The sequence below is a fragment of the Sus scrofa genome, chromosome 7 (assembly GCF_000003025.6).
Source record: "Sus scrofa isolate TJ Tabasco breed Duroc chromosome 7, Sscrofa11.1, whole genome shotgun sequence".
NCBI lineage: Eukaryota > Metazoa > Chordata > Mammalia > Artiodactyla > Suidae > Sus > Sus scrofa.
The window spans coordinates 46759512-46821567 of NC_010449.5; the positions used below are offsets into that span (position 1 = coordinate 46759512).

The 62056-nt window shown below is 44.1% G+C and overlaps 1 protein-coding gene across 3 annotated transcripts; it reads right to left on the reverse strand.

The window, feature by feature from the left end:
• On the reverse strand, positions 7987–38806 carry GCM1 (glial cells missing homolog 1). 3 transcript variants are annotated; one of them, XM_021098830.1, is made up of 6 exons: positions 38761–38806; positions 28208–28419; positions 14166–14418; positions 13001–13113; positions 11467–11589; positions 7993–9012 (listed from the first exon to the last, which is right to left on the reverse strand). In XM_021098830.1, the coding sequence occupies exons 2-6, from the start codon at positions 28280–28282 to the stop codon at positions 8281–8283; spliced, it is 1296 nt and encodes a 431-aa protein (XP_020954489.1). In that variant the 5' UTR covers positions 28283–28419; positions 38761–38806; the 3' UTR covers positions 7993–8280. The 3 variants fall into 3 exon arrangements, with proteins under 3 accessions (XP_001927521.4, XP_020954489.1, XP_020954488.1); XM_021098829.1 differs by lacking the exon at positions 38761–38806 and adding an exon at positions 31424–31523; XM_001927486.7 differs by lacking the exons at positions 28208–28419; positions 38761–38806 and having other exon boundaries at positions 7987–9012; positions 14166–14753.

Below are 62056 nucleotides of genomic sequence, written 5' to 3' on the forward strand. Positions count from 1 at the left end.
GTCCCCATAATACTATGTGACAGTGTGGCAGGTGTAACCCAGGTATGCCTGCTTGGCTGTCAGGGACAGTTGATCACATCAGCAGTTTGCCCTAAAGTCCACCCTGTCTGCTGTGAATTATGCCTCCACAACTTATTCTTCCTTTAACTGCAAGTTTGTACCCTTTGACCAACATCTCCCCACTTCCCCATCGCCGTGAAGGCTCATCTCTTCTCTGACCCTTACTGTGCACTGTCTCCTGGGCATCTGTCTAAGTTACTTGACATCTCAGAGCTGGTTTCCTTGTTTGTGGAGATGTGGACAACCCCACACTCACTACATCCCTGTTTTAAGGATTAAATAAGATCATGTATGGAAAGTATGTGGCACAATGTCTGGCACATTCTACACTTTCAGTAAAAAGCCTCAGAGTGTTTCCATCAACAGATGGATAAAGAAGATGTGGTGTGGTGTGTGTGTGGGGGGGTGCAATACTTCTCAGCCATAAAAAAATGAAATTTTGGGAGTTCCCATTGCAGCTCAGTGGGTTAAGAAGCCGACATAGTATCCATGAGGATGCGGGTTTGATCCCTGGCCCCACTCAATGGGTTAAGGATCTAGCATCGCCACAAGCTGTGGCATGGGTCACAGGGGCAGCTCAGATCCAGTGTTGTTGCTATGGCTGTGGTGTAGGCCTGCAGCTGGCTGCTATTCAACCCTTAGCCTGAGAACTACCACATGCCACAGATGTGGGACTAAAATGAAAAAAAAATGAAATTTTGCCATTTGTGGCAACATGGATGGACTTGGAGGGCACATAATGTTAGGTGAAATATGTCAGACAGAGAAAGACAAATACCGTATGATAACACTCATATACGGAATCTAAAAAATATAACAGACCAGTAAATATAACAAAAAAAGAAGCAGACCCACAGATACATAGGACAAGCTAGAGGTTACCAGTGGTGGGGGGGAAGGAAGGGCAATACAGGGGTGAAGGAGTGGAAGTTACAAAGTTCTGGGTGTTAAGACAGGCTACAAGGATGTATTGTACAACACAGGACATGTGTCCAATATTTTGTAATAACTGTAAAGGGAGCCGAACGCTTTAAAAACCGTATAAAAAATAAAAAGTATTTTAAAAAAAATCTCAGAGTATTTAACCTTGTCTCTCAGCTTTCATGAACAGCTTTCAGCATTTCAGGCTGGGGTCTCAACAGCCCATGGACTTCAGGTCCTCAAAGGATGTGCTTCCTCTGCCTTAGAACCCGAGAAAAACCCAATGGTTCTCAAGAGGTGGGAAAAGGCTAGTGCTTGGAAAGTCAGCTGAGGACACAGGAAGAGCTCTATCTGATAAGAAACTAGGAGTTCCCGTCATGGCTCAGTGGTAAAGAATCTGACTAGCATCCATGAGGATGTGGGCTCAATCCCTGGCCTTGCTCAGCAGGTTAAGGATCTGGCATTGCCATGACCTGTGGTATAGGTCCCAGATGTGGCTAGGATCTTGCATTGCTGTGGCTGTGGCTGTGGCCGGCAGCTACAGCTCCGATTTGACCCCTAGCCTGGAAACTTCCATAGGCTGAGGGTGCAGTGCTGGGAAATAAATAAAATTAAATTAAAAAAAAGAAGCCAGACACAAGATCCTTCCTCTCTTAGAGAAAAGAAGACAGTGCTCTGGTCTACTGTGCTCACAAGAAAACTGCTGGCCTCAAGTCAAGGAGCTGAAGGAATGAGAACTCCTAGGCTTTACATCTCAGTCTGCGTCAGCCTGAAGAACACTATGTCTCCAGGTTACTGTCCAACTGGTGTATTTTATTTTACACCAAAAGAAACACGAGTTTTCTCTGATGGTTAAACAATCTCAAGGCTTCACAGAGGATACTGAGGTTTCCAAAATAATTTTTTTTCTGAGCAAGGCAAAGGAAGCTAGGAAAAGAAATGAGTCAGATAAATTTCTTCCCTCCTGTTCAAGAAAAAAAAAAAAAAAAAAACGAAAACAAAAACAACTACCCAGGAGGTGGCTTCCAGATGTTTGCAGGATGAGAGGATAAACCACTGACGTCACCCCAGGCCAGAAGCCTCCTCTTCTCATGAGACCATGCTCTTATTTTGAAGGAGGGATTCTGGTCAGAAAGTGGACAATGGTTCTATTTTGTTTTTTATTTTTTATTTTTTTTATTTTTTTTATTTTATTTTATTTATTTTTTCTTTTTTTTTGTCTTTTGTCTTTTGTTGTTGTTGTTGTTGTTGCTATCTCTTGGGCAGCTTCCGCGGCATATGGAGGTTCCCAGGCTAGGGGTCTTATCGGAGCTGTAGCCACCGGCCTACGCCAGAGCCACAGCAACTCGGGATCCGAGCCGTGTGTCTGCAACCTACACCACAGCTCACGGCAACGCCGGATCGTTAACCCACTGAGCAAGGGCAGGGACCGAACCCGCAACCTCATGGTTCCTAGTCGGATTCGTTAACCACTGCGCCACGACAGGAACTCCAATGGTTCTATTTTGAACAACAGAATGAACATTTGAGAGTTGGTTCTGGTCCATTCCATCCTCTTTTCCTCAATCACCATATGCAATTATTTATCCCCTGCTCCAACTCCTCCAGCCCTCCCTCACTCCATTCTCGAAGGGTCTCTCCCTTTCACTCATGCTGTGACCTCAGAGGAACCCAGGTGGTCACCAAGATAGTCAGTGTCCACCTTCCAACCCGCCCTGATGTCCAGTTTAAATTTGACCCCTACTGATAGGGCTACGTGAAAGAAACCAGATACAAAAGACTTCGGTTCCATTTATAGGACCTTTTAGAAAGGCAAAACTATATGACAGGAGAAGTACCTTGGTTGCTCAGCAGGAGAAGTACCCTGGTGGCTCAGCAGGTGAAGGATTTGGCATTGTCACTGCTGTGGCTCTTGTCACTGCTGTGGCACGGGTTCAATCCCTGGTCCGGGAATTTCCCCATGCCTCGTGCACAGCCAAAGGAAAAAAAAAAAAAAGCAACTATATGACAGCGAAGTGGCCAGGGCTGGAGCTGAGAGAGGGCAGTGAGCAGGGCGCGGGTATGGCAGGACTTTTTGGGGTGATGGCAATGTTTTCTATCTTGATTTTGGTGGGGTTCCATGACTGGCCAAAACTCGTAGACCTGTACACATCAAATGAGTGACTTTTAGTATATGTGAGCTATACTTCAATAAAGCTGATTTTTACAAATGTATTGGGAAATCTGGGGAGGGCAGTGAGTAGAGGTGTCTTTAATCTTAGACTGTGGTCAGAAAACAATGGATGTCTAAATTGAAAAGCAAGAGTTACCTGGTGTCCTAGCAGTTAAGGATCTGGTGTTGTCACTGCTGTGGTGTAGTTTTGATCCCGATCCCTGGCCTGGAATTTCTGCATGCTGTGGGCTTGGCCAAAAAAAAAAAAAAAAAAAAAAAAAAAAAGGCTGCTATCAACCTAATATCTCTCCAAATAAAAAATGTGTTCTAACTCAAAAAAAGAAAAAAGAAAATCAGATGTGTAAGCACGTGACCTAGTAGTATAGATGTAAGTTTGAGAAGGAACGGCTAGAAAAGTTAAAAAGTGGAATGTGGAGAAAGGACCTGGGAGTGGAAACGGCAGAGCAGAAATGGCTATTTGTAAAAGGTTTGGGGGGTGCCATAGGACCTTTCTTGCTTTTTTAGGTACATGTTCTTGCTTTGATAAATATCAAGATTGTTGTTTTCGGGAGTTCCTGTTGTGGCTTAGCAGAAACAAACCCCGACTAGTATACATGAGGATGCAGGTTCGATCCCTGGCCTCGCTCAGTGGGTGAAGGATCCAGCGTTGCCATGAGCTGTGTGGTGTAGGTCGCAGATGAAGCTTAGATCCCAAGTTGCTTTGGCTATGGCAAAGGCTGGCGGCTAAGGCTCTGATTGGACTCCTCCCTGGGAACTTCCACATGCCATAGGTATGACCCTAAAAACAAAAGCAAAAAAAAAAAATTGTCGTTTACTAGAGAAAATGTTTGGGAGTGCAGTGTGCCCAGTTTAGTGGGTGTGAAATGTCTGAAATACACAGAAAGCCTTGAACTAAATAGAAACTAAAGTTCCCGCCCAGGTAGTGGCTGTTTCTTGACTGCTCTCTGTACAGAGAGGACCCCCCCCCCGCCCCAGACCCAGGAGCCAATGCCCTTGGCCTCATCTCATAGCCTGCTCCACCCTAAGCCCGTTCTTTCCTTTTGCGGCCTTTGGAATATTTTGAAGAGCCTAATTTAAAGCTCCTTGGTGATGCTATGCCTGCCAGACAGTCCCTAATCTAAAAAATACTTTGGATTCTGTCATGTGAACTGGTATTCCATCAATTCCATCGATTCGAAATTCCATGTATGGTAGTGGGGGCAAATGTTAGGTTATTTTGGCCACTGCATTGGACTAGTAGAGACTAGCATTTTCAGGGTCCTTCACTTGGCTTTGTGAGTTACTTGGAGGTCACACGATCTGGGTGTAGATAGTAAGCTTTTAATATTTTTCAACTGAAGACCTAGTCCTTGTCCTCAGGGAACAGTAAGGCATCCTTGAAATGACTTGAATTCAAAGCCCTTGAAATTACTATGCTGATTGTGCACTGAAGGAAAGAATTTCTCTTCTCTGCAAAGATATAAACACATGTTGGATAAGCTGCCTGTTCAGATATTTGCAAAAGTGACCTTTCGACTTTGCCCCAACCCTTGGCTACAAGGGTTCTAGGTCTCTAACTGGTCGTTTAAACTCAAGGACCATGCAGGAGATGCGAACTCCTGGAGCTCTTCTAGTGGAGGTGAATTTCATCAGACACTTCTTTTTTAGACTTTTAAGCCAAAATATTTATTTATTTATTTATTTTTAGGGCCACACTCACGGCATGTGCAGGTTCCCAGGCTAATCGGAGCTACAGCTGCTAGCCTACACCACAGCCACAGCAACCCGGGATCTGAGCCATACCTGTGACCTACACCACAGCTCAGGGCAATGCCAGATCCTCAGCCCACTGAGAGAGGCCAGGGATCAAATTTGCAACCTCATGGTTCCTAGTTGGATTCATTTCTGCTGTGCCATGACAGGAACTCCCAGCCAAAATTTTTAGCAAGCAGAGACTCCTGTCTTAGAGCATGGAGGAGAGGCATTTTAGGTGACAATAAATAAATTTAATGCAGCAATGAAAAGAGCAAAGTACAGCTACACACAACACCATGATGATTCTTCAGGACACAATGTTAAACAGAAAAAGCAGATATGAGAGCATAGGCACGTGGGGAGGGGGACGACTAGAGTGTTCTTGTGACAATTTATCGAGCTGAGGCTATAGCTGTGTACTCTTCTGCATGTACATTATAGTTCAATACTTTTAAAATAGGACACCATGTAATTTTATTCATTGGCTTCTTCCCAAAAAGGCAAAATCAAACTATTGTTGAGTAACACATATAAAGGTAGTAAAACTATAGAAAGCCAGCCTAGTAATCACCTTCAGAATGCAGGAAGGGGCCTGTGATCAGGAGTGGGTGGGACTGGGGGCTTCAAGCAAGGCAACTTCTGAAGTGTCAGTAAGTTATATTTCATGGCCTAGTGCTTATATTTACTTTAAACTCTAATCTGAATACATATATTTTATGCACGTAGATAAAAGAGTTCAGAAGATTCAAACCAATATAAATGTTCATTATAGGGGACTGTTTAAATTAATTATAATACAGTCATATAAGGTATTTGGGGCCATTAAAAAGAGGCAGTGATCCTTTACCCTTATAGGGATCTGATGTCAAAATTGCGTCCTAAAATGACAAAAGTCATGTTAGAAATGAATCTAGGATGATACCATTTATATATATAGCTGTTCCCCACCCCCTCACCAAAGGCTTTGCTTTCTGTGGTTTCAATTACCCATGGTCAACAGCAGTCTGAAACACTAAATGGAAAGTTCCAGAAATAAACAACCCATAAGTTTTAAATCATGCATCTCGCTGAGTAGCATGAGGAACTCTGGCTCCACTGGGTTCCTCCCACTCAGGACGGGAATCATCCCTCTGTCTAGGGCCGCCACACTATAAAGGATCCCTGCCTGTTAGTCCCTTAGCCGCTATCTTGGTTATCAGATCCACTGCTGCAGTACCACAGTCCTTGTGTTCAAGTAATTTTTATCTTACTTAATAATGACCCCAAAGCACAAAAATGGTGATGCTGGCAATTCAGATATTCTCTTACTAAGCCTAATCTATAAATTAAACTTTACCATAGGCATGTATGTATATTGGGTTGGTACTAGCCAAGGTTTTAGGCATCCACTGGGGCTTTTAGAACATATGCCTGTGGATGGGTGTGGGGGTGGGGGTGGGAATACACTATGCAGAGACAATCTCTAATCTTTGGAAACTAGACGAGAAACTAGTCAAAGGTGCCTTAAGACAAGAGACTAGGAGCCAAATTTTATATCATATACCTTTGTTACCATTCAATTAGAAAAGATCATTTATTTTGAAAATATTTGCTTCTTGCATGGTTCTTTCCATATTTATGTCTAGGCTCACCTTTACTGCAAAGTACTTCAGCAAAAAAAAAAAAAAAAAAAAAAAAAAAAAAGAGGACCTGGCATTCAAACACAGTTGCCTGACCACGGCCATGTGAGCTACACAAGGACTTTTCTAAGCAAACATTTCTCAACCACATGTTTTGAACCTGGTGCTGAGTCAGGCACTGTAAGAATAAAGGTAAATGGGACAAAAATCTGAGCCCTTATGGACAGAGAAGACAATGAGGAGGAAGAAGGGAAGGAGAGACCATTTGGTGACAGGGAATGTCTCTTCATGCAGCCATTTAATTTTGCTGCTCTTTGTCCTTAGGCATTGGGATTGGGTCATATCCTTTATCTTGATGAGTTTTAGAAATCAACTAGAGGACACATGTTTTATAAACTCACCCCACATGTTTCCTACCAAAGTACTACCTACTTCAGTGGTAGTATCTTCGCCTTCCTCTCCTCCTTCATTCTGTTTCCAAGGAGGCATAGATGAGATCCTGGGCAGCTGGGCTTTCACATGTGTGCTGTTTGCCGTGATTCAAAAGATATTGAAAATGCAGCAGATCATGCAGCTGTGATGTTGAGAGTTCCAAATATTGTGGGGGGAAAAAGAGAGAGAGAGAGGGAGCAGAGGACATTTCCTGCCACAAGTTGGACAAGTTTTCAATCCTCATTGAGGATTACTCTAGTATTTTCGTATCCTGAGGACCACTCCAGTACTCCTGAGGACTATTCTAGTACTCCTAGAGTACTAGGATGGAGGAAGACAAGCCAACAGATCACTTCTGTGAAAAAAAGAAGTCTTGCCTTCTACTCATCATCATGATTCTAATTTATCTCTGGTTATGTTTTGAAAAACATAAGTTCATGTCGTGGCTCAGTGGTTAACGAATCTGACCAGGAACCATGAGGACATAGGTTCGATCTCTGGCCTTGCTCAGCGGGTTAAGGATCCGGCGTTGCCGTGAGCTGGAGTGTAGGTCACAGATGTGACTCAGGTCTGGCATTGCTGTGGCTGTGGCGTAGGCCGGCAGCTGTAGCTCTGATTGGACCCCTAGCCTGGGAACCTCCATATGCTGCAGGTGCAGCCCTAAAAAGAAAAAAGAAAGAAAGAAAAACTATCTCCTTTAATATAGCCACTTGAAAAGTGGCTATAAGAGATTTTGGTCAATTTCTCTCTCCCCCTCCAGTTTTGCTGAGATATAATGGACGTGTAACACTGTGTAAGTTTAAGGAATGCAGCATGATGCCCCAATATATGTATATACTGCAAGATGTTTGCCATGGTTAAGTTTGGTTAACACCCATCACCACACAGCTGCAGTTTTTTTCCCCTTGTGATAAGAACTTTTAAGATCTATTCTCTTCACAACTTTCACATACACAGTACAGCACAGTAATTAACTAGAGTCTCCAGGTTGTACATTATGTCTCAAAACTTACTCATCTTAAAATTTATCAAAAGTTTTCAATAGTATCAATAGTATTTCATTGTGTGTGTGTGTATATATATACATCCCATTGTATCCATTCATTGGTCTTAGGTTGTTTCCTTGCCTTGGCTACCGTAAATAACGCTGCAGTGAACACGGTGGTACAGCTATTTCCTCAGGATAGTGATCTCGTTTCCTGCGGATATATACCTCGAAATGGAAAGGCTGGATCATATGGTAGTTCTACTGTTAATTATTGAGGCGCCTCCATACTGTTTTCCATAATGGCAGCACCAAATGACATTCCCTCCAGCAGTGCACAAGGATTCCATTTGAGATCATCTCAGAGAACAGAGGTTTAGAAGCATTTCATTGTTGCAGTGATCCAAGCCCAGGTACCTCATTTCTTCATCCAAATTCCATTTGCTGCTCTTGCCAGGCAGAGAGTACTGGTGACAAGGCTGAGAGGTATAGGTGAGGAGAAAGGGCTCTTCCTGAGGTGAACGGCACGTGGTGGAAGGGTAGTAGCCGTTAAAATCCACAGGCACCTTCTCTTCATAAAGATCGCCCCCTTGATTTGGCCATAATGGGGGACAGCTTGTTTTGGCAGCTGGTGGTTCCATTGGGATCTGCTGGGGAAAGGGTTCTGAAGCGTTCTGGGGAGGGGAGAAGTCATAGGGCCAGCTGGTCAGAGCAAAAGGATAATTGGGGCAGCTGTTGTCATTCAGAGGATTTCTCTCCAAAGCCATGTTATCATTCCATGTTTGCGGATCACTGTAACCAAAGACCCCAGAGACAGGAAGCTGAAGCAGGTCTCGGTTGCTGGAGATCTGACCATCGGACAAACTGCATTTCTCGTAGAGCTGAGGGGCACCCAGGGGAGGAGTGGGGTCTGCCGGGTCGGTGGTGCCCCCCAAACCATAACTCTCGGAGAAGGATGAGCAATCATTCAGTGCCTTCTGCTGGGGAGTGTTCCCTATTAAATGTCCACTGTAACTACTCGGCAATTGAATGCCTTCCTGGAAAGACCGAGTTAAACTTTCCCAACTTGGTGTTTCACCTGGAAGAGGCTGGAAAGGAAAGAGACAAGCCCACATTAATAAGTGAAAGGGACACCACTACCCCAGGCAGCCACGAGTGACCTGGCACGAATAAGTGCTCTGTGGATTGTCCTCATTCCTGACATACTTAAAGCAGAAACACATACAGGGTTTTGCCCAAGCACACAAAACTTGGACGACATAAAGGCTGCTGCCATTTCGATGTGCAATCTTACCAACCAGGAAGGGCTGATTTGCCCTTTACTCAGACAGGAGTGTGTTGAAAATGTTTCACCGCAAACGCAAATCTGATCATCTAACTGCTCCTGTCAGAAAACTATAAGGGGCTATTTAAGAAAAATCAAACCACAGCTTCGAAGATTAATTTTATACTCAGGACAGCTCTCAGAGAACCTCTGATCATTTCCCTCTTGGACTTTTCTATCTTTTAGCACTGGGTGGATTCTAGGAGATCAGGGCTTTTTTTCTCAAGAGGCTCTGAATCATCTTGTTGAATCAGAAGACCTCTGGATTGGAGTTCCCGTTGTGGTTCAGGAACCATGAGGTTGCGGGTTCAATCCCTGGCCTTGCTCAGTGGGTTAAGGATCCAGTGTTGCCGTGAGCTGTGGTGTAGGTCGCAGATGCGGCTTGGATCCTACGTTGTTGTGATTCTGGCATAGGCCAGCGGCTACAGCTTCAATTCAACCCCTAGCCTGGGAACCTCCATACGCCACAGGAGCAGTCCTAGAAAAGGAAAAAAGAAAAAAAAAAAAAAAAAAAGAAGACCTCTGGATTATGAAGTGATAATTTTTTTCTTTTTTGGATGCCTGGAGGCATATGGAGTTCCTGGGCTAGCGATCAGATCTGAGCCACAGGTAGCAACCTATGCTATGGCAACATCAGATCCTTAACCCACTGTGCTGGGTCAAGGACTGAACCTGCATCCCAGCACCGCAGAGACACCAGTGATTCGGTTGCGCCACAGTGGGAACTCTGATAAATTTCATTTACAAATGGAGGAAGTAGATTGTCCTCCAGTTATTCACAGGGAAAGAATCTGGTGAGAATTAAGTTATTCTGTTATTTATGTCGAACTATCAATTCATAAGACGATGTGGCTGGAGAGACTGTGGCCCTCTAGGGTCAGTGGGAGGAAATGCCCTTCAGCTTCTCCCAGGGATGGGAGATGCGATAGGAGGGACCAGTCGTTGGGACTCAAGGGTTCATATTTCCCTACAACAGACTCAAATGACAATTTTTTTTCCTTAAAGTACTATAGAGCCTCCAGGAATGAACCAGCTCCATTTCTGTACTCCTGAAAAGAAATGTGGAGCACTGAACAGTAGAAGTATAGGAATTACTATCACTGGTGAGCAGATCAACCCACAAATCTAGAGTCTGATACCTCTAAAGCCATGGACTTCACAGCCCGGTCTGACTGCAGGAAGAGCCTCCATGGCCACACCCCCCATAACTACTGTTTTCAGAAACTGCCTGGCTATTTCACCTTGGTGGAGTATGCTACAAAAAGCACCTGCTTTAGTGAAGAATTAAAAAGTGTGAGGCTAGTATTTTGTGGAAATCATTTCATGTTGGTTCTATCAGAAATACAGAGTGCTGGAGTTCCCGTTGTGGAAAAGAACCTGATCAGTATTCATGAGGATGTGGGTTTGATCCCTGGCCTTGCTCCAGGGTTTAGGGATCTGGTGTTTATGAATCGTGGTGTAAGGTCTTAGATGCGGCTCGGATCCGTGTTGCTATGGCTGTGGTATAGGCCAGCAGTCGTAGCTCTGATTTGACCCCTAGCCTGGGAACGTCCATATGCCGAAGGTGCAGCCCTAAAAAAAAGCAAAAAAAAAAAAAAAAAAAAGAATAAGAAAAAGAAAAAAGAAATACAGAATGTCACGTATAGGTTAAGTACTAATACGAGTCTCTTTTTCATTGAAGTGGGAAAGATGACTCTGAAAGGATATGAACTTCATGGTTGAGGGCAGGCTACAAAGATGGGAGAAATTAGAAGAAAACCACAGATTTAGTATCTATGGCAGATGCTTGCTCAAAGGTGAGCCTGAAAGTATATGATTTAAAAAGTTTTTTAATTTTTAAATTTATTTTTATTGGTTTACAATGTTGTGTTAGTTTCAGGTGTATAGCACAGTGATTCATATATATATATATATTATATATATATACATATATATATATATATATAATACACATATTCTTTTTCAGATTCTTTTCCTTTATAAGTTATTACAGAGTATTGAGTTCCCTGTGCTACATAGTAGGTCTTGTTGGCTCTCTGTTTTATCTATATGAGTGTGTATATCTTTATCTCAAACTCCTAATTTATCCCTCCTTCTTCCCCAGGAAGGTACATGATTTGGGGCTTTCATCTGTAGGGAAGGGACAGGGAAATCTACTGCTGCCACCACAGGGGTGGCAAGTCACCGAACGTTTTAAAGAGGCATGGGGCAAGGTTACCTTGATTTCTGGGCCCTGCTTCAGCTTTGAGGAGGAAGCCGCCAAGTGTGTTTTCTTCACTGCTCTTCTTGCCTCGGCTTCCAGTTTGGTTTCTGGTTTTGGATGGTCATGTTCTCCCTTTGACTTAAAGAAGATGAAGCAGTGAGACACATAACTAGATACACCTCACAGTGTGTGAAGGTTTACCCTCCACCCTGCCATGGGAGTGGGTGCTGCTGCAATTGGCTCTTGTGACAAGACTGGAGAAGTTTTTTGTTTTTTGTTTTTGTTTTTGTTTTTGTTTTTGTTTTTTTTGGTCTTTTTGCCATTTCTTGGGCCGCTTCTGCGGCATATGGGAGGTTTCCAGGCCAGGGGTCTAATCGGAGTGTAGCTGCCAGCCTATGCCAGATCCACAGCCATGCAGGATCCGAGCCGCATCTGCAACCTACACCACAGCTCACGGCAACGCCAGATCCTTAACCCACTGAGCAAGGCCAGGGATTGAACCTGCAACCTCATGGTTCCTAGTCGGATTCGTTAACCACTGAGCCACGATGGGAACTCCAAGACTGGAAAAGTCTTTTAAGATCCTCCCAAGCTACCATGCACTTCCCTGCCTGCCCAGCTGCCTCTGCTTATGATGGTACCTCTCATCTACCTAGCAAAGTCACATTCATAGTGATAATAAGTAAGGCTGATTTTTTTTTTTTTTTTGGATGTGGGATCTCAGTTCCCAGACCAGGGATTGAACCCGGGCCACAGTGGTAAAAGCACCGAATCCCAACCACTAGACCACCAGGGATCTCCTGCAAGTAGCACTGATTACATTCTTTCTCATAGAATCTTCAGCCCAATGTTGTGAGGTCCCTACCAGTGTCATCATCCCCAGTTTACGGAGTAGGACATGGAGGCCTGGAAGGGTTACACCCCTTGGGTCACCTCTCTGATAAGCTGGGACTCAAAGTGTGCCAGAGGTGGCCGGGCCGAGAGCCAGTTGTTGGCCATTTAGGAACTTTGTGAGCTGGTGGTTGAAAACGGCTGGTGATCAGCCGTGAGGGGAATAGTTACCTGCTGGAAATTAACAGACCCTGCATATCAGGGTGTTTTCTTTAAAAGGCACAGATTCAAACCCAGGTAGTCCTCCTGTTGGAGGCCACTGTTTCCACCACCTCCCCGACGAGGCCTTCTTAGCACCACATTTTACAGAAAACTGGGGCTTAGGGGAGTTAGGCAACGTGTCCATGTTTACAGAGCCGGTGAAAAGTCAGAGCTGGGTCTGTGGAAGGCCTAGGCATGCCGAGGCCCGGCGATAGCCTGAACCTGATCAGATTACTGGCCACGGCCTCCCCCTCGGAGCCTGAGTCCGGGGCAGCTGCCCCCAGTCCTGGGCTCCAGCCCCTGGCTCCTCTCTCAAGGTGTGAGGTCCCCCAGAAAGGGCCTCAGGGAGGGGGCAGACTCCCCTCCACCTGTGCACCTCCTGGAGGAGACGAGCCTCCTCATGCTCTGTGCACAGTTCAGAATTCAAGAGAAAAGGAATCTTTAACTCAGATTCAACCTGGAAGAATATGAAGCGGCCGTCGTGCCTCCAGAAGTTAGTGACGGGAAAGCCCCCGTGGCCACGGCAGGGAATGAGCTTCAAGGGGCCATCACAGTTGGGACAGCGTTTCCCTGCAAAAGAGCAAAGGAAGGTGACTATGCTGAACTGAGCCAGGCCAGAGGAGCCCTGAGTTGCACGGCCCTGCTGGTTTCCAACTTGATTCCAGGATGGCAGAGAATGCACCAGGATCCAGTTTTACAGGCTGTCATCCACTGGGCACGGCGATCCCTGAGCCTAGCCTCCAAAGCAGCCCAAGTCCCAAGTCACTCTCTCAACAGGGTAGAGTAAGCAGTTGCCTACAGAGTGGGGTATTTTACAGGTCAGGGGAGAGCTCAAAAGAGGAAAAAAAAAAATCCCTCCCTCCTTATTTACTGATACTTGAAATTCTTTGCAGCAAAGAGGAAAAATTCTTTCACGTCACCATTAGAACAAAGGATCAAGGAACAAAACCACATGACGGAGAGAGATGGGCAGCTACCAAATTCTCACTAAAGTATAAATGACTGATACCAGATCCTGCCCTGAGAGCAAGCAAGTTTTGAAAACAAATTACAAAGAAAGAACATGAAGTAACTTGAGGTCTGAAGTGGGCAAGGCTCAGGGAATGCTGAATGCACCTCTTTCACAATCCGATGAATATGATAAAAAAAAAAGATGAACAATTATCTCAGCATGTGATTAAGGCATGAACCTAAATGACATGGAACTGGATCTAACCTCAGGTTCTGTCTCAGTTTCCACTCCAGATCAAAGCACTCAGTGAGATCATTTGGGAGGTGGGGGGGGGGCCATTCCCCCACAAAGATATCAGGTGGCAAGCCTGATAACACAACTTTTTCCTAAGCTTTAAGAGGTGCACTGGTGAATTAAACCCCTAGGTGATGTGTCCTCCTTTTAACAGCGGCCTGGAGTCAGGCACCTAAACCCAAGGGAGCAGTGTTATGAGTGGGTGCCCTGGGCGTGGAAGATCTTTGGGGCAGATACTCAGAGCCAAGGGGGGTTGGTTGATTCTCCTTAAAATGATCTACAGGAAAGGCTTTGGTCTCCACCACCCACCAGCGGAAGCTGAGCCCTTGGGATATGCGGGGATGTCATGACCCGTAGCGGCCGGAGACCCACTCACTCTGCTGCTTCTGCCGGGCTTTGTCGCAGATGGCGGGCCTCAGGTAGACCTTGCGGCCCTCAGGGGCCAAGCAATCGCGGCCGCACACCACCACGCCCAGACAGGACTTCTTGAGGATGCGGGAGTTGTGGTTGTTGGTGTTGCGCATGGCCCAGCTGCTCAGGTGCCGCTGTGCGCTCCGGTCCTCCGAGCTGTAGATGTGCTTCTCATAGGCATCTGGCCATTCCTGGAACCAGTCCGTCTTTTTCACATTCTGATCAAAACACAAAGAATATTTTAACAGTTTCAGCAGGAAAACACCACTGTGCGGAAAGGTGGTTTGGGCTCTCCAGAGCTGAGAGTGGGGCCTTTTGGCAAAGACCGAACTGGATTTCATTACAGGGAAAGCGCGAGACGCGGCCGGAGGCCACGTGACTGCTGGGTGCACCCACATCTGCTCGCTGGACCAGAAAGTGCTGGGATGCAGACAGCCCCTCTGAGTGCTACCCGATAATTTAGGGATAAGAGTGAGGACCCTTTCTCACTAAGAATGTTGGAGGGTGAAGTAACCTTGTCCTCTTTCGCAATGACTGTGGAGGGCACTGGGGCGGAGCAGGGAGATAATGCCGGTCAGGCTGTGGTTACCTCCGTAGGAAAGCGGAGGGTTTCTGCAAAGTGAACCGAGATAGGCAGAGGGAGAGTAGAGAGGCGCGTCTTTCCTCCCCGGTGAAGACTCTCTTTCCTTTGCTCTACTCTCATGTTCCTGCGAGTCCCACAGGGCGGAGGGGTGAGGAGGAGTTTGCTTTGCCTGGAAACTTCCATGTTCTCGCCCAGGTCTGGCACTGTTCCCTGCCGGTGAATAGTTAACTAAACTCAACCCTCCTTTAAGGACACAGGACCCTCAATCCTTATAGTATAAGTCGTTTGGCTTTTGGTGTCTCCATTTCTTCATCTGTGTAATGGGGATAATTAGACCTGACTACTTGGAGTGAGTCTGAGAATTAAATATGATCATATGTAAGGTGTAAGAAATACTCAGCAGGGCACCTAGCATGGAGGGAGTTCTGAATAAATGTTAGTCCCTGATGTTGTGGCTCACCCGGATGCCACATTTGACAGTCTTAGAGTGGGAAGCCTTAAGGGCTCTCCATGATCAAACTTAGACTGTGCCCAGCTCCCCAGCTTTCAGAGACCTGGCAGGGTATTAGAATATTTTTCATCAAGAAGATTCTGGAAGGTTAGGGTAGAAGATTCCAGCAGCTCCAGGAGGAGAGCTCAGGGCGCCTCTCCTTTGTTTCTGTAACAAGAAAACAGACTAAGATAGGAGAAAGGAAAGACAAATGTTTGAGAAGGAAAAAGGCAGACATCATTGGGATGGAAGGGAAGCTCAGGGAGGTGGGTGTCTCTCCAGTTAGGTTTCAAGTATAGACCACACAGAAGAACTTTGTAACCTGAGACACTGGGCAGTCCTCTGTTTCTGAAGCCTCATTTTGCTCTTCTCTAAAATGGGAACATAGTTTCGTGCTTCACAAAAGTACTGTGATGAGCAGATGTAAACTGTACATTTTTATAATTAATGATACTTGTCCTTTGAATTGAATTTCATGGGAACTGAGGTGGGTCTGTGAAATAGAAATGAGGAATTTGGAGTTCCTGTTGTGGCTTAGTGGTAACGAACCTAACTAGGATCTGTGAGGATGCAGGTTTGACTCCTGGCCTTGCTCAGGGGGTTAAGGATCCTGTGTTGCTGTGGCCGTGGTGTAGGCCAGCAGCTACAGCTCTGGAACTTCCATATGCAGCCTTATAAAAAAAGAAAGAAAAAAAAAAAGAGAGGTTTTAGGTACATGAGTGGTAGTACTTGTTAATAGTGAAGAGCTGGCACTGGTGAACTAAGGCCATGGGCCAAATCCAGCCTACTCCCTGTTTTTATAAATAAAGTTTTATTGGAACCCAGCTATGTTCATTCATTTAATGTTGCCTGTGGATAATTTCACACACCATGACAGAGTTCAGTGGTTGCAACAAAGACTATATGGCCTACAAAGCTTAAAGTATTTACTGTCTGAGCCTTCGCAGAGAGTTTGCCAACTCTTGGCCTGGGTGTGGACCTGAAGCAGTTCCTTGTCTCTTAGCACTTCTATCTCCTCTTTGAGATGGTGGCCACAGAAGCCCCTCCCTCACAGGGACGTTGTGAAAACTGAACAAGCTAATGCACACAAAACATTCAAAACACAGTGCTTCTTTGGCTACACAGTCACCAAGACATGGAAGCAACCTATATGTCCACTGACAGATGAATGGATAAAGAAGGTGTGATATATATACATACACAATGGAATATTACTCAGCCATAAAAAAGAATGAAGTGATGCCATTTGCAGCAACATGGATGGACCTAGAGATTATCATACTAAGTGAAAGAGAAAGACAAATATCATGTGATATCACTTATATATGGAACTGAAAATATGACACAAATGAATTTACAAAACAGAAATAGATTCACAGACATAAGAAACAAACTTATGGTTACCAAAAGGAAGGGGGGCAGGGATAAATTAAGAGTTTGGGATTAACATACATACACTACTAGGTATAAAATAGATAACCAACAACCAACTACTGTATAGCCCAAAGAACTATATTCAATATCTTATAATAATTTATAGTGGAAAAGAAAAAAAAAAAAAAGACCAAAATACTTGTGCCTGGCACATAGCAAGTTCCATATCAGTGCTGGCTGGTACTCTACCAGATCTGGGGCCACACGCACCAGCCATCATGGTTCAGGAGAAAAATGACCTCAGAGAGGTCATGTCATGCTTTAAACCTTGTTAATCCACAAGCAAGACAGGGTCTCTGCCCCTATAAAAGAAAAGCTTGATTGGTGCAACTCTTGTTCCCAACCTCCTTTCTCAGAGTGGTGACAACACTGGCCCTTCCATGCTGCCCTGTGGTGTGGGAAGGGGACACTTCTCCAGAAGAGAAAGGAGAAAGGGGGTTGGCGTCTGAAGGAGTGTCTCTGGTCCACCAGGCAGCACAGTCGCATTTCTAGGAGAGAGGTCTGGCCAGGCCAAGATACTGAATAAACTGTCTGCTTTTTCCAGTCCCTTCCCTCTCTCCCCCACTTCTCTGGAAATTCTGAGCTGGATAAGGCTCAATGCCTGGGGTGAGAAGACGTCAGGCAGCCCCTGGGGCAGTCCCATCTCCAGCTTTCTCCACCCTCCGCCTCTTCTCTTCCTTCTGACCTAAAGCTTTAATAATGCTCTTTTGTCTTCTGCCACAGACATGCCACAGAAAGCTTATATATGGGTATACACACACACACACAAACACACATATATATATGTTTGCTTTTTAGGGCTGCACCTGCAGCATATGGAATAAACACACACACACATACTTATATATGTTTTTTAGGGCTACACCTGCAGCATATGGAAGTTCCCAGGCTAGGGATCCAATCAGAGCTACAACTGCTGACCTATACCACAGGCACAGTAACATGGGCTCTGAGCCTCATCTGTGACCTACACCACAGCTCACGGCAACACCGGATCCTTAACAAACTGAGCGAGGCCAGGGATTGAACCCAGGTCCTCATGGATACTAGTTGGGTTCACTTCCGCTGTGCCACAACTGGAACTCCTGAAAGCATAATATTTTACCTTCAGAAATAATAAAAATGTAAGTTAAAACATTAAAATGTGGACCTTTAGTCATTTGGACTGCAGAAGTCTACGAGTGGATTTCAATTCAATTATATCCCATTATATTCCATTACAGTCAATTCAAAAATAAAGCACGGTTGTCAGGGCAGCAGAGACAAGGGTGAGGTGGATGGTTAAGAATCTGTCATTGTCACTGCTGTGGCTTGGGTTCGATTTCTGGCAGGAGAACCTGCACATGCTGTGGGCATGGCCAAAAAACAAAACAAAAACAAATAAAGCAAGGACTCTGGCCCCTAGAGGAAGAACTGACCTCCATTATCTTTTTTTTTTCTTTCTCCCTCTCAGTATAGTTTGATCTCCCTTTGAGGCTTCCTCTTGATGGATTATTTAGAAATATATTGCTTAGTTTCCCTGTATAAAAATAGATTTTCCTGTTGCCTTTTGCTGTAATTTCTAGCTTGAATCCACTGTAGTTGGCAAACTCCGTCTGTGCTTTTTATGATTTTTATATTGTTGCAGTTCAGTTTTAAGCTCACGCACGGTCTTTTAAACTTTTATTTTCCACATTCCCTTCACTGGTAGCCAAGTTTTCCAGTTCTGTTAATTATGCAATAATAATTTTGATGACGTACAACCTCGAGAAAATTACTGGGAATAAACGTATTCAAATCAAGATATTCGCCTGGCTATTTATTTATGACCAGTCTTTTGACCTGGATGCTTAGTGAGATTTTTGACATTTTTTGACCTTGAAATTAAGAGAAAATCCAGATTCCAGTAATGCAAAGAAGCACAGGTATCAGATGAATGATAGGGATCTCCTAAATTGAAGGCACTAGACAGTAAAATTTAAAAAGAAAGAATAATTATTTCTTAAGTTTCTTTAGCAAATCCCCACAAAAATATTTTCTTCTTTTCAGATTGTTTATTTTAATTTCTAACTTTTCATGAGTAACTCTTTGTTTTTCCTCTTGGTTAAGAAGTTTATAGTTTAAAGGGAATATTCTTAAGGTTTCCAACATGTAAATATAACGAATTTATATTTTATAATCTCATGGACAATACCATTGGGTGTTTAATGAATATTTGTGACTTCTGTTTGTAAGTTTTTTTTTTCCCTAAGGGACTTTATCCTCTAACTCACTCAAAATCTTGGAAACTCTGTGCAATCAGAATACCCTTCATCTTTCCCTTGTTCTAATTTATTGAACTACTTGTAGTTTTATTTTTTATTTTTTATTTTATTTTATTTTTTTTTTGTCTTTTTGCTATTTCTTTGGCCGCTCCCATGGCATATGGAGGTTACCAGGCTAGGGGTCGAATCGGAACTGCAGCCACTGGCCTACGCCAGAGCCACAGCAACACGGGATCCGAGCCGCGTCTGCATCCTACACCACAGCTCAGGGCAACGCCGGATCGTTAACCCACTGAGCAAGGGCAGGGACCGAACCTGAAACCTCATGGTTCCTAGTCGGATTCGTTAAACACTGCGTCACGACGGGAACTCCGAGACACTGCTTTCAAATTTTTTTTTTTTTTCCTTTTCTCTTTTCTGGGGCAGCACCCACGGCATATGGAGGTTCCCAGGCTAGGGGTCTAATCAGAGCTGTAGCTGCTGGCCTACCCCACAGCCACAGCAACTCGGGATCCCAGTCGCATCTTCGGCCTACACCACAGGTCACGGCAATGCCAGACCATTAACCTGCTGAGCAAGGCCAGGGATAGAACCTGAAACCTCATGGTTCCTAGTCAGATTCGTTAACCACTGAGCCACGACAGGAACTCCCTACTTGTAGTTTTAATAAGGTATCTTAAGAATTAAATACACACTATTACATAAAACTAATGAATTAAAATGAAAATTCTGAAATGAGGTATCAAAAGTATTTACATTATCATGTTATTATGTTAAAATTGATTTTCCCTTGGAATATAGTCCACTCTGATGTAAAGCAATTATCTGCAAGGTTTTCTTAATTCTTTTTCTTTTTTTTTTTTTGTTGTTGTTGTTGCTGTTGTTATTGTTGTTGTTGTTGTTGTTGCTATTTCTTGGGCCGCTGCCGCGGCATATGGAGGTTCCCAGGCTAGGGGTTGAATCGGAGCTGTAGCCACCGGCCTACGCCAGAGCCACAGCAACGCGGGATCCGAGCCGTGACTGCAACCTACACCACAGCTCACGGCAACGCCAGATCGTTAACCCACTGAACAAGGGCAGGGACCGAACCCGCAAGCTCATGGTTCCTAGTCGGATTCGTTAACCACTGCGCCACGACGGGAACTCCTCTTTTTCTTTTTTGTCTTTTTTTTTAGTACCACACAGGAGGTGTATGGAGGCTCCAGGCTAGGGGTCGAATGGGAGCTGTAGCCACCAGCCTACACCAGAGCCACAGCAACTCAGGATCTGAGCCTCATCTTTGACCTACACACAGCTTTCGGCAACCCTGGATCCTTAACCCACTGAGCAAGGCCAGGGATGGAACCGCATCCTCATGGATGCTAGTCAGGTTCTTAACTGAGCCGCAATGGGAACTCCTGCCAGTTTTTCTTTAATAAGAATAGTTTATTAATTCCTTATAAATAAATGCTTCCCAATAAAACAGGGCTAGCAAAGAGATACACATTAAAACAAATCAGAGAGAGGGAAAAACTTAGATTTACCTATGCAACACAGAAAAAAAAAAAATTCGACCAGCATTTTGACTTACCTTCAACATTTCAAGAATTTAGCTCTTTTGAGCCAGCTGGAAACCCAGCTCCAAGTGTTATCCAAGGGAGAAATACAATTCAACAAAATGCTTTTGAGTTAACTTAAAAATGACTCTTTTGGGAGTTCCCGTCGTGGCGCAGTGGTTAACGAATCCGACTAGGAACCATGAGGTTGCGGGTTCGGTCCCTGCCCTTGCTCAGTGGGTTAACGATCCGGCGTTGCCGTGAGCTGTGGTGTAGGTTGCAGACGCGGCTCGGATCCCGAGTTGCTGTGGCTCTGGCGTAGGCCGGTGGCTACAGCTCCGATTCAGCCCCTAGCCTGGGAACCTCCATATGCCGCGGGAGCGGCCCAAGAAATAGTAACAACAACAACAAAAGACAAAAAAAAAAAAAAAAAAGACTCTTTTGGCTAACCTGCAATTTCCTACCTCAGGTTCCTGCCTCAGATTCCAAACTCTGTCAGATCCCCTTCTTTTCTCCCTTTCCTTTCCAACTCTACCCAGCTCAGCAAGGGACCTTCTGAGGAGAGTCTTTGCTACTACAGATGCAGTAATGCTCCCATCCCCATCTCCCGGAAGCATAGGGTAGAGGAAGAATTCTGGTCCCAGTGCGACCCAATGCCCAATGGAGTCTATATAGATGGAGCTGTCCCATAGAGTTCAAATGACCTTGAGATGGAGGAGAAAGCTGGACATGGAGTTCCCTGGTGGCTCAGTGCATTAAGGACCTGGTGTTGTTACTGTTGTGGCACAGGTTTGATCCCTGGCCCGGGAACTTCCACAAGCCATGGGGGTGGCCAAAAAAAAAAAAAGAGGGCTGGACAAAAAGGACAAAGTCATGAGTGTTCCCTTCAGACCAACAACAACATGACCTGATCATGCAGTCAGGTAATAATTGACCAGAACTCCAGAATCTAGTTTACCCGTTAGCTCCCTCATGCCAAGACACATCTGATTACATTTATCTACATGAATTCACAGAATGAGCCCAAAGATTCTCCTCTGCTTGTAAGACAGAGGCAAAGGAAAATGCACTGCTTAAAATCATAATCCAGGAGTTCCCAATGTGGCGCAGTAGGTTAAGGATCCGGCATTGTCTCTGCAGTGGCTCAGGTCGCTGCTGAGGTGTGGGTTTGATCCCTAGCCTGGAAACTTCCATATGCTGTGGGTGTGGCAAAAAAACAAAAATTAAAAATTAAAAATAAATTTAAAAGGAGTTCCCGTCGTGGCGCAGCGGAAACGAATCCGACTAGGGACCGTAGGGTTATGGACTCTATCCCTGGCCTTGCTCAGTGGGTTAAGGATCCGGTGTTGCCGTGAGCTGTGGTGTAGGTTGCAGATGCAGCTCAGATCTGGTGTTGCTGTGGCTCTGGTGTAGGCCGGTGGCTACAGCTCTGATTAGACCCCTGGCCTGGGAACCTTCATATGCTGCGGCCCTAAAAAGACGGAAGACTAAATAAATAAATAAATAAATTTAAAAACTTAATCTTGGTCCAGGAATTAACTCATCAGAGATGTGGCCACTTTTTTTAATTTATTATTTTTATTAAAGTGTAGTTGATTTATAATGTGCCAATTTCTGCTGTACAGCAAAGTGACCTATCGTACACACACGATGTGGCCACTTTGATGTTGATTCACCAGGCTTTAGGTGGGCTTGTAATTATGTTTAGCCTAGGTACAGTTTTAGGTTTTCTCTACAAAAAGAGTACTTAAACCTTGGAATTGTGTGACTTAATGGCCCCATGTAGCTTTAGTCATGGGTTTAATCTGAAAACCGCTTGTGCTCAGAAACAAAATGATTCTGGGTGTTTGTCTGCTGCGGTGCTTATTGGAACTCTGTGCCCTGCTCAGAGAAACTGGCAGGTGATGGGAGCGGCATGCCTGCCTTGCATCTCCCTGCTAAGCGGGTCCTATTTAGGAGAAAAAAGAATTGATTTTCTTCCTGATTTTCAATCAGAAAAAAAAATTTCTTAAGGATTCAAAGCTCTCAAATATTACAATCAGTATTAATGAAAAGTGTCCAAGTGACAAACCACGCAATGAACATTTTTAGTGAAGATAAGTCTAACCCAAACCCAGACATTTGCAAACACTAAAGCAATTACATTTGGACTTTTAAAATGCAAACATAATTTATGGGACTAGGAAGGGAAAGCAAAATTGGTGTATTACATCACTCGAGCAGAATAAAGAAACTTTTTTTGGCAGTACTGCAGCACTCAGAAATTCCCAGGCCAAGGATCGAACCCATGCCACAGCAGAGACCTGAGCTGACAATATCGGATTCTTAACCCGATGTGCCCCCAGGGAACTCTCTGGAATAAAGAAGCTTTTATTGATGATGGTTTCTAGTAAGTTAGGTGCCTGCAATTCTGGGCTGGCTCCCTGGGGGGCTGGATAAAGAAGTGGTATCGAAATAACAAGTTAGACAAGCAGCCAGAAACAAGTGAAATGGAGATTTATAAAGACATATATGCAGCTGAAAGAAAGGAGAAGCATACGTGAAACCAATCCAGGGAGGGATGACTTAGTGAGGACAAGAGACTCTCCAGGCCTTAGATCTGATCATGATGCTTTCCAGCCCAATAAGCTTCCCACTGTCTTTAAAATAACCAAATCCTCTTAGGACAACCTGCATCTGAACCACCTTTCAGGCCAGAGGCCTTCAGATCTCCTTGCCAAAAGTAGCCATGGAATAGACCTCAAATTCAGGGGCCCAAACTCTTATCTTCATCTGACCTAACCCTCTCACATTGCACAAGGTACCTGTCCAGAGCAAGCCCTTTGCCAAATCCTCTGCCTAGCTCCCTGTGCCCTCGTTATGCTGAATTACATACACCTTCTTTCAGCACCTGTAGCATTTTTCTCTGTGGCATTGATTCTCTGTTTGGGCACTGATCTTGTTCCACAGGCCCCAGCAGGTCATTAGCCTTCCATGGAAGTTAACCTGGCTTAGTGGTCCCTGTACCCCTGGGCCCATTATTGTGTCTGGCACATACCAGTCACTCAAAAATCTCTGATGTCCTGGTGAGGATGTCATTGTTCACTGTGGCCAAAAATTAAACAACAAATTGGATCTATCTGGGAAGTATAAAGGGCTGTGGAAACCAGGACCAGAACATGCAATGAGCTCTCAGGTGACCATCTTGAAACTTGAAGCAGGTGAATGGACTAACAAGAAAGGAATGTGACTGCAAGTTGCAGGAATTTGCCGGAATCCTGGCAAGAAGATACAAACAAACTATGAAAAACAAACTATAAATTCTTGGTATGGGTGGGACAGAGAATGAAATTGGGGAAATATATAATAATTACAAGCCATTGATGGCTTTTATAAATGTAATCCTTTAAAATATATCTTTAATGCCCAAACAGGTAGACACTTAGCGCCTGTAGGGCTGCATGAAAAGCGGGCTCCACGAAAAGCGGGCTCCACGATCAAAATAAGTTAGGGCAACATAGCCAACACAGCCTCCCTTTGGGAGCGCCACCAGTGCAATAAGAAAGGCACCAGGTCTGCAGTAAAGATATCTGCTTAACTTGGTTAAACTTAGTACTTCCTTTCTTCCTTCACAGTACCCATTAAAATTCCCCATAACTTACATACTACAGAACACATTTTGGGAACACGTCTGTTCTAAACAGCTTAGAGATTTAGGCAGAGTATATAAAGAATTACTATTTTCATTTTATAGAGGTGGTAACAAAGACTAAGGAAAATAGATTTGTTTAAACAACAAATGCTGGAAAGGGTGTGGAGAAAAGGGAACCCTCCTACACATTTGGTGGGAATGTAAGCTGGTGCAGCCACTGTGGAAAACAGTACGAAGATTCCTCAGAAAACTAAAAACAGAATTACCGTATGATTCAGCAATCCCACTCCTGGGCAGATATCCAGACGAAACTATAACTCAAAGAAATACATGCACCCCTATGTTCATAGCAGCACTATTCACAATAGACAAGACATGGAAAAAACCTAAATGTCCATCGACAGATGAATGGACACAGAAGATGTCGCAGACACGGCTCAGATCTCGCATTGCTGTGGCTGTGGTGTAGGCCGGCAGCTACAGCCCCAATTAGACCCCTAGCCCAGGAACCTCCATATGCTGCGGGAGTGGCCCTAGAAAAGGCAAAAAGACAAAAAAACAAAACAAAACAAAACAAAAAAACACCCATTTGCATAAACGAATCACTTTACTGTGCAGCAGAAATTAATACAACATTGTAAATCAATTATACCCGAACTGAAAAAAAAGAAAATAGATTTGCTTAGAGTCACGCAGATGAAAAGCCACAGAGCCATGCATTAGTGAATTTCATATTTGTCGTTTGTGTCTAACATGAGCCAGGCAGTGTGGTTGGCACCAGGTCCCCATTCTAGGGTTTAGGCTACCTTTCCCAATCTCAGGTCCCTGAATCCTAGACTGTAAGAACTAAAAGGGTCCCTAAGAGAGCATTTAGTGCAACCACCTCATTTTCAGAAGAGGACAGGGAATCTCAAAAAGGCTAAACCACCTTGTGTCATTCTACAAATAAAAGGAGGCGGAATTGGGATTCAAAGCCGGGGTGTGATCTCCTGGCTCGCTTCTCCCAGTTCACCACTCTGACTTCAGAAATGCTCTCAAAATATACAACCTAATGTGCTTTGGAAATCCTTCTAAGACCTTTTATTTTTCACTTCAACCGAGTCTTGCTAGGATTCCAAAGCCAGCAGAAACCCAAATGAGGACGGTGTTGATGCTGCTTAGAAAATACTAAGGAACGTTTTGCACTTAGAATCATTTCCCTGGCATATTTAATACATTGAAGGCCATTTACATATTTCCATGAGCAATCAGACTTTTTCTATGAACTAAAAAAATTATACGTTTCCAAAGCTGTGTGTTTTTGTTGGACATGTCTCAGTTTAACGTCTTGGGGAGCTGAGAATGCTTTTGTTTTGGAAAATTCATGTTGGAACATGAACTTATATCAGGCCTGAGATCCCCTCCAGGGAAGTGTTTCTTCCTTTCTTTTGTCTACAGATCTGATGAACGATATGAATCCTCTGTCCCAGAAAAAAATTATATGTGAGTACAGCGTTGCCTGCCATTTCAGAAGGTTCTCAGAACCCATGAAAACTCCCGCTGTAGCATATGACTTGGCAAAAATCACCTATGAACCTGCTTCCTTCTTGATTTTGTCTTGATTTTACGCCCAGTGTCTCTATTTGGGGGCTGCCCTCATGTGTTAAGGGATATGGGTCCCTGAGCCTGGAGTGATCAAAATTTACCTTCAAGTTTCCCCTAAAACGGCTACAACAATTGTAAAGCAATTTATAAGCAACGACAAATCCCTAAAATAACTATTTGCGTGATTTAGCTGTGGTGGCTTTAACCATCCTTACATGAACGGAGAGTAGGGCGTACTCTGGGCTCCGCAGCTCTTCTAAGACCCACTGGGAGAAAACAGGGGAAGGGAGTTAAGGAGAAACATGAGAAACAAAAGAAACACTTCATCAGAGTAAAATCTGGAATGGTTATAAATCCAGACTGGGGAGGAGTTCCGTGGGTTAAGGACCTAATATCTCCATGAGGATGCGGGTTCAATCCTTGGCCTTGCTCTCTGGGTTAAGGATCTGGTGTTGCTGCAAGCTATGCATAGGTTTCAGATGCGACTTGGATCTGGTGTGGCTGTGGCTGTGCCATAGGCCAGCAGCTGCAGCTCTGATCTGACTGCTAGCTGGGAACTTCCATATGCCACAGGTGCAATCATAAAGAGAAGAAGAAGGAAAAACAAAAAACAAAAAAAGACTGGGGGATCCCCATTGTCTCTCTCCTGCTTGGGATAATTCAAATTTCTTGTTCCCTAAAATCAGGAAGACTGGCTTAACCTTTCCTCACATTCCTGGTGGTGTCCAGTAGTCTTTCCTAGTCACCTTTCCCAACAACTTCCAGTAGAAGCATTCTTCGAAGGCCACAAAGGGAGGTCAAAGTAGTCAGTTTTAAACAATGAATGTTTTCCACCAGATTGAGACTTAAAAAGTCAATTGCCAAAAGGCGCTGCAATGATATGCGACATTAATAACAGGAAACACGAGTGGAGGGTTTGGGGAAACTGTTTTTACAGTCTTCCCTTTTTCTGTAATTCTGAGACCATTCAAAAATTAAAAGTTTATGGAGTTCCCGTCGTGGCACAGTGGTTAATGAATCTGACTAGGAACCATGAGGTTGCGGGTTCAATCCCTGGCCTTGCTCAGCCGGTTAAGGATCTGGCGTTGCCGTGAGATGTGGCGTAGGTTGCAGACGCGGCTCGGATCCCACGTTGCTGTGGCTCTGGCGTAGGCTGGAGGCTACAGCTCCGATTCGACCCCTAGCCTGGGAACCTCCATATGCCGCGGGAGCAGCCCAAGAAATGGCACAAAGACCAAAATAAATAAATAAATAAATAAATAAATAAATAAATAAAAGTTTATTTAAAAAAAAAAGTTAATTGCCAAAGACAAAGGTGAAGAAAACATGAAATGAGAGTTCCTCAGTAGCTGGAGAGCAGCCCCATGAACATGGACTGTGCATTAGTTATAAAAATTCTGGAAGTGGAGTTCCCTTCTTGGCTCTGTGGAATCAAACCTGGCTAGCATCTATGAGGATGCAGTTTCAGTCTCTGGCCTTGCTCAGTGGGTTAAGGATCCCGAGTTGCTGTGAGCTGTGGTGTAGGCTGGCAGCTGTAGCTCTGATTCGACCCCTAGCCTGGGAACCTCCACATGCCACAGGTATGGCCCCAAAAAGACAAAAGACCCCCCCCAAAAAAAAGTTCCAGAATAACACTCTCCCCAGGACAGTCCAGTGACAGATTGAGGTTAGACCCACTCCTATAGCAAATAAGGTGCTTGTGCATTATGAAGAGTCCATCTGATCGATCTATGGACATTATGGTGGATTTTATTCTACTAACTAGCCGGGGCGATGGGGGCAGCTGAGCCAAGCCAATGTTGAAAGGGAAGGGAAGTAATGTTTTCTTTGCTTCTGTCTGTAACTGGGGGAGTCTGGTAAGTAAGGGCCTGCAAAAATCATAGGTCTTGGCATCTTCTCTTAAAGGTCCTTAGTCAGGGGTTCCCATCATGGCTCAGCAGAAACTAATCCATGAGGACATGGGCTGGATCCCTGACCTTGCTCAGTGGGTTAAGGATCCGGTGTTGTCGTGACCTGTGGTGTGGGTTACAGATGCAGCTCTGATCTCGAGTGGCTGTGGCTGTGGTGTAGGCCGGCAGCTGTAGCACCGATTAGACCCCTAGCCTGGGAACCTCCATATGCTGCAGGTATGGCCCCAAAAAGACAAAAGACCCCCCCAAAAAAGACAAAAGACAACAACAACAACAAAGTCCTTAGTAGGATGCCAGCTGAAGCTCTGGAGGAGCGGCATTTACACAGCGGGAACATTTACCAATCCCTTCTCACTCTTAGCAAGTTAATGGTCAAGGCTTCACAGACAAATGCTGAAGGCAGTCTTTTTTCTTTCTTTCTTTCTTTTTTAAATCTGGTGTTTTGTTTTGTTTTGTTTTTGGCCACAGCATGCAATGGCTTCTGGGATTGTTAGTTCCCAGACCAGGAATTGAACCACAGAGTGAAAGAGCTGGATCCTAACCATTAGACCACCAGGGAACTCTTCATGAAGGCAGAGTCTTAAAGCAAGTACATACCTGTGGCAGTTTCATATCATTAATATCCCAGCTTAACACCTCTTTGTCCTCAGAACCAGCGTTCTCAGGTTCCATGATAAAGTCAGGTCACCCACAGTCTCTGTCTGTCCAAGTGCCCTTAGAAGAGCTTGAGAATGTCGCTCGCAAAGGCTCTTGACACAGTTGGATCAGTTCACCCAAGAGGTTTAGGCCAGGAGACGGTCTTCCAGACACTAAAAAATAAATGACAGTAATACTGACCATTAATGAGATAAAAATCAGTGCTTGTCTGCCAGAAAAGCCTATGTCATTGACATTTTTGCAAGCCCTAACATACAAACAAAAACGAAATGTAAAAAGCCATTAGAGACTTTGCTGAAATAAAGATTGGCCATAGGGAATCAAAAGATGATGTTCACTTTCATCCTCAAGTCCGGGATTCCCTCCTCACTGCTAGCCCCAGGTGAGAAGGCCTTAGTTGGGCCCCTGGTCACCTACAGCCAATGATTAGGACCTTTTCTTCCTTGTGCCTCTGTTGGAGCGGGAGGGAGAGAATTGGCTTAATGTTGTTTCCCTGCATATACCTTCATAAATTAACTAACATGTGGGAAGGTTACGAGAAGGGACCACCACAACCAGATTTGTACTGCAGCAATTTTTTTTGGGGGGGAGGGTGGGATATTTAGGGCTGCAGATGCAGCATTTGGAAGTTCCCAGGCTAGGGGCTGAGTCAGAGCTACATCTGCTGGCCACAGCCACAGTCACAGTAACGCCAGATCCAAGCCATATCTGTGACCTACACCACAGCTCACGCCAGATCCTTAACCCCCTGAGGCCAGGGATCGAACCCACATCCTCACAGATACTCGTTGGATTCGTAACCTGTTGAACCACAATGGGAACTCCCCACAACCAGATGTGTCTAGAAGTCTTTTTAAAATCTAAATTGACATAGGTTGGCGCTGCAGTGCCGCAGATCCCTGCTGTGGTGAGGGTTCGATCCCTGGCCTGAGAACTTCTGCATGCCACACAGGCAGCCAAAAGAAAAAAGGAAAAAAATTTAAATTGTCATCGAGTTGATAATCTAGTATGCACTCTATATCTTCAAATATTATCAAACAATATTCTCATTATGGATTCCTCTAAAATCTTGGCAATACTGACCTTTCAGACCTGATAACTCTTTGTCGTGGAGGTTACCTTGGTGTCAGTTCTTACTCACCCCTCCTTGTTGATAATAAAAATTAGTCCCAGACATTGCCAAATGTCCCCTGAAGGGAAAAACTGTTTGAGAACCATAGTTCTAAAACAGTGTTTCTCAACTACATTTAAATTCAAAGCACCCTTTAAGACTTTCTGACTTTATCTCTTGCAATCTCGCTCTTCCCTGCAACACCCCCTCAAGAAAATTCTGTCTCACTTTACTTTGATTCAATTCTATTATGAAAACGATAGATATTCAAAAAGATTTAGGCAAACTGTGTTTATTCCCCCATGAAGAATATTCATTTCTAGTTATAACTGGTTAAAGGGGATTGACCAAAAAAGAAAAAGAGAGGAATTTGAAGTGTCCAACTCTGAGGACAAAAACAATCATTCTGAGATGAAATGTGCTTTTAGCAGAATATGAAGATTCCATTTGCCGGTGCTCTAGTAAAAACAAGGACCATGACGATGTCACATAGAACCACTTAATAGTCAGAGTTCCCTTGTGGCTCAGTAGGTTAAGAATCCAGCATTGTCACTGTAGTGGCTAGGGTCACTGATGTGGCATGAGGTTTGATCCCTGATGGGAAATTCCACATGCCGTGGATGTGGCAAAAAAAACAAAACAAAACACCAAAGAGCTACCTGATAATCAACTCAAACCACAAGTTGTTTTGTGGGGGGCCATGCCTGTAGCATGTGGAATTTCCCAGACTGGGGATGAAACCCTGTGTCACATCAGAGACCTGAGCTGCAGCAGTGACAATGCCGGATCCTTAACCAGTTGCATCGCAAAGGAACTCCAAACCACAAGTTATTTTAATAGTCTTAACCTTAGGGAGTTGCATGAGCTCTGTTGCTCACTCAACTTTATCTAACCCTAATACTTGTCAATCACTAAGGTAGACCATGGATGCAGAAGACTGTTGGCCTGAACATAGAGATGAAGTTCTTGACCACTAAATCACAAGCTAATCACCAAATCACAAGCTAAGAGTCTCTTCCCTTCCTAATGAACCCACCCTACAACCTAGTGGTCCAAGATTCAAAGAGCACCAACCCTCCCCCCTTGCCCCACTCAAACACTGATGTGCAAGGTTCAGTCCTCGTTGAGTTTTAAATCAAATTCTATGTTTGGGAAATAAACACTGAGTTACTGAAGAAATAACGCCACAGACTGACTTTAATCCAGACTTAAACAACAAGTATATTAGACCCCAAATATCAAGGTCAAATATGATAGCAATGGTTTTATGCACTTCCTCTTGGCATATTAAAAACAGTTAACTTAGATGGTCTAAAATTTGTCATAGCTGATGAGAACAGATTGATCTTTAAAAAAAACACCAAACCTTGAATAACTAGATTCACATTTCAAAAAAATCAAAGATATGGTTGGAAGCCTAGGCAACGTAAATATATTTCTCTTATTTTTAAATTAAAGTTAGAGGCATCGAAAACCTTGCTGCAGAAAAACTACATTGCTTTTTTTGATTTTTTTTGATATAAATGTTTGCCAAATGAATGAACATGAACTTAATTCTTCTCTGAAAGTTAAGACCAAACTATAAGAAAGAAGAAAGGACAGTGTGCAGCCTTTAAAACTTAAGGGAGCAAATTCAGTTTTGCTCCAGGAGTAAAAAACTCTATTTGTCAGTATTTCCTTTTTTATTTTAAAGCAACTTGGGCCAAAGTATGTTCAAGTCTCATCATTTCTACAGAAAACCAACCAGAACAAAGGAAAGCCTGTAGAAATGGGGTGTCCATTATCACACAATTTATACTTACCTCCCAATTTCTGGTGCCTTACATTTAAAATGTTTTCCTTACCTTTTTTAAAAATGGAAGTATAATTGATGTACAATATTATATTAGTTTCGGGCATACGATATAGTGATTCAATATTTTTATATGTTCCAAAATGATCACCACGATAAGTCTAGTTACCGTCTGTCACCGTACAGTTATTACAGTGTTACTGTCTATATTCCCTACATGGTATATTACATTCCCATGACTTAGGTATCTTACCGCTGGAAGTTTGTAGTAGCTTTCCCACCTCTGACTTCTTATGGCGATGCAGACAAAACTGTGTCATAAAAATCTCATCTCTGGTTCAGGTCCCAGCAAGCTCTGGTCATTTTCTGTGCAGAAGCGGCTGTTCCCTAATCCAGGTCAAGGTACACTATGCTAATGAGCTCTGGCAATAATCCAATCAAAATCTAGATGCTCTCCGCTTGGGATAGGTAAGAGCGACCTGGGAGCCACTTAACCAGCGATTCTTCACAGAATGCCAGAAATGTGATGAATATTCTACGTTAACGCCTATGAACTTTCCCCTCGTTGATGTCAAGAGGGCATTTTTAACAGCAATGGACTCTGAAGAGATCCTCACAAGAAAATCCAGATGCTTTTCTTCTCATAATTTCAAAGGTTGGCCCCAAGGTAGCCTGATAAACGGGAGATTCTAATTCCTCCTCCATTTACTTCTGCTTGTGTACAAGAGAGAGCAGACAGAAATGTCACAGTGAGAGAATTTCCGGGAATAGAGGTTGGATAGCCAGCTTCTCCCAAACCAGCTTCTCCCAAACCTCAGCCCTAAGAACGAGGCACCACTAATTCTGAGTGTTGCGGTCTCCCAGAATAATACAGTTCATGTTCCGAGAGACATTGACAGTGGTCAGGGCACAGCCCACACCTGTTCAGTTCACCTGCTATGTTCCAGGCAGGAGATACAAGGAAGCAACAGAGCCATAATGAAGTTTAGTGCCAGAAAAGATGAGCAGACACTGAATGACCTAGGATTACGCGATGCAGGGAATAGAGATAATCTAGAAGGATGCGTAGAGGGGGGTAGGTTTTACACTGGAGCAAAGAGTATCAGGGGAAACGTCTTCGGCTAACATGATGCCCAATTAACCTTTTGAAGGACAAACAGTCAAGGCATCAAGGAATAAAAGAGGTTATTCCAGGATTTCCCTGGTGGTGGAATGGGTTAAAGAGCCAGTGATGTCACTGACGTGGCTCAGGTTCTTGCTGTGGCTCAGAATCAGTCCCTGGCCTGGGAACTTCCATGTGCCATGGGTGCGGCCATAAAATTCAAAAAAATAAAAATAAGAAAAAAGAAGAGTCTTTTTCTTTGTAAAACTGTAGCAGGGCAAAGCCTGGCACAGAGCCAGCTGGCCAAAGTGAACGGTCCCCTGGGTCCCGCCTCAGAATCAGGAAGCAGGGCAAAGGGTGGATGTAGAGCTGAGAGGCAATCAGGTGGTAGCTGCAGCTGCCATAGTTACCCACTCGTTCGTGTCACCTAGCTGGAGTGACTTCTCCCTTCCATATACCTCCACCCTATCCACCTTTCAGGAGCCCCCAAAATGCCACCTTGTTATGACATCCTCCCACACTAGTCTAGAGCACACTTCCGTGGTGTTCCAGAACTCTTAACTGAGTTATAATCTGTCTGACATCACCTAAAATAAGCACTTTCCCCCCAGATACAAAACAAATGCATGGGCTTTTTATAAAACTCATGTTTCCATCTCTTAGAGATTCCCACTGGTAATATTTTGGTCATATCCTTTCAGACTTTTGTTTTCTGGCACACATCACCAAGCACAGGTCTTGTTTTGCATGATTGTAATACTACTGTACACTGTTGCTTTAACCGTTCACGAGCGCTAGTCCTGGTGGCTCATTCCTCCAAGGCCAAGTTGGTGTCTTTCGCTTTCCTTCTCTTTACAGAACTATCTGCTAGAATCCCAGGCTCAGCGGCAGAGCCATCCTTGTCCCAAGCACCAACCCCACCCTGACACAGGGAGAAACTCAGGCACTCTCTGGTTGAGCTCTGACCTTATGTCCCAGACAAGTGACAGCACTTCTGCTTTCTTCAAGCCACACCCTACATTCCTGCCCAAATTCTCCTAACTGGATCTCTGTCATTGTTATAACAATGACAGTAATCACAAAAGTTGTCCTTGACCAAACACAACACATCAGGTGCCAAGCTAAGCAATTTGTCTTTGCAGCATCCCTATTCTTTAATCCTCACACCTGCCTCATAAGATATAGTATTATTAAGCTATATTGGCCCGAGGAAACAGGCACAGAAAGGTTAAGTAACTTGATCATGACGAGATGATCCAGTAACCAATCTCTTGGCATCAGCAGACTGGCCTTGGTCAAAGAAGAACTATTAACTAGAGAAGAATGATGTTAAAAGCATTCCCTTCCTGACAGAGTGAGTCCTGTCTGACCTATAGCCCCTGTGGCATCAAGATTTCTCTGCTTCTTTACTGCACTATTGTGAAGAACATTTCTTTCCTCCCCCAAGGCTGTTTATCAGAATTTTCTGTCCCTTCTGGCATGGGACCCAGTCTGACCTTCGCAGTCTTCTCTGGAATTTTCCAAATCAGAGGTGAGGGGACGGCTCTTTCACCTCAGATGCCAAATTATAAGTCTGACCTGGGAGCTGCTATGGCCACCTCTGTGGCCACGTGACAGATCTGAGAGATGAAACCAACAAAAGGGCCAAAAGCAGAGGAGAGACAGATGAAGGGAGAGGAAGGAGGGAGGTCTGGATGCAAGCAAGCCTGAGGCCAGCCCTGACCTCTCCTTCCTTCTCAATCACATGATCCCCCAAAGACCATCTCTCTACACTCTCACCCCTTTGAGACGGGTATCTTCACCTTGCACCTGTTGGGTCTACTTACACATCTTCTATCTAGGGTACGCCTGAACTTAGCCCAGACTTCAAAATAAACTACTGTCCTCTTTATTGATGCTTCTAAAGGTGGGCACCCAAAGGGACTTGTCTGACACAAAACATCAGAAAATGCTTTGTAATGTCTCGAGTCCAGATGCAAGACACAAAGAACAGCCCTCGTCTGCCTAATGAGACACTGAGGAAGTGCACGCAGCTTTAAATTGGGTAGCAGAGGGAACACTCTGAGATCACTCTGCTGTGCTGTGTAAAACTGAACTTTGGGTTTTTCCTTTAGGGTTTCTCAAATGTTAAGCCATTTATGGTTCTCACATGAAGAGTCTCCAAATTCTGTCTAATTACTTCAGTTCTAAAGACAACCTGCATCATTTTAAAGTGGATTCTGAGCCAAATCTGTTCTGAGAAATAAGAAGCTGACTTAGCATTTCCTTTCTACATCTCTGGGCAGACAAAGATGGCTGGCTATTTTTGTTTGTTTTCTTTTCTTCCTTTTCTTTCCTTTCTTCCTTCCTGCTTTCCTGCCTTCCTTTCTTTCTTTGACACACCTGTGACATATGGAAATTCCCTGGTTAGGGGTCGAATTAGAGCTACCTGCCTATGCCACAGCCATAGCGACACCAGATCCCAGCTGCATCTGCAACCTACATTGCAGCTTGTGACAAAGCTGGATCCTTAACCCACTGAATGAGGCCAGGGATGGGACCCGTATCCTCATGGACACCCTGTTGTGTTCTTAACTCCCTGAGCCACAATGGGAACTCCTGGTTTTTTGGTTTTTTTTTTTTTTAATAATATTTTATTCAGACATCTTTTTTTTTTTTTCTTTTTCAGCCACGCCCGCAGCATGTGATGGCTGTTGAGATCCACAGTTAATGATTCAGGTGCGAAAGCCCCTTGCTCCTATGGTATTTTTGGAAAATACTGTGAAATTTAAAAGCATTTACTTTAACTACAAGATTGGAGAACTGTTTTACCAATAGAAAAGATGACTAACATATGTATATAAAATATCAAAATCACAACCGTGAACCCAAATGTCAACCCCATACAAAAGGAAAAATAAAAAACAAGCTTTCAAATTCATAGTGGTGGGTTGTTTCCAGTTTCCTACAAATATCTTCCTGTCCTTTTGTACTAAAAAGCAAAAAATGAGATGTCCTACAGATTGATAAAGATGTGGGTAATGGGTGAATTGAGAAAATTTGTCTGTTTCTTAATATTTTTGCAAACTAGGAAATGAACACTGTTTTTGTTTTTGTTTTGTCTTTTTGCCATTTCTTGGGCCGCTCCCTCGGCATATGGAGGTTCCCAGGCTAGAGGTCGAATCAGAGCTGTAGCCACTGGCCTATGCCACAGCAACACAGTATCCGAGACATGTCTGCGACCTACACCACAGCTCACGGCAATGCCAGATCCTTAACCCACTGAGCGAGGCCAGGGATCAAACCCACAACCTCATGGTCCCTAGTCGGATTCACTAACACTGAGCCATGACGGGAACGCCTGAACACTGTTTTTAAAACTTAAGAACGGCAGATCGAACAAAGCAGGAATATGATCCCACCATTTCCATGAAGGGGTGAGGTCCTCAGGGATGGGGGGGTTCATTAAAAAAAACTTATATTCGTCAAAATACGGTTTTATGGTGATTTTTCATAAAATATGTTAAATGGACTGAGCTGCTACCATTATTTTAGGTAAATCAATGAATATTTCAAAAAACTTCAGCTCTAATTTGTACTGTGCTACATATTGACAGATGTAACCACATACACAAAAGATCTTTAAGGGTCTTGTTAATTTTCAGGAGTGAAAATTGGTCCTGAAACCTAAAAGTTTGGTTTATACAGTAAACTATACAGTATCAAGAACTGGTATACAGTACCAAGAACCTGAAGTTTTGAGCTTTGGCCATGGTGTGGGGCAGGCTGTGTCTGGTGACATTCAGCCCCCAGAGTATCAACTGCCCCATCTTTACCTTCCATGGACTCACAGCTCAGGACTAGAAAGATGGTGGGAATTGAGAAGATGATTAGGAGAGAGAGAGATGCATTCGGTTAAACCGAACACCATCTACAGATGGCCAACAAGCACATGAAAAAATGCTCAACATCGCTGATTGTTAGAGAAATGCAAATCAAAACTACTATGAGGTACCACCTCATACCAGTAAAAATGGCCATCATTAATAAGTCCACAAATAACAGATGCTGGAAAGGGTGTGGAGAAAAGGGAACCCTCCTACAATGTTGGTGGGAATGTAAACTGGTGCAACCACTATGGAAAACAGTATGGAAGTACCTCAGAAAACTAACTATAGAACTACCATGTGACCCAGCAATTCCACTCTTGGGCATATACCCAGACAAAACTTTCCTTGAAAAAGACACATGCACCTGTATGTTCAATGAAGCGCTATTCACAATAGCCGAGGCATGGAAACAACCTAAATGTCCATCAACAGATGAATGGATTAAGAAGATGTGGTAAGCAGACATAATGGAATACTGCTCAGCCATCAAAAAGAACAAAATAATGCCATTTGCAGCCATGAGGATGGAACTAGAGACTCTCATACTAAGTGAAGTAAGTCAGAAAGAGAAAGACAAATACCCTATGATATTAGATATCTGGAATCTAATATACGGCACAAATAAACCTTTCCACAGAAAAGAAACTCATGGACTTGGAGAAGAGACTTGTCGTTGCCAAGGGGGAGGGGGAGGGAGTGGGATGGACTGGGAATCTGGGGCTAATAGATGTAAACTATTGTATCCGGAATGGATAAACAATGAGATGCTGCTGTAGAGCAAAGGGAACTATATCTAGTCACTTACGATGGAGGATAATGTGAGAAAAAGAATGTATATACTTATGTGTGACTGGGTCACTTTGCTGTACAGTAGAAAATTGACAGAACACTGTAAACCAACTACAATGGAAAAAATAAAAATCATTTTTAAAAAATAAAATAAACTGAACACCACCAACATCCGTAGGACAAAATATCCCTCTGGGAGGGAGCCGTGCCCACAGCAAGGCTTTGTGGCACCCAGGATCGATGCCAGCAGACCCAGAACCCACCACCTACCAATTCCTCAGCCCCAGGGCTCCCAAGCATCGCAGGGGCTGAGCCCAGCAGAGAGGGAGATACTGGACCTGTAGGAGGCGACAAGCTGTGTGGACCTTAGCAGCCAGCAGCTCCAAGGTAGGCTGAGCAGGAGAGGAAGGCAACTCTGCATGTGCGGCAACCCAAGATTCAGGGATGAGCACCCACAAGCCCCTCCTACTCCAACCCCAAGCCACCCCCATGCCCAAAGAAACAACCAGAGATGATTGGGGCAGAGCTGAAATCCTGCAGGTGGGTTCAAGGGCCAGAGAATAACTGCCTAAAATACCTGTGCCATCTCAATTTAAACTCTGCAGCCTGGCAAAGGCACAGGTTAGATACTTACAATTAAATAGTACTGAGAGTGTAGCACAAGGAATTAACACACCGTTGTAAATCAATTATACACCAATATAGAATAAACATTAAAGAAAATAAAGAATACTAAGAAAAGTGCAACAAAAATGGTTAACAGCCATTCTTTGTATTATGGGATTATTGATAATGTTTATTTTTTTATATATCGATCTATAATTTTCTAAACATTCATAAGAGGCATGCATCCTTTTTATCATATGATACTTTTTTCCTTTAAAGGTCAATGATATAAAATTAAATATCTGCTATGTGTACAGTACTTATAGCAGCAGTTCTCAGACTTTGGGATCTCAGGACAGTTTTCACTTTGAAAAATTAATGAGACCGTCAAAGAGCTTTTGTGTATGTAACTATACTTGTCAACATTTACCATGTTAGAAATTAGAACCGAAATTTTTTGAAATATTAATTCATCTAAAATAGGAGTTCCGGAGTTCCTGTCATGGTGCAACGGAAACGAATCCGACTAGGAACCATGAGGTTGCCGGTTCAATACCTGGCCTCACTTTTAATGATCCGGCATTGCCGTGAGCTGTGGTGTAGGTCACAGACTCGGCTCAGATCCTGTGTTGCCATGGCTGTGGCATAGGCTGGTAGGTGCAGCTCTGATTCAACCCCTAGCCTGGGAACCTCCATACGCTGCAGGTATGGCCCTAAAAAGACAAAAGACAAAATAAAATAAAATAAAATAAAATAAAATAAAATAAAATGTTAAAATAAATAGGAGTTCCGCTTGTGGCTCAGCAGAAACGAACCCAACTAGTATCCATGAAGTCTGATCCCTGGCCCTGATCAGCGGGTTAAGGATCCAGCCTTGCCACAAGCTGTGGTATAGGTCACAGACGCTGCTCAGATCTGGCATTGCTGAGGCTGTGGTGTTGGCCGATGGCTGCAGTTTCCATTCAACCCCTAGCATGGGAACTTCCATATGCTGCAGGTGCGGCCCTAAGAAGCAGAAAAAATAAAAATAAAAAAATAAAAATAAATCATCTAAAGTAATAGTAATCACCCATAACATTTTAAAGAAAATAACATCTATATATTGAAAATCAAAAATTGAGAAGAGTCACATTGCTTGACATGTTTGCAAATTTCTTTACTATCAAACCTAATAGAAGACAGCTAGACATCTCACTTCTCCTGCGTTCAATGTTACAAACCCACCTGCCATGCAACCTCTGGGAACTCTGTGGCATACTGTCAGAAACCTGCAGTGAAGAAAGGCAAGGGACAGCTTAGTATTAACATGAAAATAGTTTTGCTCTTGGAACCCTTCTAAAAGGGAGTGGGAACCCCCCCCCAAGTCTTCATGGAGCACTCCTTTTTTTTTTTTTTTTTTTTTTGTCTTTTCTAGGGCCACACCCATGGCATATGGAGGTTCCCAGGCTAGGAGTCTAGTTGAAGCTATAGCCGCCGGCCTACACCACAGCCACAGCAATGTGGGATCCGAGCTATGCCTGCGATCTATACCACAGCCCACAGCTCACAGCAATGCCAGATCCTTAACCCACTGAGCAAGGCCAGGGATGAAACCCGCAACCTCATGGTTCCTAGTCGGATTCATTAACCACTGAGCCACAATGGGAACTCCATGGACCACTCTTTGAAAACCCTTTTCTTTATACTATGCGCAAAAGATATGCACAAACATATCTCACTGCCTCTCACAAAAACTCTTTGAATTTGGTATATTTTTAAACAGATGAGGAATCAGGTTCAGAGAGGTTAACCAGTTCATCCAAGATCACAGGCTCAGCTTCTTGTCTTTAGACTCTGGATCCAGAACTTGATTCCAGATAACCACCCACCTTTTCCCAGATAAGCAACAGCCTGGGACACTCAAAGAATTTTTACACAGTAATTAGAATGGCTAATATGCTCACTTTAGGATGTGGTGGAAAAACAGGGACTTGGAGAAGTCCCGCTAAACAGAACATGAGGTTACCAAAATAAGAACAGGTTGGGGGACACAGGAGCCCCGAGTTTTGGACGCCACTGCTCCACTTATTGTGTGACTTCAGACAAGTTTCTTTGCCTCTCTGTGCACAGGGATTGCCACATCTGCAAAACCGGACGATGATATCTTAGCAGCCTGAAGCCATGGGCTGGACCAGATGATTGCTCAAGGTGCCTGCTAATGGAATGGCTGACATTTTACCACTCATTTAGAAGTCTAGAAACACAGCTCAGCTGAAATGGACTTGCCTTTTAAAAGTGAGTCCCTGTAATTCTTTTTTTTCCCCCTCTAATGTAATATTTGAAACATTGCATTTATGGAAAGCTATTTCATCCATCTTTCTTATAATGCCTTCAAATTTTGTCCAGAAAGTTTAGCCTGGAGGACAATTCACTGAAGTCACTTGAAAGTTGATTTGTAGAAATTCAATGCATTTCAACCTGCCCCATAAGTGTCTTGAACACCTTGTGTTATGTGGCAGATGAGTGAGAGTAGTGAGGTGTGCACACTCGATTTTAATTCTGGGCATGCTGCTGGATTCACACACAATGCATTTAAGCTGCTTTATCCCCCCCCCACCACCCCACCTTCTTTTGCTTTTTAGGGCCTCACCCTCCACATCTGGAGATTTCCAAGCTAGGGGTCCAATTGGAGATGTAGCCACCAGCCTACACCACAGCCACAACACCACCAGATCCAAGCGGCATCTTCAACTTATACCACAACTCATGCAAATGCTGGGTCCTTAACCCACTGAGGGGGGTCCTGGATGCAACTCGTGTCCTCATGTATACTAGTCAGGTTTGTTTCCACTGAGCCATGATGGGAACTCCCCCTACTTTCCCCGTATTTTTTTTCTTTTTTTTGTTTTTTTTTTGTCTTTTTGCCTTTTCTAGGGCTGCTCCTGTGGCACACGGAGTTCCCAGGCTAGGGGTCAAATCGGAGCTGTAGCCACCGGCCTGCGCCAGAGCCACAGCAAAGGGGGATCCGAGCCGCATCTGCAACCTATACCACAGCTCACGGCAGCGCCGGATTGTTAACCCACTGGGCAAGGCTAGGGATCGAACCCGCAACCTCACGGTTCCTAGTCGAATTCGTTAACCACTGTGCCACAACGGGAACTCCACCCCGTTTCTAAAAATTGTGGTAAAATATAAATAGCATGAAATTTACCATCTTAACCATTTTTAAGTGTTCAGTAGCATTAAGTGCATTCATGTTGTTTTAACTCCATCACCACCATCCATCTCCAAAAGTCTTCGTCTTGCAAAACTGAAAGTCTATACCCATTAAATAATAACTTTTCTTTCCCTGCAGTTCTTGGCAAACACATTCTACTTTCTTTCTCTATGCATGTGACTACTCTAAGTGTCTGATAGAAGTGGCATCACACAGTATTTTTCTTTTTGTGACTGGCTTATTTTGCTTAGAATAAAATCTTCCAGCCTCATCCATGTTGTAGCCTGTGTCAGAATTTTTTTCTTTTTAATGCCGAATAATATTCCATTGTATGTATAGACCCCATGCTGTTATCCATTCATCTGACGGTGGACACTTGGGATGTTTCCATTGCATTTCAAACCATTTTCAAGCCTTCCTTCAAAGGTTAGAGAAACTCTACATCAGCCAAGAAAAAAGAAAAGAAAAGAAAAGGAAAGAGAAAAGAAAGAAAGCTAATGGCAATAGACATGGATTGGAGAAGTGTGCGTGGAGTTATTTCAAATTCGAGAAGCAAATTCCAGTGTTTAAAAAAAGTCAGACTTTTGTCTTTGTTTTCCCCTCTTCTCTAAAGAGATGTTACTAAATTGTAAGTTTCATAAGATCAGGGAATGTACTGAATTCAGAGAAGGTCTGCATGTCTGGCACATTCCGCATAACATGCAGCAAAATTCCTGGCAAATTCCATTAACTTATCTTTGAATCCACAGTGGAGTGTGCCATTAATGAACTATTTTGATCTGAATGACAAGATGTGACTTTACCACAGCCTTACAAGATGGACAGGGTGACTGTGTGTGCAATTTTGTAGATGAAGAAACTGACAATCTCAGCCATTAGCTAGCTCATCACAGGGCAACATGGAACAGCGGACCCCATCAGAGGTCTTACACCAGCTCCAGCCCTGTCCCTTTGTCCTCACCACCTATGAGTAGTTGTGAATGAGCATTTGGGGTCCCCTCCTGGGTACCATTTCACCATGAGGCACAACAATGTAAATTAGACCACATCTTAAGGTCCATCTAAGCCTATGATTTTATGTGACAGTTTTCCATGACGGTGAATTCCTTGATATAAAGATGTGTCTGTGTGAGATCAGACCTGCTAGCATATTTAATTAGATAATAGTGAAGTGATCCCAAGTTCTGTTAGAGACCCGACAATAATGGGAGGAAATCAGCAAAGAGGGACAAGGAGGGTAGAGGTGAACAGGTTGGGTAGGAAGAGCGTTGCTCTTTGATCCTCATACTGAGTTTAGAAAAGGAAGACACAAAGATGGTCAAATGTGTGAGGGTGGGTGCGGGCAGGACCATCCAGAGCAAAGCTATGAAATTCACTGCCCCTCGACTGCTCTATCCTCTTTGGTCTCCTCTCTTGTGTCTCCTTAGATTGGACCTTTCCCTGCTCTGCCCAGAGCTCAGTACCTCAAGTTGCCCTGTATTCCCAGCCCTAAAGGGAACCATCTGAGTGCCCTTTCCAGATAATGCCCCATCCTCTGCACTTTTCCCCCTGTCTCCTCATCAGAACTTGCCCGTTTAAAACTTCTGGTTAGAACTCCTGGGCATATATCCAGACAAAACTATACATCGAAAGACACAAGCACCCTTATGTTCATAGCAGCACTATCACAATAGCCAAGACATGGAAACAACCTAAATGTGTGATCTAGAGATTAATGGATTAAGAAGATGTCACACATATACACAATGGAATACGACTCAGCCAGCCATAAAAAGAATAAAATAATGCCATCTGCAGCAACATGGATCCAACTAGAAATTCTCATATTAAGTGAAGTGAGCCAGAAAGAGAAAGACAAATACCATATGATATCACTGATATGTGCAATCTAAAATGTGGCACCAATGAACCTATCTACAAAACAGAAACAGACCCACAGACATAGAGAAGAGGCTTGTGATTGCCAAGGGGGAGGAAGGAGGGAGTGGGATGGAGGGGGAGTTTGAGGTTCATAGGTCCAAACTATTACATTTAGAATGGATGAGCAATGAGGTCCTACTGGACAGCACAGGGAACTATATCCAGTCTCTTGGGTTAGACCACAATGGACGATAATATAAGAAAAAAATGTATATATGTATGACTGACTGGGTCACTTTGCTGCACAATAGAAATTGGCACAACATTGTAAATCAACAGTACTTTTTTTTTTTTTTGTCTTTTTGCTATTTCTTTGGGCCGCTCCCGCAGCATATGGAGGTTCCCAGGCTAGGGGTCGAATCGGAGCTGTAGCCACCGGCCTACACCAGAGCCACAGCAACGCGGGATCCGAGCCGCGTCTGCAACCTACACTACAGCTCGCGGCAACGCCGGATCGTCAACCCACTGAGCAAGCGCAGGGATCGAACCCGCAACCTCATGGTTCCCAGTCGGATTCGCCAACCACTGCACCACGACGGGAACTCCAAATCAACAGTACTTTAAAAAAATAAGATAAAAAAGAAATAACTAAAAATGAAAAGGAGGAAAATAACAAAGCAAAATAAGAAATTTTCCTGGCATCAAAGGACATGAGTCCCAGACCACACATTCTGATAAGTGAACAAAGACCTGCCTGACACATCACTGTGATCATTCAAGACATAGCAAATCAAGAGAATAACCCTTAAACTTCTAGAGAGAAAAAGCAGATGGCATGCAAAAAGTGGGAAATCAGAGTTTCACTGAATTTTTTTGCTGTTGTTGTTCAAAAGTACCAACTCGGGAGAACCAGAGGATGACAGAGAGAGGCCTTCAAAACTCCAGGAGAAAAGCACCTCCAATACAGAATTCTAAAGGTGGTCACATCAGTCAAATGTGAAGGAAGAATTAAAACATTTTTAAACATCAAGGGCTTTAAAAGTTTACTTCCTATGCACAGGGAGCCAACGAGAAGGATGTGTTCCACCAAAATAGGAACAAGTGAATGAAGAGAAAGGGCTCCAGGAGAGCAGTGAAGCACCCCAGACGATGGACAGTCCCAGAGGGCAGGGATGCTCTGTTGAACAGAGGTGCTGGGAGAGAGAGTGTTGAGGGAATAAATGTCTTCTAAGTGTGATGGTGAACAGTATGTGTCAATTTGGCTAGGGTAAGGGCCTTAGATATTTGGTTAAGCACCAGACTAGGATGTGGCTGTGACAGTATTTTTAAATGAGATTAACATTTTTGGGGTTTCAAGGGTTTTTTTTAATTTTTTAATTTTTTATTTTATTTTTTTTGCTTTTTAGGGCCATACCTGCGGCATATGGAGGTTCCCAGGCTAGGGGTCAAATCAGAGCTACAGCTGCCGGCCTACACCACGGCCACAGAACTTTGGGATCCCAGCTGCGTCTACAACCTACACCACAGCTCATGGCAATGCCAGATCCCCGACCCACTGAGCGAGGCCAACGATCCAACCCGCATCCTCACGGATTCTAGTTGGCTTTGTTTCCACTGCACCATGAAGGGAACTCCCTCAAGGGTTTGTTTGTTTTTTTGTTTTTGCTTTTTTTTTTTTTTTTTGGCTGCACCTGCAGCATGCAGAAGTTCTCGGGCCAGAAATAGAATCTGAGCCACATCAGTGATGACGCCAAATCCTTAAAATCCTTAATCACTAGGATTAAGTGTACCACCAGTGGACTCCAAAGTCTAGTGATTTAAACATTAATCTTGGAGTTCCCTGGTGGTCTAGTGGTTAAGGAGGTTAAAGTCACTGCTGTGGTTCAGGTTCAATCTCTGGCCAGGGAACTCCCATGTGCCCTGGTCATTGTTTTTACCCGTCACCAGGCCAGGTCAGTGACGTGGGCCTGGTGTGTTTGCAGTAGCAGCATCTGGCCAGGGGGTGGCAGCCCTGTGTCACCTGCTGCCTTAGTAGCCGCAGTTCCCGCCAAGGCCTCAGGGTGAGGGGGCAGTGCCAGAGCACATGAGTGTCACCAGAGAGGCAGCTAAGTTGGCAACACGCAAAAGCTGTGATCACAGCAGCCATTCAGCAAATATTTATTTGAACGGGTCAGCTCTATGGCCAGTCATTAAGATCATTCCCTTGAGGGCATCCTCAAACTTTGGCAGGTGCCACAGCCCTGGGTCATTCCACTCTGTTTACCCTACTCCTGGCCCTTGGCAATGAAAAGTGACTTGAAAAAACAGAGTACCAGGCCTGGCTGCTCTCACTTTAAATAAGTACCACAGGGGCCTGTAATCAACCTGTATTTCCCCAGGGTATCCCTCTAACTGCCTCCTGGATGCCCATTTTACACTTTCAACTCACTCGGCCAGATCTCTGCCAGTTGATGGGTTTGCTTCCCAGTTTGCTGAGCAAATAAAGCAGCCGGAAGAGACCCTTCACGACGTCCCCACCAGCATCCACACCTTTGCGGCTGGCTTCCCTGATAGTTAGTGTGGAAGAACTGCCCCGACCCTCCTGCAGGCAAGGCTGCCTGTGCCCTGGATGGAACGCCCTTCTCATCTCCATGGGAACCTGAGCCCAGCAACTGTCCACCTTCACACACATCATCAGTTTTCCTCTACTGTGTTATTCTCTCGAGCACCCACACCTGCTCTTTTCAACCCCGCCTTTCTTTAGAATCTCTCTCTGGCCTAAGCACCCATCAGCTATGGCCATATCTCTTTCCCTTTTCCAGTAAAATTCCTGGAATTTTCCAGAATCGCTGTCTCCAATACCTTTCCCGTCATTCTTCTGACAGCATCACTCTAAAGGCCCCCCTCTCCCTTTGAGACCATGTGGGCTGGCAGGCAGCCTGTTCCCCCTGCCCTGCCCTGCCCCCTTACCACTGAAGACCTCATCAATGGCCTTTCATCATGTCCTCGTCTTGGCTGGCAGGGCCACCCTGTTTACATTGAGACCACAGACTTGGCATTCGGACCTGCTTCAGTTTTTTTCTCCTATCACTTGCTAGATGACTTTTTTTGTCTTTTTGTCTTTCTGTCTTTTTAGGGCCACGCCCGCGGCATATGGAGGTTCCCAAGCTAGGGATCTAATCAGAGCTGTTGCTGCCGGCCTATGCTACAGCCACAGCAACGCGGGATCCGAGCCACGTCTGTGACCTACAGCACAGCTCACAGCAACGCCGGATCCTTAGCCCACTGATTGAGGCCAGGGATCGAACCTGCAACCTCATGGTTCCTAGTCAGATTCGTTTCCGCTGCGCCAAGACGGGAACTCCTAGATGATCTTATATTCTTTGCATGTTCTCTATTTTCTCACACAGAAGATAAGCTTTATAAGGGTGGACACCTATTTTGTTGGGTGATATGTTCCCAGCGCCTACAGTAGTGCCTGGTACATAGTAGGCACTCAATAAATGCTTCTTGAATGACTGAAGTTATTCGGAGGATAAACCTATCTCCCCAGAGGGTTTTCAGGGTTCAGAGAGCAACAGCAGCACTGATCTTGGAGTGATCAAGACTGGGGCCATGACGGTGAGAATGGACAAGGCCAGGTTCTATGCAGTGAGATTTCCTGAGTGTCCATGTGTGCACAGCTGTGGGGAGCGGTAACAATGGTTATAGGGACGCCACCCCCTGTCCTTCTGGTTGAGCTGGATTTCCTCCAGGTGGCTCCAAAGGTCAGAGCCAATGCCAAAGGGGGAAACTGAGAAACTCACTTGAATTTTTTTGGAAGGAAAAATCTTTGAACAATTAACTCTGTTCAGGATGAACTAGACTGTCTGTGTGTGTGTGTGTGTGTGTGTGTGTGTGTGTGTGTGTGTGTGTGTATTAAAGACAGACATATGGAAGTTCTAGCAGTGACCTAGGGCTGCTGCAATGACAACGCCGGATACTTAACTGGCTGTGCCACCAGGGGATTCCTGAATTGCACTGTCTTAAGAGGTCTAGTTATGGCCCCAAATCTAGAAATCACTATTTTGCTGAGATGTGGGCTCTTCATGGGAGACTGGACTAAACTGCAAAAGTTGTCTTTGGAGTTCCCATCGTGGCTCAGCCAAAACAAATCTGACTAGCATCCAAGAGGACACAGGTTCAATCCCTGGCCTTGCTCAGTGGGCTAAGGATCTGGCGTTGCTGTGAGCTGTGGTGTAGGTTGCAGACACAGCTCAGATCCCACGTTGCTGTGGCTGTGGTGTAGGCCAGGAGCTGCAGCTCCAGTTGGAACCCTAGTCTGGGAACTTCCATATGCTGCAGGTGCGGCCCTAAAAAGACAAAAAAAAAATAAATAAATAAAAAAAGAAGAATCACCTGGAAACTTGTTAAAACAGCTAATTCAGTAGGTCTGATCTGGGCCCAATAATTTGCATTTCTAGCAAATTTCTACCTGTAATGAAATAAAATTAAACAAAAATATTAAAGTTGCCTTTAATATTCCAAGATACTTAAGCCTAAATTTTGGTTTGGAGCCCTATTCCACTGTGTCTATGCTGCTGTTTAATCATTTGCATATTTGTTATTTTTTTTTTCAGAATATCGCCTATCCCCAAGGATTTCCTCCTGATAATATATGTAGCTAGCTTCCATATGAGTTGACATGTAATAGAAAGCAAATAATTTTTTACCCTTTACTTGGAAATTTTCTCCTAGATTTCAGGATTTCTAAACTATTCGGAGGTCACCCCCCTCTTTATTTATTTATTTTTTTAGGGCCATACCAGAGCATACGAATGTTGCCAGGCTAGGGGTCAAATCAGAGCTGCAACTTCTGGCCTACACCACAGCCACAGCAATGCAGGATCCAAGCCACACTTCCAAACTACACCACAGCTCATGGCAATGCCGGATCCTTAACCCGCTGAGCAAGGTCAGGGATTTGCTAGTCAGGTTCATTACCGCTGAGCCATGACGGGAACTCCCATCCCCCTCTTTTTTATAAAATTGTCAAGCTATTTCTAAAAATCTGCTCCCACCACACAATGTCTACTCCCCATCTTTTTTTTTTTTTTTTTATCAGTAGCAATGGTCAGTTCTAAAAGTCACTACTAAAAGTTAAGTGCTATCTCATTTCATCTTTGCAGAAGGTGTGCAGGAGTCAGGAAGCTGAGGCTCCAGAGATACTAATGAACTTGCCCAAGGCCATACATATATCTGGTTAAGTGGCCCAAGGTGGCTGAGGAGATTCCACAGTTTTCTTTTACGGGTCTGTATTTACTCAAGTATTTATTCCCCTCTTTTCCATCAGGAGCTCCTCTAGGAATTGAGGACACCGCTGTGCACAAGCCCCTTCTCTGCTCCCTGGGAACTTAGTCTCCACATGTAGGTTAGAGAGTTTTTAACCATCACTGAGACTTACCCACCCTGCCATCCCCTCCTGCACCTAGTGAGAACCGCTGCTGTGGATGCTGTGGGTTTGCTGCTTCTCTACTGACTCTGTAGTTTGTTCCTGAACTTATTATATCATCATTATGCAAATAACCTAATCATTTCCCATTTCTTCCTTCCTTCCTCTCTTCTCTGTTTCTTTCCTTCCTTTTTAGGGCTGCACTTGCGGCACATGGAAGTGCCCAGGCTAGAAGTTGAATCGGACTTGCAGCTGCCCACCTACGCCTCAGCCACAGCAACGCAGGATCTGAGCCGCATCTGCAAACTTCACCACAGCTCAAGGCAACACCGGATACTTAGCTCACTGAGTGGGCCTGCATCCTCCTGGATCCTAGTCTGGTTTGTTTCCACTGAGCCACAGCAGGAACTCCTATTTCCTATTTCCGATTGGCTAACAGGAGCTCACTTCTAAGTGGCCACGCATCTTAGCCAACATCTTGCAGCATGGACTATAACTTGAAAACTCTTTATCTCCTTTGAGTTCCAGTTTGCTTTCAGACCTCAGCCACAACCTGGGTGTGTAACAGGGAAGGGGGTTGTGTGTGCACGCTGAAGCACAGCAGGAACAGGAAATCAGCAGAACATGTCTGCCTGCCTCTTTCCTCTTCAGCAAGGTCTGAACTTAAACCTCCTCCAGGTCACCGCCAGCTCTTGCTGGCTCCTCCCTAACCCCTCCTTAAGCCAACCCCGCAGCACCAACGGAAGGCAAGCAGTGCATATTTTCAGGGTTCAAACTTCCTCCTTTTATTCAGTCTAATTATATTCACTTATTCCTGACAAATTAAAAAGAAAAAGTCCAACTATTTTCTAAATTAATTTCATTTAAAAGTAATCGGAAGATCATGAAAGCTTAAAAGAAACCAAGTGCAGCTTACCCAACTCCCGTTTATATAAGTGTAATATAATGTGTTTTTAAAACACTTTCATACTAAGATAGGTCAAATGGAGTGAGTGTACCGAACATTGATTTGCTGCTACTTTTCTTCACACGGGCGGGAAGGGGTATTAAACTAGCGGTTCTAAGTTCTTAGCCTTAACATCCAAGGCCCCCCACCCCCACCCCTGACCTTGATCTAAATGACCTTTCTAGGTCACCCTGGATGGAAACCCAGACTAATCCCTTTTGTTTGGCCACACCCAGTGGCATGTGGAAGTTCCTGGGCCAGGGATCAAAGCTGTGCTGCAATTGCAACCTGTACTACTTGCAGCAATGCCGGATCCTTAATCCACTGCACCACACTAGAATTTCCCTAACTAATCTTTATTTAATGCGCAGTGCTGGAAGTGTGATAAGTATTATTTATTTGTCATCTATGGTGTTATCCATCTGCTCGCGATGTATTTGATCCCTCGTGAACAGTTAGTTCCTTGAATCCCTCACTTCTGATGGTCTCCTCCATCCAGTGTCACTCATTCCTCCAACGGTTGAACCCTCGCCCCTGTCGTGACCAGTAACTGCCTCTGCTCCTCATCTCAAGGTCAGCCATTGGACTCTACCTCATCCTCTCTCCCCAGTAACCCGGCCCAGACTAAACCTCCAATCCATTGATGCACAGGTTGCAATGTTCCCCCACCTTCTTTTTTTTTTTTTTTTTTTGTCTTTCTAGGACCACACCTGGGGCATATGGAGGTTCCCAGGCTAGGGGTTGAATCAGAGCTATAGCCACTGGCCTATGCCACAGCCATAGCAATGTGAAATCCCAGTCGCATCTGCTACCTACACCACAGCTCATGGCAATGCCGGATCCTTAACCCACTGAGGAAGGCCAGGGATCGAACCTGAAACCTCATGGTTATTAGTCAGATTCTTTTCTGCTGAACCATGATGGGAACCTTCTTTGTCTTCCCTCTCCCTCCTGATTCTGGGACACACTTACTCTAAGGAACTATTTGTTGTTTATTTGTACTCTGGATTTAACTGGGCATCCTGTGTATTTATTTGCTAGAATTCACAATCCTATAATCATTATGATCACCCTCTCACATAAAAACTCTCTCAACTTCTTTGGCCTCTACTCCGCAAAACAGCCTAGGCAGAAGGACAGATTCTAAAGATCTACTTTCTGATGACTCTGAAACCCCATCCACGCAGCTGTTTACAGCTGCAGGAAAACACCCCCACCTCCCCACCCCCACCCCCACCCCCGACCCAGACAGATCTGACTTCAGAGTCCAGGATACGAACCTCCAAAGGCGCAGTAATGCTTCATGGAGAATCGTCTACTTAGACGCCCCTGGTTAATCCACACTTTGTGTTTTATGCCTTTGCTTCCTCCTCAGACTGGCTCTACTTTCTCCTTCATCCTCATTCTCAAGGTCCTACCTCACTGAGAAAAAAAAAATGTTCATGAGAAGATTTTTGGAAGGATTTTATTACAGCGTTACGTACATCAACTTTTTTATTGTTTTTCTTTTTTCAGCTAAAATACCTACAGCATTTGTTTCAGTGTGAGTCTGCTGGCAAGACTCTCTCCCAGCTTTTGTTTCTGAATATGTCTTTATTCACTGAAAAAAAATCGAAGCACTCAGGAGAAGGCCATGCACCACTGGTATCCACCTTCTTCGAACCCATGTGGGTTACTCTTGTCCACTACAGAAATTGAGAGTTTGCAGACTATGGCTCTCAGGCTAAATCCATTTCTGTACAACCTGCCATTTCCCTTCGAAATGGTTCAAGGAAGGGGTCATCAAAAGAAGAATCTATTTTGTGATAATGTGAAAATCATGTACAATTAAAATGTGAACGAACTTTTTTTTTTTTCTTTTTAGGGCCATTACCCAGGACATATGAAACTACGCCATACCTAGTTCCCAGGCCAGGGGTCAAATCAGAGCTGCAGCTGCCGACCTATGCCATAGCCATGCCACAGCAGCTTGGGCTCAGAGCCACATCTGTGACCTATACTGCAGCTTGTGGCAATGTCAGATCCTTAACCCACTGAGCAAGCCTGCATCGTCAAGGAGATTATGTCAGGTGCTTAACTCGCTGAGCGCAACAGGAACTCCAAGAGTCAACAAAGTTAAATGAGGTTTCATAGTGACACAGCCATGCTTCTTCCTTAACATATGGTCCATGGTGGCTTTAGAGCCATAGCAGAAGAGTTGCAACAGAGACTGTAAGACCTGCAAATGCTAAAGTATTTACTATCTGTTCCTTTCTAGAAAGAGTTTGCTGTCCCCTCACCTCCTATGCTCCAATCCAAAACCACTTAATCCCATCCCTTCTCTGGTACTCAAGAGTATCACCCCATTAACTCCATCCCGATCTGCATCATCAGTTTTCCCTGTCTACCACATCCCTCCTATTTGCATACCCAAAAGCTCTGATTTCCCCAATCTTAAAAGAAAATTTTTTAAAAAAGAAAGAAACATCTTCCTGGCCTTCCCTCTGCTCCTACCAGTTCTTATCAGCAGCCAAAATCACCAAAGAATTCCCTGCCACGATTCGTACCAAGTATCCCTTGGATTGTCCCCTCACCCCACAGAAAGAGCTCTCATCAGTAACCCAGGGCCCTTGCAATGCTAAACCCAGGGGTCAGTTCCTGGCTCATCCTACCTGGTCGTCTCAAAGCTGTGACACCGAGGATCACTCTTGGCCTCAAAGCTCTCCTTTCACTCAGCTGCTGAGATACCACACTCTCTGGGTTTTTCTCCTGCCTACTGGATGCTTCCTCATAGCCTCTTCCCCTGGTTCCGCTTTTTCCCCTCTTATCACTGGAGCCCCAGGACCTCCTCGCTCTGTTGCTGCTCTTTCCTTCCTACGCTGCTCCTGTCTCAGAGTTTTCAAGCCTACCTCTCAGGCTTGTGACTCCCAAATACCTACCCTCACCCACGTCTCTCCCTTAGAGTCCACACTTGGTTTCCAACTGCCTGCCTGGAGTCACCCCACGAGCATCTCAAAGTCAGCATCCCATCCAAGCACTGGTCCAGAGTGAAATCCAGGAGCCCCTCCATCTCTGCCCTCCCTCGGTTACTGGTACCCCATTCTCCCTTTCAGCCATGAATCCCTGCACTCTTTTTGATTACTCTCTTCCTCTCCATCTAGAATTGGTCAGGAAGATGCTGTTGGCTCTATGTTCACAATTTATCTGGCATTCCTGGCCATTTCTCACTGATCTCACCACCTCACCATCTCACCTGGATTATGGCCATTCCCTCCTAACACTTTTCCCTGCTTCCACCCTTGCTGATACCTTCTCCACCTGGCAGCCAAAAAAAGAAATAGAAAAAAAAAAAACAAACTCCTGTTAAACAGAAGTCATGTCATAACCTTCCATGGGAGTTCCTGCTTGACACAATGGGACCAGCGGCATCTCTGGAGAACTGGGACACAAGTTTGATTCCAGGCCCAGCACAGAGGGTTAAGGTTCTGGTGTTGCCACAGCTGTGGCTCAGATCTGATCCCTGGCCTGGGAATCCCATATGCCACAGGGCAGCCAAAAAAGAAACAGACAAAGAAACAAACAAACAACCCTCCACTGGTTTCACTCAGAACAGGAGCCAGAGATTTTATAATAACTATCAATGGAGTATAACCTTCAAAAATTGTGAATCACCATACTGCACACCTGTAACATATGCCATTATAATCAACTATGCTTCAAAGTTAAGTGGTATTTCATTTTACCTCTTAAATTCAACAAGGAAGCCATTGGAATGAAGTGGCCCAAAGGCTTTTGTGGCTACATAAGCAAACCAAACCCCAAGCCTGAAATGCCTGAGTGAAGAAGTCAAATCCTAAGGGCAACCCCATCACACACAGCCAATCAAGCAATTTCTCGTCTATGCCTTGCACCCTCTCTATATGTCTTTTCCCTGCTTTGGTCAGCAGAGCTCTCTTAAGCACGCCCAGCTTGGTGCTGCTTGATTTGAATCAGTTTTTGCTCAAATAAACTCTTTAAATTTTTAATAAGCCCCAGTTTCTATTTTAATAACCTACAAGGATACCAATGTTTTAAAACTTTAAGTAACTTTCACAGATCACAAGTTATTAAGTTGAAAAGTGACAATGAAGACCTCAATCTTTTTTCACTGCATGAATCGTGTTGTTTCCAGCTTTCTAAAGGCTGTCTCTTGTGTTCCTGTCATGAGAATCCAAGGAATGACAAGGACACTCATGCCACAGACATGTACTTGGAGCCCATGAGGAAATCAAACTTCTGTAAGTCAAGGCAGAACTTCCCCAAATAACACCAAAGGAAAAGTTAAGAGTGGACACTTGCTCGTAACTATAATCCCGTCTGTTCCTAAAATAATTCACAAGTTCAAAAAACATAAGCCTAAAATTATTTAAATTGTAGGTATCTTTTTAAAAATGCTTGAAGAGGTAAACACATAACAAATCACTTACTTTTATCAGGTTTAAAAATTTCCTGGAGGTCCCGTCGTGGCGCAGTGGTTAACGAATCCGACTAGGAACCATGAGGTTGCGGGTTCGGTCCCTGCCCTTGCTCAGTGGGTTAACGATCCGGCGTTGCCGTGAGCTGTGGTGTAGGTTGCAGACGCGGCTCGGATCCCGCGTTGCTGTGGCTCTGGCGTAGGCCGGTGGCTACAGCTCCGATTCAACCCCTAGCCTGGGAACCTCCATATGCCGCAGGAGCGGCCCAAAGAAATAGCAACAACAACAAAAGACAAAAGACAAAAAAAAAAAAAAAAAATTTCCTTCATGAAACTCGTGTTTAGGAGAATCATGATGAACTTGATGCCTGCCTGGAGGTTTGGGCAAGAGGAAGTGATGGAGAATAGAGAGAAGGAAGATGGAGAAAAAAACAGAGAAAAAAATGTTACCTAAATAATTTAGACAGGAGTTCCCACCGTGGTGCAGTGTGTTAAGGATCCGGTGTTGCCGCAGCTACAACTCGGATTCCTTCTCTATCCTGGGAACTTTGATATTCCTCGGGTGAAGCCAAAAAAGAGAAAAAAAAATAATCGTTTAGACAAGGAGTTGCCATTGTGGCTCAGCAGTTAAGAACCTAACTAGTATCCATGAGGATGTGGGTTTGATCCCTGGCCTTGCTCATGGGTTAAGGATCTGGTGTTGCTGTGGCTGTGGTGTAGGCTAGGAGCTGCAGCTCCAATTTGACCCCTACCTAGCCTGAGAACTTCCATATGCCACAGGTGCAGTCTTAAAAGGCAAAAAAAAAAAAAAGTTTAGAGAGATGTTTCCTAGACCACTACAGGCTGATGATCTCAGAGAACTTGTCTTTGTTTTAAAAAATCTAAAGACTATTTAGCGGATCCTGTCTTTTTCCTCCAGGAGAACCAAGCACTGTAGTCCAGATGAGGATTATTTTACCAAGAAGAGAAAATCAAGAAAAAAAACAACAGTAGAAAACTACTACCATCTCATCCCCAGGCCCTTTAAACCCCAAGCTCAGGCTCCACCCATTTCCGCCCTGGGAAGCCCTCAGATTTGCATCAGAAACTTTGTAGGAGGTAGGCTGAGAAGCCTGGGAAACTGGAGATCAGCTGTGCCCAAGAGTACAAGCATCCCTTCAATATGGGTGTAGGGATGGACCTGGCCCTAAGATCTGTAGGAAAAGGGGATGTAGACAAATTTTTTTTAATAGGTTTTTTTTTTTTTTTTTTTGGTCTTTTTAAGGCCGAACCCTCGGCATATGGAGGTACCCAAGCTAGGGGTCAAATCAGAGCTGTAGCTACCAGCCTACGCCACAGCCACAGCAACGCAGGATCCAAGCCACATCTGCAACCTACACCACAGCTCAGGGCAAGGTCAGATCCTTAATCTACTGAGCGAGGCCAGGGATTGAACCTGCATCTTCATGGATGCTAGTCAGATTTGTTTCTGCTGAGCCATGATGGGAACTCCAACAATTTAATGTATTACCACGAATTCTCACTTAAAAATTAAGGAGTTGTGGCTCAGCTGGTTAAGAACTTAACATAGTGTCCACAGGGATACGGGTTTGATCCCTGGCCTTGCTCAGTGAGTTAAGGATCCAGTGTGGCTGTGGCTGTGGCAAGGCTGGCAGCTGCAACTCTGATTTGACCCCTTGTCCAGGAACTTACATATGCTGCAGGTTCGACCTTAAAAATTAATTAATTAATTAATTAAAATTAAAATTAAAACTGCAGGAGTTCCCGTCGTGGCGCAGTGGTTAACGAATCCGACTAGGAACCATGAGGTTGCGGGTTCGGTCCCTGCCCTTGCTCAGTGGGTTAACGATCCGGCGTTGCCATGAGCTGTGGTGTAGGTTGCAGACGTGGCTCGGATCCCACGTTGCTGTGGCTCTGGTGTAGGCCAGTGGCTACAGCTCCGATTCGACCCCTAGCCTGGGAACCTCCATATGCCGCGGGAGTGGCCCAAAGAAATAGCAAAAAGACCAAAAAAAAAAAAAAAAAAAAAAAATTAAAACTGCAGGCTCTCTACTAGCTAATAGTTAAACACAGGAAGTGTCAATCCAGCCATATTAGTATCACTCGTTTAAAAAAATCATATGCTGCCAATAACCAGGTAAGCCTTGTCAGTGCCTTCATAATGCAATGTGAAAAGGATAGATAGGACCTTGTTGTGGGCCTGGAGAGGCCTCGAGGTTCTTCCTCATTCATCCCAAGCTTACTCCTTTTAGACAGAAAAAACAATAGGCGACCGACCACAAAACTCCATGAAATGGGAGGGTGTGGGGTCAGAGCCACTGAGCCTGAACTACCCCCCTGCCCAAGAGGACTGCACTTCAAGGGATCCACATTTTTGAAAAAGAAGTTAACTGAGGAGTTCCTGTTGTGCCTCAGCAGGTTAAGAACCTAGCTTGTGTCCATGAGGATGCAGGTTTGATCCCTGGCCTCGCTCAGTGGGTTAAGTATCTGGCATTACCACAAGATACAGCATAGCTTGAAGATGCAGCTCGGATCTGGGGTTGCTGGGGTTGTGGCTTAGGCTGGCAGCTGCAGCTCTGATTCTACCCCTAGCTGGGCCAGGTTGGCTTTCCAAGTGCCCTACCCAAGGGAAGGAGCCTGGGGCTGATGCCTGAGGATATCTAACTTGGAACTAGTCCTCACTCAGCAATCGAATGTTCAGGATTTGCTTGTGGAACCCCTTCCACTAAGCTGAGGCCCTACCCAAGTGCCAGGAGCCAGGGTCCTGGTCTGTCCCATCTGTTTTTTTCCTTTTTCTTTTTTCTGGGGTTGGGGGGGCACCCTCGGGTATATGGAGTTGCTGGGCCAGGGATCAGATCTGAGCCATAGTTTCCACCTGTGCTGAGGCAACGCTGGATCCTTTAACCCACTGTGTCAGGTCAGGAATTGAACCTGCATCCTGGGCTGCAGAAATGCTGCAGATCCCGTTGTACCACAGTGGGAACTCCAGTGAAAATATGTACATGTATTTTTTTTTTTTTCGCTTTTTAGGGCTGCACCTGAGGCATGTGGAGGTTCCCAGGCTAAGGGTCCAATTGGAGCTGCAGCCACCAGCCTACACCACAGCCACAGCAACATGGGATCTGAACCTCGCCTGCGACCTACACCACAGCTCACGGCCACGCCAGATCCTTAACTCACTGAGCGAGGCCAAGGATCAAACCCGAGTCCTCATGGATGGTAGTCAGGTTTATTAACCACTGAGCCACAACGGGACCTCCCCAGCCACAACAGGAAATCCTCCCACCTGCTTTTTCTCCAGAGGCCAGAGCCACATCCCCTGCAGCTTCACCTAGGAAACACGGTTAAGTAAAATATTCAACGATGTCGTTAGGCATCATCCACTTAGTCAAATAAGTGGATGGTCATCTGAGAACCAGGTTCTGGCCCACTCTATACCTGATGTGGAAGGTAGCAATTGAATCAGATCCTTAGCACATATCTTTATGTTGATCTACAGTAGATGAATAGAATATTTTTGTTCAAATCTGTTTAACAGTTTGCTAACCTTACCCAAGTTAGGAGGATAGTTAAATCTAAGATATAACCTCCCCAAGGGTCATGATTATACTTAACAGATTAGTCATTACCACTAGAAAGCTTGGCTTTAGTTTAGAGCAATTAATATAAGAGAGAGGGCATGGAGCTTGCAAGGTGGGGTAACCCTAACACACGTTCTGACTACATGGAAGAGATGCTTGGCTGCCTTTATGCCAGACATCAAGTCTGGCAACTGGAACTTAAATCCTGGCTATTCTGCCCCATTTACTACTTAGAGGCCTTGGCAAATCACTTACCCTCTTGGCCTTTCATCTGTAAAGTGGAAATGACCATACATCTCTGCCTCACTGGTGAGACAAATTTATGTGGAATAACTACTGAGTAACCCTAGGACCCAAGAGCTTTGTACAAATTTTAGTTTTGGGGTTTTTCTTAATTTTTTTTTTTAATGGCTGTGTTGTGCATCTTTTTGTGGGAATCTCAGTTCCCAGACCAGGGATTGAACCCAGGCCACAGTGAGTCTTAACTACTGGACCAAAAGGGAACGCCTCAAATATTAGTTATTTTAAATATCAGCTGTTATAATTTCTAAAATGATCAATATTGGCCAAAAGCCACTCGGGGTTTTCTCTAATCCCTCCACAGGACTTTTGGATCATGTTCTGTATTTTTATATTTTATATATTCTCAGTAGATGGACAAGAAGAAAAATTTACTAATATCTTCACAACTTCCATTTATGACTCCCAAAGAAAACAATTTGTGTGAAATCTAAATGCCATCACTAGAGGTATGAATGAGAACAAAAGGTTGAAATCAACCTAATTGTCCATCAGCAGAAGCTGACAAAATAAATTATAGCTTATTCTTCTAGAGAATACTTTTCAGCTCCCAAAAAATACAATAGGGAATCTCTTTAGGTATAATTATGTAAAGCCCTCAAAGGGTATTGTTAAGGGAAGAAAAGCAAGGTGCATGCATGGCATGTTTCTACTTAGGATTTTAAAAGGTGGGAGTTGCTGTTTTGGCTCAGTGGGTTAAGAAGGATGTAGGATGTGTCCTTGAAGAGGTGGGTTCAATTCCTGGCCTCACTCAATGGGTTAAGGGGCATTGCCACAAGCTGCGGTATAGGTCAAAGATTCAGCTCAGATCCCACATTGCTGTGGCTGCGGAGTAGGCCTGCAACTGCAGCTCCAATTCCACCTCTAGCCTAGGAACTTCCATATGCCACAAGGGTGGTCTTAAAAAAAAAAAAAAGAAAAGAAAAGGGAACACTTGTACACCATTTGTGGGAATGTAAATTGGTGTAGCTACTGTGGAAAACAGTATGGAGATTTCTCAAAAAACCAAAAATAGAACTATCATATGACACAGCAATTCCACTCCTGGGACTACATCCTGACAAAGCAAAAACACTAAAGATACATGCACCCCAATGTTCACAGCAGAATTATTTATGATTTCTAAAATATGGAAGCAACATAACTGCCCATCCACAGATGAATGGATAAAAAAGATGTACATATGTACAATGGAATACTACTTAGCCATACAAAAGAATAAATTTTTGCTATTTGCAGCAACATGGATGGACTTGGGGGGTATTAAGCTAAGTGAAATAAGTCAGACGGAGGAAAGACAAATACTGAATGATATCACTCATGTGTGGAATCTAAGAAATACAACAAACTAGTGACAGAAAAAGAAGCAGACTCACAGATATAGAGAATAAACTAGTGGTTACGAGTTTAGGGGGTAAAGGAGAGAAACGAACTCTTTCGTGTAAGACAGTCTCAAGGATATGCTGTACAACATAGGGGATATAACCAATATTTCATAATAACTGTAAAGGGAAAGTAACTTCTATATTTTGTAATTTTTAAAAAATTTTTAAAAGAAAAATATTAGGACCCAGAATAAAAACTATAATAGTAAATTATGAAGTGATGGATGTGCTAGTTAGCTTGATGGGGGAATATATCAAATCATCACATTGTACATTTTATTTTATTTCATTTTATTTATTTTATTTTATTTTATTTTAATTTTGACTGCCTCCAGCATCTGGAGTCCCTGGGCCAGGGATCAGATTTGAGCCACAATTGTGACCTACACTGCAGCTGTGGTAATGCCAGATCCTTAACCTACTGTGCCTGGCCAGGGATCAATCCTGCATCGCAGTGCTCCACAGATGCTGCTGATCCTGTTCCACCTCAGTGGGAGCTCCTGTACATTTTAAATATTTTACCATTTTATTTGTCAATTTTACCTCAATAAATTTTGGGGGAAAAAACCTTCTGCAGCTCTAGTAGTTAAATCAGGGTATATTGGTTCAATGAAAGGCAAATGAATCAATAAAAGAGAAGAGAGGCCAGAAGCTCCACATCTTTTGAACCACTGATTTATAATGAAGGTGTAGAGAAAAGACCGTCATTCCAACAAACGATGGTAAGCTAACTGGATATTCATGTAAGAAGAAAAACGAATCTTCTTTTTTTTTTTTTTTGCTTTTTAGGGCCTCACTCGAGGCATATGGAAGTTCCCAGGCTCCCAGGCTGGGGGTGGAATCACAACTGCAGCCGATGGCCTACACCACAGCCACAGCAATTCAGGATCTTGGCCACATCTGCAACCTACATCACAGTTCACGGCAACGCTAGATCCACCAACCACTGTGTGAGGGCAGGGATGTTCTTGAGGCTGGAGAAAATCTAGAACTCACAGAACCCTGAAGGTATCATGATCTTGGAAACTTGGCAGTCTGCAGTACAGCTGGCTACTTATACCCTGTGGTCCAGCAGCCCCACTCCTACGACTGCAACAGAACTCTCAGGTATATTCACTGCAAGACAAGAACAATTGCAGCAGCACTATTCACAACAGCCCCACGCTGAAAACAACCCAACTGTCCATAGATAGTAGAATGGACACATAAAGTGTATTATATTAATTGTGCAGTGGGATGCTATTTAGCAACAAGAATTAATCAACCACTAATATGTGTAACAACAGGAATGAATCTCTTTCTCTTCTTTTCTTCTCCATTTTCTTTTTTTCAGCTGCCCCCCGGTATATGGAGATTCCAGGCCAGGGATCAGATCTGAGCCACAATTGTGGCCAAAGACCTACAGCTGTGCAATGGCATTATGCAGATCCTGGCAATGCCAGATCCTTTAATTCACTGTGCAAGGCCAGGGATTGAACCTTTGTCCTGGCACTGCAGAGATGTCGCTGATCCCAAGGGAACTCCTGAATCTCTCAGATGTAACACTGAGGAAATATCCAGGCATGTTAGGATACATCCTGAGTTGGAGTTCCCGTTGTGGTGCAGCAGAAATGAATCTGACTAGGATCCCTGAGGATAAAGTTTCAATCCCTGGCCTTGCACAGTGGGTCAGGTATCTGACATTGCTGTGAGCTGTGGTATAGGTCGCAGACAGTGAGGCACTAAAAAAGCAAAAGGCAAAACGCAAAACGCAAAAAAAAAAAAAAAAAAAAAAAGGAATACATTGTAAGTTATATAATTTCAAAAGCAGGTGAAACTAATCCATAGTGTTAGAAATTTGAATAGTGGTGGGAGGGGTGAGCCAGTGGGCTAGTTAATGACTGGATATGAGCTTTGAGATTCAGAGAAAGTTTTCTTTCTTGGTCTAGGAGGACGTGAGTATATTTATTTTGAGAAAAAATGTTGAGCTGATCCCTTAGGGTTTGTGTATTTTTACCTCCAGATATATATGCTTTCATAGAAGGTTTACATTTTAAAGGTGGGGTATGTATGGAGTTTCCATTCTGGCTCAGTGGTAATGAACTCGACTACTATCCATAAGCACTTGGGTTAGATCCCTGGCCTTGCTCAGTGGGTTAAGGATCCAGTGTTGCCATCAGCAGTGGTGTAGTTTGCAGATGTGGCTCAGATCTGGCGTTGCTGTGGCTTCTATTCACCCCCTAGCTTGAAAACTTCCATATGCTACAAGTTCAGGTCTCAGAAGCAAAAAATAAAGGGGGGGGGGCGTAAGTAAATATTCATACACATATGCATTAAAAATCCCTGGAAGAGGAGTTTGCGTTGTGGGTCAGCTGGTTAGGGATCTAACATACTCTCCGTGAGGATTCAGGTTCAATCCCTGGTTTTGCTCAGCACGTTAAAGATCCTGCATTGCTGAAAGTTTCTGTGCATGTCACAGATATGGATTGAATTTGGTGTTGCTGTGGCTGTGGAGGAGGCCTCAGCTGCAGCTCTGATTTGACCCCAGGCCTGGGAACTTCCATATGCTGCAAGTACAGCCCTAAAAAGAAAAAAAATACCTGAAATAATACAAAGAAACTTGTTTTGGGGTGTGGGTGCTGTGCGGATAGGGACAACTGTGGGAAGGAAACTCTCTATTCTAATTTTTCCTTGTTTTTTAACCACGGGAATGGATTACCTATTCTAACATTTAAAAAATAAACTTTAGGAGTTCCCTCGTGGCTCAGTGGTTAACGAATCCGACTAGGAACCATGAGGTTGCAGGTTTGATCCCTGGCCTTGCTCAGTGGGTTCAGGATCTGGCGTTGCCGTGAGCTGTGGTGTAGGTTGCAGACGCAGCTTGGATCCCGCGTTGCTGTGGCTCTGGCGTAGGCCGGTGGCTACAGCTCAGATTAGACCCCTAGCCTGGAAACCTCCGTGTGCCTCGGGAGCAGCCCTAGAAAAGACAAAAAAAAAAAGAAAGAAAGAAAGAAAGAAACTTCAGAATTGAAATACAATGTAAGATATGAAATGAAAATAACACTTTTCTAAGATTCTAATAGTTTGATTTCTTGATGACAACCAAAATTACAGGAGATAATATTCATCAACAAACACTAAGGCAGTTTATTATCTTACTAAACAATCAACTCTCAGTTTTTAGCAAATGTGATAGATTTTTTTTAGCAGTAGAATTTATTTTAAATTATAGCCGATTTACAATGTTGTATCAATTTCTGCTGCACAGCAAAGTGACCCAGTCATACGTATATATGAATTCTTTTTCTCATGTTATCTTCCATCATGTTCTATCCCAAGATATTGGATACAGTTCCCTGTGTTATACAGTAGGATTTTAGTTAGTTTGTTTTTGTTTTTTTAGGGCCACATCCATAGCATATGGAAGTTCC

Excerpts from the sequence above, each read along its gene's own strand:
- GCM1 (XM_001927486.7), bottom strand. The coding sequence starts at position 14,598 with ATGTGGGTGCACCCAGCAGTCACGTGGCCTCCGGCCGCGTCTCGCGCT. Across the intron at positions 13,114-14,165 it reads AGCCCGGCAGAAGCAGCAGA|GGAAACGCTGTCCCAACTGT; the intron begins GTGAGTGGGTCT and ends GCTCTTTTGCAG. Across the intron at positions 11,590-13,000 it reads GCCGCTTCATATTCTTCCAG|TCAAAGGGAGAACATGACCA; the intron begins GTTGAATCTGAG and ends ATCTTCTTTAAG.